The 71,195-nt window shown below is 37.2% G+C and overlaps 6 protein-coding genes and 1 long non-coding RNA gene across 10 annotated transcripts; 3 read left to right on the top strand and 4 right to left on the bottom strand.

Annotated features, from left to right (window-relative positions):
* Positions 1-3,712: 3,712 nt before the first annotated feature.
* On the top strand, positions 3,713-8,706 carry LOC133710104 (F-box protein SKIP16). Its single transcript, XM_062136094.1, has 5 exons — positions 3,713-3,997; positions 4,082-4,786; positions 5,330-5,548; positions 7,368-7,474; positions 8,416-8,706. Exons 1-5 carry the CDS (start codon positions 3,794-3,796, stop codon positions 8,492-8,494), a joined length of 1,314 nt encoding a protein of 437 aa, XP_061992078.1. The 5' UTR covers positions 3,713-3,793; the 3' UTR covers positions 8,495-8,706.
* Positions 8,707-9,102: 396 nt separating this feature from the next.
* On the bottom strand, positions 9,103-12,823 carry LOC133708280 (uncharacterized). Its single transcript, XM_062133735.1, has 2 exons — positions 12,132-12,823; positions 9,103-11,360 (listed from the first exon to the last, which is right to left on the bottom strand). Exon 2 carries the CDS (start codon positions 10,111-10,113, stop codon positions 9,253-9,255), a length of 861 nt encoding a protein of 286 aa, XP_061989719.1. The 5' UTR covers positions 10,114-11,360; positions 12,132-12,823; the 3' UTR covers positions 9,103-9,252.
* Positions 12,824-13,398: 575 nt separating this feature from the next.
* Positions 13,399-15,146, top strand: LOC133712252 (uncharacterized). Of its 2 annotated transcripts, XR_009847246.1 has the most exons (3): positions 13,399-13,529; positions 13,732-14,162; positions 14,267-15,146. It is a non-coding gene; the product is annotated as an uncharacterized LOC133712252 (long non-coding RNA). The 2 variants fall into 2 exon arrangements; XR_009847245.1 differs by having other exon boundaries at positions 13,732-15,146.
* A 3,897-nt stretch (positions 15,147-19,043) lies between these two features.
* On the top strand, positions 19,044-23,322 carry LOC133709793 (uncharacterized). Of its 2 annotated transcripts, XM_062135669.1 has the most exons (6): positions 19,044-19,221; positions 19,352-19,440; positions 19,787-19,959; positions 21,159-21,257; positions 21,341-21,492; positions 22,831-23,322. In XM_062135669.1, exons 3-6 carry the CDS (start codon positions 19,789-19,791, stop codon positions 23,216-23,218), a joined length of 810 nt encoding a protein of 269 aa, XP_061991653.1. In that variant the 5' UTR covers positions 19,044-19,221; positions 19,352-19,440; positions 19,787-19,788; the 3' UTR covers positions 23,219-23,322. The 2 variants fall into 2 exon arrangements, with proteins under 2 accessions (XP_061991653.1, XP_061991652.1); XM_062135668.1 differs by lacking the exon at positions 19,352-19,440 and having other exon boundaries at positions 19,045-19,221.
* Positions 23,323-23,467: 145 nt separating this feature from the next.
* LOC133709792 (leucine-rich repeat receptor-like serine/threonine-protein kinase BAM3) lies at positions 23,468-25,086 on the bottom strand. The gene has a single exon (XM_062135667.1). It carries the CDS (start codon positions 24,851-24,853, stop codon positions 23,630-23,632), a length of 1,224 nt encoding a protein of 407 aa, XP_061991651.1. The 5' UTR covers positions 24,854-25,086; the 3' UTR covers positions 23,468-23,629.
* A 664-nt stretch (positions 25,087-25,750) lies between these two features.
* LOC133710927 (B-box zinc finger protein 24) lies at positions 25,751-27,864 on the bottom strand. Its single transcript, XM_062137082.1, has 3 exons — positions 27,527-27,864; positions 26,737-27,036; positions 25,751-26,156 (listed from the first exon to the last, which is right to left on the bottom strand). Exons 1-3 carry the CDS (start codon positions 27,707-27,709, stop codon positions 25,920-25,922), a joined length of 720 nt encoding a protein of 239 aa, XP_061993066.1. The 5' UTR covers positions 27,710-27,864; the 3' UTR covers positions 25,751-25,919.
* A 37,645-nt stretch (positions 27,865-65,509) lies between these two features.
* Positions 65,510-68,748, bottom strand: LOC133710945 (protein ENHANCED DISEASE RESISTANCE 2-like). 2 transcript variants are annotated; one of them, XM_062137100.1, is made up of 3 exons: positions 68,538-68,748; positions 67,218-68,190; positions 65,510-65,910 (listed from the first exon to the last, which is right to left on the bottom strand). In XM_062137100.1, exons 2-3 carry the CDS (start codon positions 68,165-68,167, stop codon positions 65,907-65,909), a joined length of 954 nt encoding a protein of 317 aa, XP_061993084.1. In that variant the 5' UTR covers positions 68,168-68,190; positions 68,538-68,748; the 3' UTR covers positions 65,510-65,906. The 2 variants fall into 2 exon arrangements, with proteins under 2 accessions (XP_061993084.1, XP_061993083.1); XM_062137099.1 differs by having other exon boundaries at positions 67,218-68,197; positions 68,538-68,746.
* Positions 68,749-71,195: the final 2,447 nt, after the last annotated feature.

Here is a 71,195-nt window from a genome sequence, read left to right on the forward strand (position 1 = left end):
TTTTCAGACCAGGCAGAGTAGACTGACCTGTCATCTTCCTCATCATCAGAATAGGCTATTTCGTAGCCTTTCAAATTTGCTATTTCTACTATAGGCTCATATTCGTCAAATAGAGCTTTAGTAGTTCTTTTACCCTTTTCTGGGCATTCGTTGGCATAGTGCCCTTCAGCTTTACATAACCAACATCTGCAAGCTTTCTTGCTTGGTTGTTTATGGTTGACTTGGTGATTCTTCTTTTTCTTGAAGAATTTCTTCTTAGGATCTTCGTCCTGTTGTTTCTTGAAGTTGGAATTTTTTTTGAATTTCCAATCTCTTTTCTTATTACTCCTTTTGAATCTTTTAGAGTAATATTTTTCTTTTTTCTTTCTGTGGACCTTGGATTCATGACATCCCCAGTTGGTTGGCATATCCAGTATTCCATAACAGAAATTTTCAACTCCTTTGAGTTGCTTCTTAGCCATCTTTGCTCTAAGGTTGGCTTTGCATTGCTCTCTTAGTAATTGCCTACTTCTGTCGGCAATTCCTCCAACTGAAAATCTTTCAATTGGTTTTTCAGCTATGCTTTCTCTCACAGCTGTTCTCCATGGTTCAGGGAGTTTTCTGTGCAACAGGTTGACTAGATCAGTATTTTCTAGTTCACCGATCGTACAGTAATATTCTTGAAATTCATTCAAGTATTCTTCAAAATATCTCATGTCACAAATTTTGAGAGCATAGATATTTGATTTGGCCGTTTCTTTAGCCTTTTCACTTAAATTTGAGAGGTCTCCACAAAACTGATCGCACAGGGGTACTGCAAAATCATACTGAGATTTCGAATTTTTGATTTCTTCTAGCCAGTCTTTTCCTTTGGCAGTCTCTTTGAAAGAGAAGTAATATTTTTTTGCTACTCCGGTGAGAGTAGTTTCGTAGTACACCTGAAGATCTGGTGCTTCGAATTTTCCAAGGGTTAGAGCAGATGCCATCATCAGGCTATCAACCCATTGGTCAAGAGTTTTTCTTTTGTCTAGAGCTTTATCTAGATTTAGCCAGATACCATGAGAAGAAATTGGTACTTTGGGTATATTGTCCTCTGGGACAAATCTTTGAGAATTTCTTTCTCCATTTTTTCCCGTAGGGGCTTTCTGTATAGGGAGTTTTATTTTTCCCTTTTCTCTTATGATGAAAGTTTTGGAGCTTTCTCCTTCTTCCATTTCAATATCCTGAAAGGGAAGGAGTTTTATTTCCTTTCCTGGTTTGAAAATTTTCATTTCTTCGATTAGTTTTTCTAATGGTTCAGGATTTTCGCTGGATTCTGCTTCATCATAGAGCTTTTGTGCCCTAAGCATATTTACTGGTCTGTTCAGATCAGCTTCTAATTCTTCTTTAGTGATAGACTCCGTTGGTCCTTCGACATTGACTTTGGTACCACTGCTACTAGCTTCTTCTCTAGTGCTGTAGCTTCTTCTAAGAAGATTTTTGTTTATCCTGATATTTTCTGTGATCGTCACTTTTTCTGTGATCGTCGAATTTTAGACTGATATCTCTAGTCTTTCTGCTTTCATAGATTGCCGCTTTGGCATTTTCTGCTGGTTTTTTTGGACCAGATAATCTCCATTCAATAGGAAAAGTTACTTCATTCCAAGTAAGCTTGTGAATCTGTTGTGAATGGTTCTTCTGACTGGTGAGGAATCCAGTAGTAAGACCTGGGATATTTGATATCCTTGTCTTAGGTTCTACTGTGGTACTCATCAGTTTATAGTATATTCCGTATACTATAGCCAATTCTTGCATGTCTTTTTTCATAGATATGTCATCTGTCTTGACTCTCAGTCTTAGACAGTGAGCTGCATCTTTCAAGCTAGTTGAGAAATTTGGAAAGCAGTTGAAATATGCTACTTGATTGCATAAAGATGCTTCAAGTGTTCCCAACAGACTAGCTTGGAAATCTGTCAGTCTATTGTCTTGTAAGACACATAGAACCGAACAGTTTATGCCTTCTCGAGCAAGAAATTTTATGGCTACTTGGACTGCTCTAATGTGCATAAATTGATAATTTTTTGCTCTTGCTTGGGCAACTTCATTAGGAGTGATCATCAAAAGATATGTTTATCTTGTTGTAAAGGGGGTTGTAAATTCCAATAATTTGAAGTGATGGCTGTCCATCAGGTCAAACTTTCCCCTTTTGTAGATTTGTTTAAAATCTAGTTTTGGAATTGAGGAGTTTTTTTACCTCATGTTCGATTTCATTGTATTCGAACTCTTCAGCATTTAGGAGTTGTACTCCTTTCTTTTTCCCGAAGATGCTCATCATTTTAACATCTCTGGTTTCTTTCGGGTTTTCATACCGAATACTAGTAGAACTAGTAGATGGTTCCAGAAAAATCATGTTTGGAACAGGATTCTTCTCTGGTCTTTCTAATGGTTTGAATCCATTAGCTTTCTTTGGTTTTACTGTAGGCACTTTCTTGTCCTTCAGTATATTTTTCATAGAATCCAGCGTTTTTTGCTGTTCATTGATTTTTCTACTAACATTTGTTAGCTTTTCTTCTTCCGTTTTTGGAAGTTCTTTGATATAATCTATTTTGTTTTCCAATTTTTCTAATTGGTAGATTATAGCAGGTAGTTTTTCTAGATGATCTTGACATCTAGATAATTCCTTCTGCAGGTTCTGATGTTTCTCATCAGACGATTTAAGTAGAGAATTCAACTTCTCTAATATTAAATCAGACATTGTCCCCATTGGGGATTCCCCTTTGAGCTCTTTGCAAGCTCTGATACCAGTGATTTGCGGATCTAACCAATGCTCATATAATCAAGAGGTTTTTGTTCCTCTCTAAGAGTATATAAGAGATTTTCAATATTCTGCTCAACTTTATAGATTCTTGTTTGAATTCTAAAGATAATATTCCAGTAATCGGGAGTTTCTCTTTTAAGACTTTCTCTATAGTCTTTCAATTTTCTTAACTTTTCTCTTTCTTTCTTCAATTCTTTGCTAGTAATATTACAGATAGCAATTAATTCAAGTCTGTCAACGATCGAAATTATGAATAGTAAATTTTAATTGCTTTCCTTTGAATATAGAGGATGAAGCTTAGCTGTAATTATAATTTAAACAGATAATTTCAAGATATGGGCCCACCACGCTTTATCAAAATTTAAACTATTAAGATAAAAGAGAAAAAATAATGGAGAGGGGTATTAGTGGGATGAATAGTGAGTGGTTTTGAAAAGTAGGGAGAAAAAGTGGAAAGTTTTGTGTGAGTGTGAATAAAAATAAGTTGGTGGGGTGTATGGGAGGTATTTTGCTAGATTTGGGGTGTTTGAGAATTTTCCCTTAATGATTTGCCGTATTTGGAATTTTATTCTCAAGCTTTTCAAATCTGTTAAGAGTTTTTTCTGTTTTAGGAAAAATTGAAATTGGGAGAGAATTGAGTTGTACTTTCATTGATAATAGAGGTCTCTTTATATAGAGGATTACAACTAGAGAATATGAGTCTTACATGAAAATTGAATCATACAATGAATAAGATATCTCCGAAGATATCTGTAAGACTAACCCTATTACAACTTAGACAAATCATTTAGAATTTGGATCAGACACATAAATCAGATGTCATTAAACAAAAAATAATATCACAGAGAAATAAATAATGCGGAAAAATTAACTACCCTCTAGTTATCCTTTTCTCTTGGTAGAAAAGAAGAAAATAAAAAAGAATATATGTGAGATGAACTCCACCGAATCACTCTTTACAGCAGAAGAAGCTGGAAACAACAACTGAGAGAGAGAGAGAGAGAGAGAGAGAGAGAGATGGGTTTGGAGGCAGTGGGTGATCTAGCGCTACACATAATCCTGCGCAAGTTAGGAGCTGAAGAGTCAGGGAGAGCCGCCTGCGTCAGCAAGCAACTCAGAGCTTCGGCCTCTGAAGAACCTCTTTGGTCCCATTTCTGTGCCCAGGAGCTCCACCTCTCACAACCCTTGGATCCTCATGGCAACCTTGCTCCTTCTTTCAAGGTCATTCTATTTCATTTCTAGAATTTCAATTACAGACAGAGAGACTCACTTCAATTTCATTACTTATCCCTTCGTCTGGTTCAGGCATGTTATCAATCATGGCGGGAATCTTTTCATATGTATCCTTGGTCCCTTGTCAAGCGAGTCAAAAGGTGTTGGGGCAAAATTACCAACTGGCTGACTCTTAATTTCCCAGAGGCTCAGTCTACGCTCAACAAAGGTGCATCAGAAGCTGACATTCAAGAGTTGGAGAAGACATTGAAAGTAAAACTTCCTCTCCCAACCAGGATTCTCTATCGTTTTCATGACGGTCAAGATTTAGAGGACAAGAATTGGCGGTCAAGTAGCCGAAATGGCACTCTACTGGGCCTCATAGGTGGTTATTCTTTTTATGACCGCATGGTAAATGTCTGCTTGTTGCCTTTACATCACATAGTCTTAGAAACAAAGGACATCATGGAAACGCTTGATTTTTCGGATTATATTGTTGTGGCTGCTTCTACTACACATAGCCAAAAGTTGTTTTTCCTCAACTGTACAAGTGGTCAACTCTATGTTGGTACGGCCAACCTTCTGCTTGATGGTGAAATGCTTCCTTGTGTACCGAATGCGTTGCTTAATTCAGTTCATGATCGACAGCAGGATGCCATGCTTCTTTGGTTGGAAGAACACGGCCGCCGTCTAGAAAATGGAATTATTAAACTCCGTGAACAAGAAACTATGAGAAGCATCTGTCAGTTTCCAGAGGAACCCCCTTTCTGTTCCACTGCCGTAACAAGTGGCGTACAGGTGGGCACTTTTATTAGTTTCTGCATCTCCTCCAAATTGTGCAAATTTTTGCAATATAACTAGTTACCTTCTTGTTATTCTTTTGTGCCTGGCGTATTAGTGATTAAAGAATTGTGGAATCAAAAGGTTCAATCCTGTTGACATGGTAATAACCAGCTCTTACTCTGTAAAACAACTTAGTTTAAGTCATGAAACCCACAGTTTCCTTAAAGCAGCGGGTGATGGTGTCATTTGTTATTAAGTTATACATACCTTAGGCATCAGTTTTAGATATGACTACCAGGCAAGCTGGATCCAAGCTATTACTTGCAACATCTCTCCAACTTCAATTATTGGGTCATATAAAATTTTAAACTTGTTAAGCATGATATGCTATACATTACATTACATTTATAGTTCTTGTTCATGAACATTTTTCAGCTTTCAAGGTCTGATTCCTCCAAGTAACTTATTTCAAATTTATGCTGAATGCAATTACAGAAGTGTCTACTATTAACATGTTTCTTGTCATCTAAAAGTTATCCTCTATAATTTTTAACTCAGGTTCGTTGTTCTTCCGTCTTTGTCCCGGAGTTTACTAATCTTCAAGATACCATCCAGAAGTACTTTTTTTCCTATTCAATTCGCATGTCTCTTCTACCTGAAGGATGTAGCATCAATGGAATGACATTCAACTCTTGCCAACTGCTTTCGAGGCACTGGGTCATTCGTGCTGGTGATGTTGTGGTAGGTAATGTAAATGCAGAGGCTGTTATAGGAAAGGTACGATTTCACCCTGTCAATTACATTTGCTGTCTAATTCTTCCAAAGTCTTTTAGATTTGACAATTCTACACCTTTTCCTTTAGTGGACATGAGAATTATCATGATCTTCTGACTGAGGGGTTTTCATTAGAGTCATATCTTCGAAACATATTTCAAATGACATCTCCTATTCTTCTGATATCTAGAGAAAATTGCTTATTTTAGTGATTGGAATTTTGTTGCCAACTTCCATTGTTATTTAGAAATTGATAGTCACAGCCCGTAGGCCAGAGGACACTTCCCCGATAATGAAAGTATGTTTCTCATCCCAAAAGACGAAAAATAAAAGATTGTCCAACATAAGTTTATCTTACAAATCCTTTGATAATCTTGTGTGTACTTTTTGGTCGTCAGAAATTATATAGTTAAGTTGAATTTGTTAGCTGAAAGCCTAATGTGTACCAAACATTTTGTTTTGTGCTGAATTCGGTTAAACTAGGGTTGTATGTTTGGGCATAGATGTTGTTTTTACCGACAAGGGTGAGTCTATTCAAACCTCCTAAATTGCAATTTGAACCTCCCATAATTTTTGTAAAAATTTAATCCCTCTGGTCCAAAGTAAAGTCTCCGTTGTAGTTTGAAGGTCTTGCTAGAGTCCTTTTTCAGTTTTATGAAGACTAATTATGAGTCTAGTGCTTTTAAGAGTATATTTAAATCTTAGGGTGAGTACTCAAGGGTCTTGAGTGAGTCTTTATGTCTATTTAAGTCTTCAAGTATTTAAGGGTCTTATTATTAATAAGTCTTTAGAGTCTTTTGGTGCTCTAGGAGTCTAGGGGTTATGTTTTTTAATCCTATAAATATGGCTACCTATTTTAAACCCAAGACAGATTGGAATGAAATAAAATTGAGTTTTATTGAAGGCTTGGTGCCTTGGTCTCTCTCCCCTTACCTCCCTCATTCTATTTCTCTATTGTACAGCTAAGAACCCTCTATTTCTTGTAAGATCAATCTGCTTTCTTAATCTCTCAACACTCCCAAACCCACCCAAATCATTCTCTCACCAACTGTTGCTCTATGCTGCATCACACCCTATCGACAATTGATATTCACATGCACTAAAAAATGATAATGAATATCAAGGATAATTATGGACTGTCAGCCTAGAGGTTGAGTTGGAGTTCTATATTTACAACTATTACCTTGGTTAGTAATTTAGGACAACCAAAGTTGTGGTCCTTTGTTGTTGGCACGATACATTGTAAAATCTGGACTTATGTTGTCTTTTGTTGTCGGCCAAACCACGTTAAAATCCTTCCTCAGATCAGGTAAAACGCAACATCATGTTCAGTAATTAGGTCAAAACAATTGTCTTAGATATGAATTCCCACTTCAATAACTGTGGTAATGTTCTCACTGATGAGGAGAACATTGGTAAATCCCCCTTGGGTGGTGGAAAGATAAAGTTTTAATTTTTATGGAATCCTATGCCCATAACTAAAACACGCAACTGCTTTCACCAGATTGGTAGAAGGTTGGCGTTTGGGCAGCACTTTGGCCATCCCTTTCACCAGATTTGAAGGACATCCTCTATCAAGTATTATCTTAGATTGGAAAGCTGCAGTATAACTATGCTCTCTTGTTTTGGCGATGGATATTGTATTTTGTACTATCTCTCTTTGTTTAGCTGTGGACTTCTGTAAAAAAAAATTCATGTTTCTTCTCAAAAAAGAAAGCAAAAATATTGAAGATCTCAGGCTTCTAGTACTTATAGTGCCAAACTATGCAAAAGAAGAGAATATATTGCTTTCAGAATTCTTATCTTCTTTATGTGGTTGCAGTACCCTCTCTTGCGTCCAGGTGAGCCAGAATTTGTATATGAGAGTTGCACGCCGCTGCCATCTTTGTCAGGTTCTATAGAAGGTTCTTTTGTGTTTGTCCCGGGCAGGTACGCAATCTACACCCATTAGAATGTTTGTTTTATTACATACTAGCCTCTTGATACGCATTCCGTGAGTGCCATTTGGCCTTTCGTTTTCTCTCAATGAAATGTCAAATAGTAAACAAACAATGAATTACAGCAAAAAGAAAAAACAGGTTTTCTAATAAAAAAGAAAAAAAGGTAGTGTGTTGTTTTTCCACTTTTTGTGATCAATGTTTGTTCTTCCTGTTTTTCTATTTTTCATTAAAAATCAGAAGTTAATAAGCCATGTCATGAATATGAAGTCCAAAAATTTTACCATTCTAAGATGAAGTTTGCTTTATATATAAGCTATGTATACATATTATACTACTTTTACTTTTCTTCCTAAAGAAATTAAGTGCAACCAAATTGTCATAAATAATTAAATAAATAAAAGAAATTTGTGGAACCCAAAAGCATCTTGCCATTACATTGGACCAAGGAGTTCTTCGTGGGAACAGTTTTCTTCTGTTTGAACTTTGAATTATACTTGGGCATAACTTTTTTATCTTTTTTATTTTTTATTTTTTTAGTTTGGGGTCTCTGTCTATGTTTCCATCACTTTTCCCTTACGGTTCTGCTCACATGCCAAGTATGTGGAAAAGGAAACTCTCACATCAGTTTAGAAGGTTTTGATGACTGATGTCTTCATTAGAATGAGCTTTAACAGTAATATAGCAAGACTAGGTTTAATCCTGAAGTCTGTCATTAATTTGGGCTACAGAGCAGCAGATTCCATCATATCAAAGTAGTGATGTTTGAGAATGTTCTACTTGGCTGATCTTATACCTATAATCTTCAGATGTTTACATAATGATGAACCTTGTCCGTCAAACTTTCTTGCAACAAACATGGACACATGCACTTCCCATGCTTATCTGTTGAAAGGGCTAAACTGACATTGCTCATTCTGTTTGTTGTTATAGGTTGGCGGACCCAAAAGGCAGAAGATTTAGAGTTCAAGCTGCATGCTTTCCCCTCCAGCTGCCAGACTACATCTTCTGATAATCAGAGTTCCTGATCCACATGTTTTATGTGGGAACTTGATCACACTGATCATAAAGTAGTGATATATTTCTCCTTTTCTATTTAATGGTAAATATTACCACGAAAATTCTCTCTGATGCTTGTACTTTTCTGGACATTTTGGCTAAGATCCAAGTGTGTTGTGACTATTATCTGGTATCAGTTTCAGTACATTATCTTTTAAGCTGGAATACTGGACATTGTCCTGTTTCAAGAATGCTATAGAGAGACGAAGTTCTTGGCAAGTATTTTTGAAATGAAAGAAGATCTAGGTGAAGCTGCATTTGTTCTTGGGATAAAAATTTTGAAGGAAATATCTATGGTCTGAAAATTGGACATTTCGAGGGAAATGTTGAGGATATATCGATTTCGGTAAATAATTTAGAAAAGTGATTTAAATTTGAAGAAAAACATAGAAATTTTAAATGAAACTTTTAGAGATGTTTGGTTGATCAATTATCTAATATATTTAAAAAGTAAATCTTGAACAAACTTTATTACACAGTGAGTTGTAGTAATTTAAGATGAAATATTATATGCGGAATCACTGACAATTCTTGTGCAACATCTCTCCGTTTCTTTTTCAATGGCTCGAAATCCAATCACGTCTTATATATAGTTTTTTTGTACGTATAATACAGTACACATTCAATTATAGAATCAATTTTTGATTCCATAAGCTGAGGTTTACTTATAAGGAATGGATAGATAACCTCAATTTTTGATTTCATCTCCCGTTATTCCACGCCTGTACGTATAACCTCATCCCTGGAAATGCATCTACTCATCTTCCTCAAATCACAATTATCCAGAGTAGGAAATAGATAAGGAATAATGAATCTCACATCATCAGTAGAATCATAAGAAAATAAATTCGCAAAATACTCAACTGCAATAGCTTTCATACCATTTATTTCACTACATAAAACTCCATCATTGTCAAGAAGAGCCTCAATTCTGTTTTTCCTTCTTCGAACCATGGTTGACATATGAAAAAATTTGGTGTTTTTATCCCCGTTCTGTAGCCATTTCACTCTGGACTTTTGTTGCCAATATAAAGTTTCCTGGTCCCGCACAGCTTCATACTCCTGGATAAGTTGTTGCTCAAGATTAATAAGAAAAGAATTAGAATTCCTATCCGTACATTTCTGAATCCCAGCAATACGAGCCAGCAGTTTTCTTTTCTTCTTAAAAAGATTACCAAACACAGTGGAGTTCCACTCGTTGAGATCACAGGCAAGTTGAACAACTTTATTTTGCAGGGTACCATTATAGCTTTTCCACTGATCATGAACAAACTGATTATAACTAATGTGTCCCATCCACATCGCCTGGAAACGAAACGGCCTATTCGCACCAGTGGTAATGACAGAAGAATTAGACTGTAGAAAAAGAGGGCAATGATCAGACTTCATACGTGGTAAATGTTGAATAAAAGCTTCAAGGAAGGCAAGTTTCCATAAATCATTACAAAACCCTCTATCAAGTCGTTCTTTAACCCTCTTATTAGTCCAAGTGAAAGCAGATCCATGAAACCCCAGATCAATCAAACCATATTGATCAATCCACCTCTTCATCCCACCAATTTTTCCAGCCATTGAGCCCCCATTTTTATCTGCACTACAATATTATTCATTGAAATCCCCAATAATTAACCAAGGAAGCTGACATCGAATAGCAAAGGCAGATAGATAATTCCATAGTTGGCATCTCATAGAGGTTGTAGGACTAGCATAAATAGCTGAAAGGAACCATTCCTGAGTACCACCAACAGAAACTTTAAGAGTGACAGACTGAGAATTACTATCAACAAACTCCACATTCATTTTATTCCTATCGAATAAAACCCAAACTCCTCCAGAAAAACCCACTGCTTCAGACACTTCAGCATCAGGAAACCCTTGTCTTCGAATAAAATTTTTAACTCTAGAGAAAGGAACTCTAGGCTCGCAGATAATTAAAATATCAACCTTATATAAATGGACAAGATCAGGAATAGATGATTTAAACTTCTTACCCCCAGCACCTCGCACATTCCAACATAAAATTTTAAACATTGGAAGATGAAGATAAGGTAGGGAGGGATCCCTTAATTTTCAGAAATAACACCTTCCACAAGAAGGGAAGGCACCTCTTGAACTTGTGTCAAAACACTGTTATTGTTTGGCTCCAATTTTGCTGCAGCTGGTCAACAGTCTCTTTTCTTGCGCGGGCGTGCCAGCACCGTTCGGGTGCGGTCGTCGGGGGTGTCCCTTGACCTGACTTCTATCAAGCGATTGTAGACGAGGAGAGCACCAACCTCGTCGTGGGATTCTTTGTGCCTCGTGGTGAGGACTTTGCTGAAGTTTCTTCTTGTTCACAAGTCGATACTCAATATTGCAGATTGAGCAGAGCGAAATCACCGGGAAGTATTGAGATCTTGCTAAAGCGTGACTTTAGCTTGGCTGGGTTGCTAGGGCGTTACCCTTGCTTGGCTGGTTCTGTAACCGTTGTGGTCGCGGCACTACCGTCGGCTCCCGAGGAGACTAGGATCGAAGCACGTTGACAGAGGGTTTGGTGGCACTGAAAGTCGGCTTCTGAGAAGACTAGGACTAGGAGTGTGATCACCAGTAAGAGAAAGAGAAGGAGAGGAGTTGCTCTTAGAGAGGTTTGCTCTAGAGAGAACTTAGATCATCTTAGAGATGTTGTTGTTGAATGTGAATGTGTCTATCTTGCTAGGGCGTTACCCTTGCTTGGCTGGTTCTGTAACTGATACGCTCAAAGCAAGCGCATAATTTAACCCTGAAAACATCGTTAGTAGTATAAGCAAATAGGGATCGTTCTATTCCGGGGATTGAGGGTACACCTGTCATTGTCAAAAAAAACAAATAAAGAATTAAAATAATAAAGTAAAAAGTATTATGTACAAAAATAAAATAAAGAATAAAAATATATACAAGTTAATATAAAAAGGGGGGTTTTGAGATTATAGAATTGGAATTAAAATTAAATGAAATAAAGAAAGTGTAAAAACACATATACAAGGGTGGAACACAAGAAACAAAGATCAAAACTACAATCATATGAATGAAATCCAATTACAATTCCTATAGTTGATTATCTATGTCATGAGATATAAGTTGACCATGTGAAACATTCGAAGCAAATGATTTCCCATATTTTACTTTCCTTGAATATTTAATCTAAGTGAAAGCACCTAAATTAAATCTATTGAACATGCAATCATAGTCTAGAAAACTAGCTAATCAAGAACACATTCAATGCATGAAGAACAAAGAAAGGATGTCAACCAAAGTGCACAACCTAGTATGAAAAAGTCCATCTATTTGCAATCCTCCTTAATTGATTTCGACTTTTGTCCAAAGCCTTTACTACTTAAATCTAGCACCAATTACATGCATATATCCTAAGTTGGCCATCAAAGAACACATACATATAAAAGTTTTCCATAATCCAAAATCAATTAAGCAATCTCACATAAGTAACATAAAAATCAACATAAAGAAATCACAATTTTTATTCAAACATAGAAATTGGGCTTAAACTTTGCCCTTAATGTTATTGTTAACTAGAAACAAATTCCTACGAAATTAAATAAGGAAAAAGAATAAATTACACCGTGAGTTGGAGATGGAGATGGAGTGCTTGAAACGTTGAAATCTTGAATCTTGGAAGCAAGCCTTCAAGGTGGACGATGGAGGATATGATATTCTCGGCTCCTTCTTCTTCTTCTTCTTCTTCTTCTTCTTACTTGAAAACGCAGAATTTTGCAACTAGAGAATGGAGAGAAAAATGGAATGGAAATGGAGAGACAAAGAAGATGAAATGGATGAAAGAATGTACTTAGAGTGAGAGGAGAAGGTGTTTATATAGGGAAGAAAAAGAAGAGTGAAATGATAAATGGAAGAAAAATAATGAAAGTGGTTTGTAAAATATGGAAAAGATGGAGTAATGATGAAATGAAAGCAAGGCATGAAGGTGCAGAAGTATGGAAGTGATGATGATCTATTGGAGCAGAAAAATATATCCAAGGAAAAAGAGAAAAGCATCTAGCTTTCTTCATGTGGGTAGGAAACTTGAACATGTGGTGTTGAGCTGTTTTAGGTCAGTTTCTGCCCTTTTATTCCTTCAATTATTTCTCCAACAGGAATTCAGTTTTGGCTCGTGACTTCTTCATATGAAATGATCTACCATGAGTGTAGATCATTTTGGTAAAATTTCAGAATTTATCTCCATGCCTTTGGGCTGGAAATGCTGCTGGACCTCTTACAGGTCCAGTTTTCCAGTTTTGCTTCTGCAGGAAATTGGGCTGACAGTTTGAAGGCCTTCCACTCAATTATAGCTCTGGCACTCTTCATAAGAAATGATCCTTAGGATGTGTAGAATGGATCTGGAAAGTTTCAGCTCATTTGAAGTTCATTTGGTCCGGCGGCCGCTCCTTCTTCCTTGCTTGGCTTGGTTTCTCCTAGCCGGAGTAGGAAAATGTGTAAAATTGACATTTTAGTACATTTCCATTTTTCTCCACCATTTATAGGTAAATGTGGACCTAATGCTCATTTCACCATCATTTACTCCAATCACCACTACAATTATGAGCAATGGCTACGGAAGGCAAGCCACGGTTGCAGTGTTTTGTGCGCAAGAGTTTCAGTCAACGCAATTCAATCACTTTATGAATGAATCTGCGGGTGATGCATGCCACATTTATTTACAAGCGTTACTTTTCTTTAAAATATTGCTTCAATCCGCTCTTTTTGCATTGGTCTTGGTAAATCTCTCTCTCTCTCGGTGACTGTTTTATAAAATATTGTTTCAGTCCCGCTCTTTAACTTAAATGTCTCTCTCTCTCTCTCCCCCCCCCCCCTCCCCTCTCTCTTCAAAAACCAGATCTGCGACCCCCACCGCGACCCTCACAACCCCCTCCGTTTCCAACCATCACTGATGGCCTCTCCTTCTATCTTTTTCATGTTATCTGCACTTTCCTTCACACATGGATCTGATCAATTTTATAACAGTAATCTTTTCTTCTGTCATATTGCGATTTATTCGATTTGGCTGTAAATTTGACAAAATTGTGTATCTTTTGTTTGTATGGTAGAAATTTCTTTTTCCTTTTTGTGAGTTTTGATTATGAATTGAGTTTTTGGGTTTATTTAATTTCTGTTTTGGGTTTTGATCTTGAATTTTTTATTTTTTTTTATTTTCCACGGTTGCAGGTCGTATTGTTTGGCTGTTAAAACCCTCTGCCAACTCATCTCTCAGGTATAGTTTCTGGGTTTGAGTTTTTATTGATTTGAGATGGACTTTGAATTGGGTTTTCCTGAGGAGACCAATCTTGTATCTTTCTTAGTACTGCTAATATCTACTAATACTACTGCATCTAACAATATTGAATCGCTGCATGAAGTACCACTTGAAAGGAGCTTTCTGTTAGATTTATTTGATCCGAATCCCATTTTACATGATGGAACTTTCTGTTGTACTTTACTGTATATGAATATCTCTTTAAAGGTAGTCATATGCTTCTTCTTTCTTATCTTGCTCTTGCTGTTTGCTTCAACAAGGAATGAAACAAATAATAATAAGCCCAGAAAGCTCTGAAGCTAAAGCATTAGAGAAGGTGGAGGATAAGTCCAAAGTTGCCAGGGTATACCAAATTTCCTATGCAAGATTAATTGTTCCGTAGTTTTCTTACAGATAATATGTAATTCATGCTGTAGTGCTAAAAATGTTTCTTTGATGATTATTTAGGCATTGAAGGAAAGTGTTCTCCATCAAATATGTGAGGCAAAGCCATTGGCTTTGATCATTGATTGGAATTCACTCATGCCTAACAAAAAGAAGAGAACTGTGATGTATTTCTTTGTATTTTGCTGCTGAGTTAACTGACTAATTTTTGTGCAAGCTGATTTACTTAGCAACTTGGATAATTACTGCTTACTCATTTCCTTTGCAATTTGGGCTTTTGTTAATTGTTTTTATACCCTATACTAATATTTGTGTATGTTGTTATTAATTGCAGGCACATACTATACTAGATTTCCCAACTTTCTTGCTTGTTAGCTCAATAGAAAATAGTTGATTGAGCCTTCAAACATTTAAAACCAATTGCAGGTGCTTGGCAGCAAAGGGTGAAGAGTCTGGTGAATGTGAAAGATATTCCAAATATTATCGTTCGCCATGCCCAGGTGAATGGGCAAGTATTTCTTAGCTTATTTCTTCTACAATTATTTGTCTTCCAATAAAATCTGATTGGAAGTTTAACTTCTTCTGTTAAACTTTTTCATAAATGTATTAAATTGTTGGTACTTTACTCATACGTAGATTGTCATTGCATAAACTGTGACATTACTGTGTAAGGATTGCATAATCTGAACTTTAACTTGCAGCATAGCCCTGGCAAAGTTTGCACCAGAATCACAGGGCACACTGAATTTTAAGTTTGGAACTTCTTCTGGAGCTGTATCTTAGCCTTGAGAACTTTTTAGTTAGAAACTTGTATGTGATAACAGTACTATTGGGATGGAGTGGGTTATGTAATGCTGTGTAGCCTGTGTTGGGTTTGATTTATAATACTCATAGTGACATTACTGTAATCTCTATGGTACAATGAATGAAGTTATTAATTTTATTTTCATCTTTTCTGGGCATGGTCAATTCAATTCCCTGCAAAGCAGGTTAAAATCCAATGGAGATTTGTTAAATGAGAACAGAAATTGGTAAACTACTAAATTAGGTTTGAATGGAGATGGGATGTCACAGATTGCATATAGGCGTGGATAAAAGAATAATAGAATATAGTAAAGGCTGTCACGGACATAGAGGTAGGCCCCTCCAAGAGTCAAACTGTATAGAGCCACATACCGATTTATATGTGACATATGGGCCTAAAGCAACTGGTCCACAGAGCACTGACATGAAAAAAAGTGGCTGCATCGTTGCTTTGCTCCATACACACAGATAACCGTAGCCTTTGACCTCCATACCCACGAATCATGCATGTGGCTATTGTTCAGAATTGTGGTGGTGAATGTACCTAAGAAAATAGAAATTGAGTTAAAAATCGATTCGTTAAGGAATTAACTAAGCAAAATGTGAGGAATTAACTATTAAAATACCACTTTAAAATGCTCCTATCAGTAACCGTTGTGGTCGCGGCACTACCGTCGGCTCCCGAGGAGACTATGACCGAAGCACGTTGACAGAGGGTTTGGTGGCACTGAAAGTCGGCTTCTGAGAAGACTAGGACTAGGAATGTGATCACCGCTAAGAGAAAGAGAAGGAGAGGAGTTGCTCTTAGAGAGGTTTGCTCTAGAGAGAACTTAGATCATCTTAGAGATGTTGTTGTTGTATGTGAATGGGTCATTGTGTGTTGGTGTTTGGTCGTGGTACTACAATCGGCTCCCGAGGAGACTAGGACCGAAGCACGTTGACAGAGGGTTTGGTGACACTGAAAGTCGGCTTCTGAGAAGACTAGGACTAGGAGTGTGATCACCGGTAGGAGAAAGAGAAGGAGAGGAGTTGCTCTTAGAGAGGTTTGCTCTAGAGAGAACTTAGATCATCTTAGAGATGTTTTGATGTTGTATGTGAATGTGTCTCTTAGAATGAGAGGAGAAGGTGTTTATATAGGGAAGAAAAAGAAGAGTGAAATGATGAGTGGAAGAAAAATAATGAAAGTAGATCTAAGTTCACTTGTAAAATATGGAAAAGATAGAGAAAAGATGAAATGAAAGCAAAGCATGAAGGTGCAGCAACATGGAAGTGGTGATGATCTATTAAAGAGATTGTAGAAGAAAAATATATCCAAAGAAAAAGAGAAAAGCATCTAGCTTTCTTCATGTGGGTAGGAAACATGAACATGTGAATATTGAGCTGGTTTTAGGTCAGTTTCTGCCCCTTTATTCCTTCAATTATTTCTCCAACAAGACTTCATTATATGCCTTCGACTTCTTCATATGAAATGTTCCACTATGAGTGTAGATCATCCTGACAAATTTTCAGATTTTTATTCCATGTGGTTGGGCCGAAAATGCTGCTGGACCTCTTACAGGTCCAGTTTTCCAGTTTTGCTTCTGTAGAAAATTGGGCTGATTGTTTGAAGGCCTTCCACTCAAAAAAAGCTCTTACACTCTTCATAATAAATGATCCTTGAGCTGTCTAGAATGGATCTGGAAAGTTTCAGCACATTTCGATTTCATTTGGTTAGTCTGCCACCCCTCCTTCCTTGTCTAGCTCGGTTTTTCCTAGCCGAAGTAGGAAAATATGCTAAAGTTGACTTGTCATACTTCCATAGTAGGCTTTATTTAGCCTCTAAATATATATTTCGAGCTTGTCGACAATATATAGCTTGAGCCACTGATATTGGCTCAATTTCTCCAAGACGTGCCTTGTCAGGCCAAAATGTTCATTTTGGGTCCAAACAGTTATCTGCAAAGGTCTTCTCAACAAAATTTTCAGCTGCATTTGACACTGTATCCTCCATTGAACAATCCCCATTCGACATTTTCTCCTCCGGAGGACAATGACCAAACACTGCTGGAACACAACAACTTTGCACGTTATTCTCCTGACAAACACTAGTACTAAAACTCACACCAATAGTACTAGTACCAGGATTAGTTAAAACTTTGCTCTTCCTCTGATACCGCATAGTGGATTTGGGCACAACTCCACTGCTAGAGGGCCCAATCACTTTATTAGACATATCTTTCATCGGAACCCTTGCAGGAAGCTTATCTTTCAGCCTTTTGATTTTTTCATTCATCACTCTCTTCCCATTGCTCTTATCAGAGGCTTTATCATCAGTTTCTTTAGACACCTTGGTCTGCTGAACTTTCTCTTGTAGGTTCTTCCAAAGCTTAACAATTGGTGGATCAGAAGGAGGAGCAGGTTCATTGCTACGAGAAGCATTTGTCTCATTTCCGATATTCTCCTCTCCAGAAGCCTCCTGAAGCACTGCAAAACGAGATCCAGAGCCTTGAACTTTCTTAACGTCCCCATTGTCAGCATTAGTTCTTCTTTTATTCTTATAGGTCATCAACATCCAAGGACCCATGTCCTTCTTCATAACGGGCGGAGAGGGAACCACATTCACTTGGGCGGTATCCATATCTTGCTGAATATTATAATTGGGATCATCAGGACCACTACCATCATTGGATGTAGGTTTAGCATTCGCAGAAGCATTTGCGCTAGTAACATTCTCAGTGTGGATATGGGGACATTTATCCTTAACATGACCATAGCAGCCACATTCAAAACAGATCATAGAAATTCCTTCATAGACAACTCCATAAGCCACACCCTCGACTTCTATAAATGGTCTCAAAGGTTTACTCAGGTCAACTTCAATACAGACACTGGCAAATTTGCCTCTAGCTTGGCCAAGAGTCACCTGATCAATCTTCACAACATCCCCAATTATCCCACCAATCCTAGCAATTGTGAATTCCTTAAAGTATTTCACAGGCAAACCACAGAGTCTTACCCATAAAGCCATTCGACTTATTTTCTCCTCAGCTGGATCAAACTCAGGTCTCCATTTATGCACCACCAATGTTTGCCCAGCTAGGATCCAAGGTCCACCACAAAGAACCTGATTCATATCTTCATCAAGGTTGAATTTAACAATGAAATAATCATTAGGAAGATCAATCAAATGCCAACCACCCTTTAGCTGCCATTTTCTCCTTAAGCCCCTAAGCATAAAATCAAACGCATTAGTAGAATTTGGCTTCCCCATCAATTTGACAATTACAGCACTACGCCAGTCATAATCGAGTTTATTATGAATTTTCTGAGAAAAGGAGACGTTGAGACCATGCTTACCAGTAGAGTAAGAATAATCCTCATTAGTCATCTCAAAGTCTTCTACCATGGTTTGATGGAATCGATCAACTGGGTTTATCAATAGACTTGCATAGCTGGGCACAGGTGAAGGAGGAGGAGTCTCAACCCGTCGCGAATCCAAGTCTTCCATTCTGAGAGCCGCCAATTCAGAACTCAGCTCCGTACCGTTTCGATTTCGTTTTCTTTGGAACAAGGAACCACCTCCTTCTCCGCCGCTTCCCGGTGGAAGGGCGGAGAAGGTGAACACCGGGGACGCCACCAGGCAACAAGAATGGCTCAATAGATGCCGGAGATAAGAGGTCAACGCCGATGAGCACCACAGTCAATTATCTCGAACGGTTGCTATCACAGAGAGAAAAGGGTAAGGCGCGTGAGAAGAACGCTCTCGAAACTATTCTGTTTTAATATTTAATTGTTAACTTTAATATAAGAGCAGTAGTATGATAAATTAGAAAATATTAAAATCAAAATTAAATACCCCTACGTACAATCTTATCCACCAACTTATATAAAAATTGACCGAGAAAAAAACATTGTTAAAGAGAAAAGAAATGAAAAAAAACAATCAAGATGTAGTATGTTGCCGCGTGGGGCAGATGCATTGGATAGATGATGCAACGGAGGGCAAAAAAAGAAAAAGAAAAAAAAAGTTGAATTAAAAAGAGCAAGGGAAGGAGGCTGAAAAAGTGAAAGAAGCCTCCAAGAGAGCAGACGCGGAAGCACGTGTGGTCACGTGATAGTCGCGGTGCTTCAATTACCTTCTCTCTTCTCTCTCAGGTTTTCACTGAAACGAACCGATTGCCTTGTTTTCTGGATTTCAGATCTCTTCGCCGGAGTTCTTTTCTCCTGAATTAACGGTATGTAGACTTACAGATCCCTTCGTCTCTCTCTCTCTCTCTCTCTGTAATATGAATATGTATTTGCTGTGTCTGAAAAGAATCCAGAAATACATAGAAATTGTAATTAAATAAATAAATGTTGGAATAGGGAGAGAAGACTGAAGGTTCGCGTCGAGTCTTCACTTTTCCCTTGCCCATCGGTCACTTCGCGTCGCCGTTCGATTTTTTTTTCTTCAGGTTTCTCAATTTCCTCTCTCCCCGATCTCTCAATTTAATAGTCGGATTCGGTCTTCTGGATTTCTTCATATAGGCAATGATTCTGGATTCGAATTTGATTGCTTACCTTTTATGTCTGCTTTTGCTTGGGATGTGTTTTTGTTGTTTGAGCTAGTGCACAATTTTTCTAGTGATGATAGTACAATTACGTGACTGAAAAGTGTGATTAAGAGTTAGAATTCTTAACTTGCTGGATTAAACTTTAGGGTTTAGAGATACTTATCAGTTGGCTCCATCTACTCGAAGAATTGTCATCTGGATACATTTCATGGTTTTTTTTTTTTTTTTTTTTTTTTTCTTATTACAGAAATGTACAATAATGTGGGAGCCCAGCCTGGTGTGCCGAGACCACCTGCAAATCCCCAGCCTAATCCGTTTGGAAATACGTTTTATGGTGCTGGTTCAGGACTTATCCGAGGTGGATTGGGTGCCTATGGAGAGAAAATTCTAGGATCAAGCTCTGAGTATGTACAAAGCAACGTAAGTAGCAGACCAAGGCTATATAGTTTCTGCTCTACTATAAAAGATAAGGATTATATACTGTTAACTTACTACTTTTGGTTTCAGTCAAATTATGAAGCTTGTGATTTAAGTGTAGATATCATACAGATCACCGCATCTTTGTTGGCCCTTCTTCATCTAACTTGGGTCCATGATAATTTTAGCAGACTGAAAATACTGTTATTCTGCATAGTGTAATAATAAACGGGATCATATAATAGATATGGTCAGTACAGTATATTGTTTGATTTATTTTTTATTTTTTTTGTTATAATGAATGGGGAATAAATATGCTCAGTACTATATTGACTGATACTTGAATTAAAGGGATGAACTGAAATTATAGGATGATCGCTTTATAAAAGGCTTGATTCATGTGGAACAAATTTGATTTGTTTTGTTTTGTTGTTTTTCCTTTTCTTTTATACTTTTTTTTCGTACTTATTTTTTATTTTATTTTTATAATTCATGTTACACAGCCCTTCAGTGGCCGAAGGTCAATGGTCCATGTTTAACTAGGTGATGCAGGACAAGTAGCAAAAAGAACTGTAGAGCTAGGGTTTGTTTGAGTACTCTTGAATTTGGTCGCTATGCTCTTGTTTTTTTAAGAAGAAAAGGGATTTAGAATAAGAAACTTAAGAAGAAAAGGGATAGAACTACTAGCATCACACCAGTAGGGTTTCTAGGCATCACACCCAGAGGTCTTAGGCATCACACCTAAGGTTAGGTTGCATCACACAAACTCGGAGAGAAGCAAAAGCTTTCAATTTTTATTAACTCAAATCTGAAAATAAAAGACTACAAATGCCTCTATATATAGGGAGGATAAGAAAATTCTAGAATAATTAGGAATATCCTTAAAGAATCCTAAAGAAATAATCCTAATAATTATAAGAATCCTAACAATAAAACCTAGATTTATTTGAACTACTTTCCAAATCCTGACTTAGAATATTCTGCTAGCATCCTTCATCACTAGGTTAGTCCATGGTATTGTAGTAGCCTGATGCCCAAGTTGTAAAAGGCATTCAACAACTTCAAATAATGTATTTAAATGACTAAATTAACCTTTGTAAACTTAAGTTCTGAAATGTTACAAGCTGTTCTTGAGTTGCAACTTTGTGATTTGGTTTATGGTGATTGAGCTTTATTCTGATATCTTCTGTTTAAATGAGCAGATTAGTAGATATTTCTCTGATCCTCAGTATTACTTCCAAGTGAATGATCAGTATGTGAGGAACAAATTGAAGGTGGTTCTATTTCCATTTCTGCACAGGGTAAGTGCTAACCTCATTTGGTTTTTTGCTTGTTGAATCAGGTTCATGCCATAGAATTCACTCCTTCACCCCTTTTGTTTCAGGGTCATTGGACACGGATAACTGAGCCCGTAGGAGGCAGACTTTCTTATAAACCCCCAATATACGATATCAATGCACCCGACCTATACATTCCCTTTATGGCATTTGGTACCTATGTGGTTTTGGCTGGCTTCTCATTGGGTCGTCATGGGAAGTAAGTTTTATGAAAATTCTTGTACTCCTTTTATTTTCTGGTTGATTTAGTGATGGCAATTCATTTTCAATTGGGAATGAAAATCAATATTTCTCTTTCAGTAGCTGTGCTGTCATTATTTCCCCTCAGCTGATGATGCTTCTACTATTAGTCTGTTCTTTTTGCTCTGGTCTCCGTACATCCATATATGAGAGAAATAAGTGAAAATCTATTTTTATTATTTTTATTTGGTAAAATTATTTGTTTGATTTGTTGCTTTAGAGTAGTTGAATTTGCATTTTCCCCCTCGAAAATGGGTCAAATTTCCCCGGAGGGCAATAGTCATCCAAATAAGTGCCAATGTATAACAATATTTTTTGGTATTAAAAAAGAAGTTAATAAAGAGAAAGAAGAACATTAAAATGATTTCATTGTTAAATCTGAACACTATCTTTTATCAAGGTTCAAAATAAGAGGTGCTTTCAAAATTAAAAGATGGTGTTCAAGCTTCAAGCAAGTCTCTTGCTAGATTCTGCCCTTGGCTTAAACTGTCAGCAGTACATCAATTGGGAAATTAGCGAGTCTATTGAAAAGAGAACCAAACACCCTTTTTACCGGTATTGGTGTACTGGTTAGTTTGAGGCCAATTTTAGTATTTTTGTTAGAAAAATAAAGACGACTTGTTGATGCATTGTGCTTTATTAAATGAAGATGTATAATTGTTCAGGGTCGTCATCAAAGAGAAGGGCTTCTTGATGTCACTTGTGCCGCACTTCTCAGTCTCACTGCCATGCTCGGCTTATGCTCTAATATGCCATTGATATTGTGCTATCGTTTGAGACAAGTTGATTTTGAATTGAAACGGGTCCTAGAATGTACCGGCATTTGATTCAGAATGTTATTTTGTTTAGTGTAGGTATATAAGAATCTAATGGAGTTGGGTAGATACTTCTACTTGTTCAGAACCAACACACATACAACTGTGCAAACTTAGAATACAAATCTTTACTATGTGTTTATGGAACTATGCATCTCCTATGGTATCAATCTGATTTTGTAACTCTTTTGGTTCCAATTCAGTTGCTTCAGAAATTGACAATATATTTGAGGCCTATTTTAGTATTTTTGTTATAAAATGAAGACGTCTTGTTGATGCATTGTGCTTTATTAATGAAGACGTATATAAAATTAGATCTGGAAGGATTTCCTAGGTCTTTTGATTCTTACCTGAGGTTTGATCACCACTGTACGCTTTTCCATTTCCTCAACTACATCATGCTGGCATTGGGATTTTCTTTGAACTTAAGAAACTTTTTAATACTTATTATTTCTCAAATTGTTTTTCCTCTTTATTGTCAGGTTCAGCCCTGAGGCTCTAAACTGGTTATTTATCAAGGGATTGCTTGGCTGGTTTGTGCAAGTTATAATTCTGAAAATCACGTTGTTTTCATTGGGTGGTGGTGAGGCGCCCTTGCTAGATATGGTGGCATATGCAGGTTATACTTTCACTGGGTTATGCTTGGCTGTGCTTGGACGGATTATGTGGAATTATTCGTACTATTTTTTGATGCCTTGGACCTGTTTATGCATGGGAGTCTTCTTGGTGAAGACTATGAAGAGAGTCCTCTTTGCAGAGGTGAGGAGTTATGATTCAAGCAAGCACCATTATCTCCTGCTCTTCATTGCTTTGGCTCAGTTCCCAGTTTTTACTTGGCTTGGTAACATTAGTGTTAATTGGCTGATATAAGACTGCTTTTGTATCGAGAAAGAAACATTCATTGTTTATAGCAGTTTCTGAAACGTTGTATACAATTTTCTTTGAATTTGTTTCAAGCGATGATGACTTTTGCACTCCCAGGTTTAACATTAACAGTTATAATTTTCGAGTGTTTTTAGTGCTGGGGCTTCTCAAGGAATGTACTAGTATTCTGGGTAAGAGGGAAATACTAGACTGGAAATTCATTACTGAAGGATAAAGCATTCCAGTGGTTTCCCATTTCCACAAATATTATTACGAATTATTATTTAGTTGACCGGAAGTTTAACCTTCGTCTCCTCTATGGTTGATCAAGGTTTAGGAATTAATTATCAGAGTTCCAAATTAACATTATCTAAGAACAAAGAAGCAAACCCTGTTGCTTGGCACTGGTGTCTCTTCTTACTCATTGGTGTCTGTGTGTTCCTGACATTCTGATATTTTCCTCTGGCGACCGGTGCACAATGGAATGTTGTCCGGACACTGTAGGCAGTTGTTTGAAAGACTACCCTTGATTCTATCTGGTCTTTTAATGAATTCCGCTGGAAGCCTTCCTAGCAAATCGTTGTGATCTAGGTAGAGCGTTCTCCAGGCTCCGACTCTTGCTCCATATTCCTCGGGTATATGACCAAAGAACTGGTTGTAGGAAAGGTTGATTGTTGTTAGATTCTGCAGGCTTACCAAATTTACAGGCAAATGTCCTCGCAGCTGATTTCGTTGAGCATCAAGCACCTGAAGCTGTGCTCCGTGTCCAACAAATCTAATGATTTCTATCAATTTGAAGTGGTTATTTGAAACGTTGAGTCGAGCCATCTTGGGTATGGTAAAAAAATCTCTAGTTATAGCACCTGAAAGTCTGTTGTTGCTCGCATCTAGCACTCTGAGGTTTTTGAGTGTGATTAGAGGTGTAAGGCTCCCAGAAAGTATGTTATGGCTCAGAATTAAGGTTCTCAAGCTTATTGGAAAATTTGGCAGACTCCCGAAGAGCTGGTTTCTGCTGAGATCTAATGTCTTCAACTGCCATAACCCCGAGAGGTCTGGGATTCTGCCAGTGAATCCATTGTTGGACAGGCTTAAGAATGTCAAGCCTCGTAATCCACCGATGCTGGAGCGTATTATACCAGAAAGCTTATTGAACGAAATGTCCAGAGATTCTAGCTTTTTGAGTGTGTTCAATCCCAAGGGAATGCCGCCCGTGAAGAAATTGTTGGACAGTGAAAGTCTAGTGAGCTTCTTTAGATTGGAAATGGATTGGGGTATTTGTCCTCGAAAGTTGTTTTTACTTAGATTGATGAAGGTGAGCTCGGTTAGGTTCCCAATTTCTGATGTTATGAACCCCTCATAACCCGCACCATCAAGATCAATGGCAGTTATTCTGCTTGGGGATTGGTCTAGAGGGAAACTGCATAAGACTCCGAGAAACTGCCCGCCTGTAGTTTCACATGGATCGTGTATGAAGTCCCAGCTACTCAGATAGGAATTTGGGGGGATGGAGTATAGATCTATGCAACGCTTCATGACATGAAGAACTTGAATATCGGAATGGAGTGTTAGTGAGCTAGTAAACAATGGAGAGGAACATAATGTGAAATACACTAGACAAAAGAGAGGCATCAGCTTGCCCATGGCTTGCTAATGGGAGGAGGGAGGGAGGGAGAGAGGGAGCTCAGAGTTTATTTGGGACTTTGTTGTTGGTTTTGCTTGGTTTCCCAAATGGTCCATCTTTATAATAAGTTTGAAGGTAAATACCATCGCAAGAAGCTTTGAATGAGAAAATGATTTTTTTGTTAATTCAAATGGTCATGCCAAGATTTCGGACCAATTAAGTTTTAATGGAGCTTTACTTGTATCTTTCTACATTCAGCCTAATCTTAGCTTATTCCAACCATCTTGTTGTACACCAAGAGCGCTCTTCCTTGTCCCCTTTTTTTTATTTTTTATTTTTTTGATGATTTAAAAGACTGTGTCACAAAGAAACACAAAATAACAGATGGAAAAATTACAAAACCAAACACTAATCTGATATGAAGTATGACCACGAAGTACTAATTCATCGGCGATCCACAGACATTTCACCTTCTTTACAGGTGAGTAAAATAATTATATAGAAACATGAGTTTCAAGGCAGGCCAGACAGAGGCGCTGCCATTTTCCACCTTTGAGTTCATGTTGATGCAAGCAGGGCTACGTTGGCTTCAGGAAATAGTAATAGCCGATGGCAACTGTTGATGTATGTGGTACTCTTTTTTACTCGCTCTGATCAAGCAAGATTTTCAACAAGACCACCTTAACCCCTAAAGTTGTAAACTAGACATTCTTAACAAATGTCCATTTTCATTGATAAAAAAAAAAAAAAAAAAGGCATGGCGGGCCTATGAAACACTGACCTGAAATTTAAACACTTCTGCCTCACAAACATCAATTACCGCTGTCACTTGGTATTTCATAACAGGCATATATGTCTCATTATATGGTCTTATTGCCAAGTAGGCAAGATTAATGGATCCAATAAAAAGACAGAAATGAGAAGCAAATCCCCTGAAGTAGAAAAATTTACTACCACAAGATCATAAAATCATGAAGTGTATCATAAATTCTTTCATACATACATCAATACATATTAGTATGTATTCACTAAAGCATAAACATATATAATTCAACCTATCAACTAATCCATCAAGTTGATACATGTCTAAAATATGCCAAGATCAGGAACAGTGAAATGCTCATCATCATCATCTGGGATTTCAATCCTAGGCTTCTTGTATGGACTGTTTGATTTTGGGGGTCTATATGACGTATAGTTGCTCGATTGTGATACTGGAAGCTGAGGTACTTCAGCTGCTGCCAGAGCCTCCTGAGGAAACTGCTCACCAAAAAGACTCATATCTGCTATCCATTCAAGCTCTCCAAACTCAAGCGACTCTTTCTGTGAAGAGCACACACAAGAGACTATAAATTTAGAGAAGTAATGCAAGAAAAAGCAAATACCACTGCTTTTAGCATGAATTGTTATACATTATTGCTATAATCAGATACGAACTAAAGATTTGCCCGCCCTAGCCCTACCACACCTCTCACAACTAAAGACAGAACCAATGATATTTTACCTTCTTTACAACATGAATAATACCCGGAATTCCAAAATAATGAAGTTCAAAAGATCATTGCCTCAGCACTCCATAAATGATAACAATTGAAAACATGGATGCAAAGAAAAATGAACTCAAAACCATAATATTGTAAATCTAATTTTTTGTTTTTGTCAAAATGTCAGTAGTATATGCAAGCCAGTTAACCCCGATACTTTTCCAGCTATGTTATTTCCATTGTTTAAGACATTTATAAAGTTGCCATGAACTGTGTACTAGTCTTATTACTTTCGTGATAGTTTCCACCATTTCTACAAAAAAGAGGGAAAACTTTTTTATGGTCATCCCCCCTACCATCATCATCTCAAGCAATTTTGATAAAACACAGTTGTATGAAAACATAAAAAAAATTCTAACCTTGTCAGAAGATTCAAAATCTGATAATTGCAGCAAGTCATCAACACCCCAAGGAGATGAGATGAGAGAAGCATGTGGCGTTGGCACTTTTGTTGAAACCAGCTGTGGACTATGATTGGGTGGCTCTAAGCTACTTGTTTCAGCGTCCTTAGTACAAGGAGAGCTCAATGCAACTCGGATTCCAGTGGCGAGGAACCTCTGGTGGTTGGCAGAGAGGCTATTGGCTGAATGAATTGATTCATCACAATCCTGACAAAAGAGGGCTCTGTCTTGGACACAGAATATAAAAGCTGCCTTGTCCTGCCAATTGGAAGATACGAATGAGTAAGAGTAAGAGTAAGAGAGAGAGAGATTGAAAGTTGAACAATTGTTAGAAGCGCTACTTTACAATTCATTTATACAAAAGAGGATAATATTGGGTGAAGTTGGTCTTGTACGTCCAGTTTGCAGTTAGGAGCAGCAAGATTAAGAGATGCAGTGATAAATAAAGCAATTAGCAGCTTAACCGAGTGGCCCTTTTCAGTTTTCATGGCATGACATTACCAAGAAAAACTACTGAAGCAGGTCAGTTGCGCGCGCTTTGAATTCAGGACGCATATATCTGCCTTTGATTCCACGATTCTTTACGTTAAAGAGTTGCATGTGGAAGCAGAACGGGTAAAGGGTATATATATATATGTAATAGGCATAAGATGTATGATTAACAAAATCCCTGAATTAATAATATGGCTGGGTGAATCAATCAATCAAACAAAGAAATTAAAGTGCAAGGGAGAAAAAAAGTAGTTACTTGGCATATATCACATCTAGGGAGCTTGTTGGATAGAGATTCAAGAAGAAGCCTCTGGTGCTTGCTTGCGAGTTTATTTGCTGCGTGCACTTCAACATCACATTTGGCACACAGTGCCGCCTCGTCAGCGCAACAAATCACCGTCGCCGGAGCTTTCTCACACACATCGCACTGAATCTTCATCTTCCCAGCTAGGTAGCCCTCAGATATATATATATATATATCTATATCAAACGAGATCGAAAACGCACGTACTGTGATTTACCCAGCTAGATGGAATCCCAAGCAAGCTGAGGAGGAGGATATTTGGAGACGATGATGATAAGGGTTTGGATTTTGCATATCAAAATCAAGAGAAATAGAATTTTTTTTTTTCAAGTACAAACTTGTGTGGTGAGGACTGAGAACTGTGGAGTGTGGGGGCCCACCAGGCTTACGTCTTGTGGCTGTTAGCAACTCTGCATGTGCTTGTGGCTACAACATATCGATCTCATACTTTTTTTTATATATTTTTTATTTTTCTTATTTCTATATGCTACAAGAAGCTTTGCTACCGCGTATGTTACCTAATTTTATGACCGACTACACCCTGCTGCTATGACTATTGACTCATTTCTGTTTAGACCGTCACAGACTCGGTCCTTTATTCACTAGCATGGAATGGAAACTTCTACCATCCACCTTGGTTGGATGCATGGTTATCTAATGTAGATCTGGAGTAAAGTTGAAGGCCTTGTCCTCGCAGCATCACACGCGCGCTCTGAGGCTCTAAGCGATAAATCCCAGCAGGATACTCAATCAAGACATTTCTTGACTATGGACTTAGCGGACTCCCTCGAGGCACACCCAGTCCTAATTAAGAGGGACCAATGCCTTTGTATAAAGATCCTCCTTCCGAGCGAGGTAACAAATATCCGAGCAGTCATCTCTCAAACGGGATCATTGCTTCTGAGCCATCTTGCCTCCCGAGCGTTCTTTCAACTCGGGAGACTTATACATACCACATATCAAAAGTGGAGGTAGCACCTGAACGGGAGTATCATTGAGCTCCACGCTTATACCTCTTGGGTATATCCAAACACCACACTCATGCCTCAAACAATATATTTGAGGTTCATGTCCAGATTGTTTTAGAATAAAAGATTTGAGAGATATTGATGAGAGAATTGTGTGTTCCACTATTGATAATAGGAGCCCTATATATAGGGATTACAAAGTACATATTCTAAAGATATAAGGAAAACTATTCAGAATAGAACTAGGAATTCTAGAACTCTCTCTCCTATTACAATCATAGAACTAATCCTAGTTTGAAAAGGCACACTAAATATCAACATTCTTCAACACTCCCCATTGTGTCGCTCAAACTTGGTGGTGACGCTTCAATTGTTGCCTCGTTAAAAACCTTGCTCTAGTGAAAAACCATGTGGGACAAAAAACTACCTCGACGATGAGAAAAAGAGTACAACACGTCCTTCACTCTTCGTGATCGAACATGTAGACATCATATCTCCCCTTGATATCGATATTTCCCCCTGATTGCTACAATCATGGGAGTTTGGATAACTTTCTCAATTCGATGCTCTTCACATGTTTCTTGAAGGTGGATCAATTAGGTAACGACTTAGTGAATAAGTCCGCTACATTATCCTCTGATCGGATTTGATTCACTTCAATCTTTAGAAGTTATTGATGTTGCTGATTATATAAAAAATTGGGCGATATAGTATTGTCGACCTTGATGAATCCTAGCTTCATTTGTTCAATACAAGCTGCATTATCCTCATAAATGGATGTAGGTTCATCTGCGGTAGACTTCAAACCACAAGTTCCTCGAAAATGTCTAATTACAGACCTTAGCCATATGCACTCACGCACGGCTTCATGTAGAGCAATAATCTCTGCATGATTTGAGGAAGTAGCAACAAGAGTCTGTTTTGTAGACCTCCAAGATATCGCAGTGCTTCCCATGGTAAAGACATAACCCGTTTGGGAGCGACTTTTGTGAGAGTTAGAGAGATACTCTGCATTAGCAAAACCCATCAAAACATCACAGTCATTTTGATGGAGGGGAGGAGGAGAATACCGGCCACCATGGGCCCCAGCGGCGGCGGCGGCAACATGGCCGGTGGCCATACCTTGGACGGCTGCGTCTTGCCTTATGGGGTCCGATCCCAATTTTTCATCATTCCTCTTCTCTCTGTAGGGATAAAATAGGCTCATATCAATCGTACCTTTTAAGTATCGAAAGATTGTCTTTACACCAAACCAATGGCAGCGTGTTGGCGCAGAACTTTGTCGAGCTAACAAGTTCACTGTGAATGAGATGTCCGGTCTTGTGTATTGAGCTAAGTTCAATAATGTGCCTATTGCACTTAAATAGGGCACTTCAACCTCTAATAACTCCTCGTGCTCATCCTTTGAACGAAGTGGATCTTTTTTGGACTCAAGACTACGACCAATCATGGGAGTACTCATAGACTTTGCTTTATCTTCATTAAAGTGCCTTAGAATTTTCTGAGTATATGCAGACTGATGGATCAAAATCCTATCACTACAGTGCTCGAGTTCTAAACCGAGACAAAGCTGTGTTTTCCCAAGATCTTTCATCTCAAATAAAGATTTCAAATACTTAGTAGTTTCCTTTAACTCATCTAGAGTTCCAATTAGGTTCATGTCATCGACATAAACGGCTACAATTGCAAATCTGGAACTTGTTCTTTTAATGAACACGCATGGGCATATTTGATTGTTAATCCCTTCCCAATTAATCAAGTAGTCACTTAGATAGTTATACCACATCTATCCAAATTGTTTTAATCTATATAGTGAGAGTTTTAATCTTATTGAATACGCTATCCGTGGTTTAGAGCCACTTGATTTGGGTAATTGAAGTCCATCTGGAACCTTCATATATATCTCTGAATCTAGATCCCCATATATGCTGTAACCACATCCATAAGCTGCATGTCAAGTTTTTCAGAAACTATCAAACTGACAAGGCAGCGGAACGTTATAACGTCTATTACGGGAGAATATGTCTCCTCGTAGTCGATTCCAGGGCGTTGTGAGAAACCTTGCACCATAAGGCGGGCTTTATATCTAACAACCTCATTTTTCTCATTACACTTTCTAACAAAGACCCATTTATGGCCAACAAGCTTTACATTTGGGGGTGTCTGCGTTATAGGCCCAAATACCTGTCTCTTTGCTAGTGAATCTAATTCAGCCTGGATCGGATCTTTCCATTTAGGCCAATCCGCTCTTCGTTGACATTCTTCAATAGAGCGAGGTTCGATATTATCATACTCTATAATTCCTTTTGTAATAGAATATGCAAAGACATCATTAATAGAAATAGGGTTTCTATTCATCGTCTCATGTACACTAGTGTAATTCATAGAGATCTCCCTATTCTCTGGAACTGGTTCTGACATTGGAGTGTCCCCTAATAATGTCTTTTGGATATAACCATAATCCGGAATATTCTCATGAGACGGATTATTTGCATTGATGATTAATGGATTATTTTGTGCCAAACTCACCTTCTTTCTTGGGCGAGAATTCATCGAACCTTTAGGCCTCCGATGAGCTTGGTCTAAGCCACTGCGTCACCCATATAGGGGACGGTGGCGCCGTGCTCTCTTCGTTTGGGTACAGCATCATGTCCTCTAATTTTAGGGACATCAATCCTTGCAGGCACGTTTGTAGCAGGTATGTGTGATATCGTCACTTTAGCGATATCAGAAAACTCATCAGGCATCAATTCTGCTATGTTTTGAAGATCGAGAATTCTCTGCACTTCAATTTCAGACTGTTCAGTTTGGGGATCAAGATGAGACAAAGTGGGGACAGACTACGACAATTCATGTCGATCCTGTCGAACATATATGTTCTTATCTCCCCTTAACGACGGGAAGATTGTCTCATCAAAGTGACAATCCTCAAATCTAGCGGTAAAGAGATCGTCTGTCAAGGGTTCTAAGTAGCGGATAATAGTTGGAGAGTCATATCCAACATAAATGCCTAATCGTCTTTGAGGACCCATTTTGGTGCACTGTGGCAATGCAATTGGCACGTAAACTGCACACCCAAATATACGTAAGTGTGAGACATCAGACTCATACCCAGTCACCATCTGGGACGCAGAAAAAGGTTGAGTGGTAGTAAGTGTCAGATGAATAAGCACAGCTGCATGCAATATTACATAGCCCCAAGCAGAAATAGGGAGATTGGTGCGCATTACCAATGCTCGAGCGATCATTTGTACTCATTTAATGGCAACTTTTATGAGACCATTTTGAGTGTGAACATGAGGAACTGAGTGTTCAACTTCAATCCCAATGGACATGCAATAATCATCAAAAGGTTTTGATGTAAACTCCTCAGCATTGTCAAGTCTTATGGACTTAATAGGATGATTAGGGTGATGGGCCCTTAATTTAATAATTTATGCTAGAAGTTTAGCAAATGCAGCATTCATTGTGGACAAAATCATGACATGTGACCAGCTTGTCAATGCATCAACCAACACCATAAAATATCTAAAACCGAAGATCCTTTAGGTAGTTTCGTTTAGCTTTTGTGTAGAGAAAAGTGTAAAGTGTCTTGGGTTTTTACCAAAAACTGAAGATCCTTTACATCTTTGATCAATCACACCTTAGTTTCATCATTTCAAGCCTTTGTTCTTCAAGTTTCTAAGAGCTTTGTGGATTTGTATGGCAATTTGGGTTTGAGAAAACCGAAATTTCCATACTTTGAAACATCTCTCACTAGTTTTACATCAATGGGAGTTGGTTTGGTAACCAACCACTTTCTCCACTCTTCCTCTTTTGCTTGATTTTATTATGTATATGGATTTGATTTATGTAATTATGTGTTGTGAGTAGAATAAATTTGGGGCTAGACCTTAGCCCTAGCCAAACTCATGTATAAAATAGTGTGATGCCATGTTTTTTTTTTTTTTTTTTATGAATATGCATGTTTTGAATCCTTTAGCTACTTTACTTTAATGCTTTCTTACATGTGTTTTTAGATTTGTCACCTAGAAGCATGTTGTAGGAATTTATGAAATCGAAAACTTAAGCTTGACAATGTTTTGTAACCTAGGAGCATGTGTAGCTAGTGGGATGGTGATCTAGCTTATTCTTACGGGAAGAACTAGATTGCTTGGGTCCTTACCTTAAAATTAATGCTTGGTGCCATGAGTTTAAGTGTCGAGAGGCCTTAGGCTTTACGACATCAAAGCCCTTTTATGTTTTAGCGAATGTAAATGGGACTAAGGTTGTGTGATCTAGCTTTGCTCTAGCGACATAGTTAGGTTGCATGATTAGTTGGTATCTCGGTTTCTCTAGCGAAAACCGAGGGGGAATTTATCAAAGCATGTTGTTATTAGAAAATGGGTTACATTATATGCATGAGGGAGGCTAGGTGCAAAAACCTATGCTCCTATTTATCTCATTGATCGAAGTCTCTATTTTATTTTGTTTTTATTAGTTTAGTTTATTTTTGTGCAACTTATTTTACTTTTTAGAAATTAAAATTACTTTTTAGAAATTAAAATCAACAAAGCCGATTCACCACTTTACCATTGTAAATATCATTATTGATAGTTTTAGCTTCCAAAGGGCGAGACTATAAATTTGAAAAAGATAGACTCACATGTGTTTTCTAGGTTTTATTTTCGCGGTAATCTAGTTAGGGTAGAGTTACTCAATCCCTTGGATACGATACTCTTACTTTTCCCCTTTACTAAAACTTGACCTCCTATAATTGGGAGTAGGAGATATCATTTTTGCACATATTTTTCTACTCAATGATGTCCCCAACATTACTTCACTTTGGCCAATAAGAAAATAGAATGAAAATTGGACATCAAATAACCTTCTTTTGCCGAAATCTTCCAAGTATGTAGACCATATTTCGGCCTCCTTGTATGTAGAGTCATCATTCAATACTTATTCCTCTATTTTCTCTACAAAAATTCCATAGAAAATCCAAGAATATCCCATAAGATAATTGCTGAAAATCTTCTTAATATTTCCTTCAAATTCTCACGGCAAAAACAAATTAGAATGGGCCATGGACTCCTGAACACGTCATAGAAGGATCTAGAGACTCATGTGCAAGTCACATGCTTCAAACTTCGGGCCAGACTCTCCCAAAATGGGCCAATTCGAAATCCATATGCATATTGCCGAAATTCCTTCAATAATCTAGAACAATCTTGAACTATCTTGAGTCATCTTCAAGACACAGCATCTCCTAGCCTCACCAAGTCTCCTAGCAGCATCAGGACTCCTAGTGTCATCAGGTTTCCTAGTCCAACTGGGACTCTGTCATTTCTCATTTCCAAGCACATTTTTCCGAGCTCTTTCCTAGTTGCGTTAGGATTCCTACTTCAACTGGGATTCCTTTTTCTGGTAGAACTGGAAAAACTTCATTTCTCCATTTTTTCTCATTTCTGCGCTAATAACTCCTTGCCTTCCATTTCTAGACTCAAAACTACCTAAAAACATAAAACAAGTTAGAAATGACATTGTTAAGGAAATAACTAAGCAAAATGTAGAGAGAAATGTGCTAAAAATATAATAGAAATTAGTCTCAACATCAAGGAAGCACATGTGGCTTCAAAACCATGTTTTGCCTGTAGGGGGAAGGCGGCGCTGGCCTGTGATGTCCAGATTTGCATAATTACTGCGCCGTGAGGCGCAGGTGCTTCCGCTTGGTCTGAAATTCGAGTTTTACTTCTTTTCGTTCTGAAGAATGGATGTCCGTGTGAAGTCTTTAAGATACGGATCATCATATCACGACCTGGGTGTCCCAAACGGTCATGTCAAAACCTATATGTGTCAGAATCTCATAAGTCATCTCTCATGACATGGTTGGATTCAATAATTCGAATAGTGGTTGCATACAACCCACTAGAACGACACATAAGTTTCTTTAAGACTCTTTTATGTCCGTAGTCACTAGAGGTGATGCAAATGAACTCTTGTCCATTCTCACAATGTGTTTCCACATGAAAACCATTGGCTATTATATCTTGGAAGCTCAACAGGGTACTTCCATCCCTAGGAGTATAAAGAGCTTTGGTGACATTAATGGTTGTGCCATTTGGCAACATAAATTGGGCTAGCCCTCTACCATGAATCAATTTTGATGATCCAGCCACTGTAGTTACAAAAGAATAAGTAGGCTTCATCCATAAGAAGAGTTGCCTATTTCAAAGTATAGTATGTGTGGTTGCACTATCCATGTTGCATCTAGCTCTCTGGAAACATACTGAAAATTAATAAAGTTCGGAATTAAATTATGTCCAAGACATGCAAAAGTAAATTGATACTTTATTAATAAAATAGTCAATGATTACATCAAAGTTTCTTGACCAAAAATCTAATCCAAAATAAAATCAAACTTAGACAAATCATAGTCACTCAATCCGTTCGGTAACTCTAATTTGATTGTGACCAGGTAAGGTAAGTCAAGATTTTGGTGGAGCTATGCCCTCTTGTAAAACCGTTCTCTTAGTTCAAACCTTTCCTAGACATCACAACTAATTTTGGATGAGCTTAGTGAGAAAGAGTTAATACAAAATATCATTTTATTGATTAAGGCATAATTGCCATTACATAATTCTTGGAAAAATAAAGGACTATTCTAATCAAAATCTACAGCATCCTTATGCACTTCTTTGTCAGATTTGAAGTCCACTATAGTGAGGTTGACATCATTATCATCACCATCATCTCCTTCTTCGACAAGATAGACTTCTTGCTTTCTCAAGTCCCTATATGCCTTGTATCGTGCAGCTAATTGGTTCACTGGATCCATATCGATGACACACATCATTGTGGTTGCCTCCCTTCAATTGAGGTGCACCTTGTGCACATTGTTGATATCTCTTAGGGGGATTGGCGTCACCACCATGGCCCATGGCGGCTCCACCATGGCCGGCAGCGCCACGGCCACCTCTCATACGTGTGGCATGTTTGCCACGTGTTCCTGCTCCATTTTAGTGGTTTCCTTCCTTTTTAGGGCTGTCATATGGACCCAAGTGGACGTGCGGCCCAAGTATAGTCGCCTAGACACAAAGTTCCTCTAACATCTTTTGGGCAACCTTACTGAAATGGCCAGGTAGGGGAGGGCGACCCTGAGAGGCAGGATCCATTTTGGCATGAGCTATTCCCACATTGTGGTTTAGGCCCATTTGTAAGCACTTCTGAATCCAAATCCTGTCATGAACGTTGTCCCCTTCCTAGACACCATCCCACATAGGCTATACTTACTAAGATGGAAAATGTCCTAAGTGTGAAGACAGTTCAACAAGTGTTAATAAAGGCCGCCCTCAACCTTAAGGACCTGAACTAGGTACCAATAAGGGGTTTAGGCCAATATTAACAAACGCGACTTCACCTATTCCTCTCAATTTACAACCTACAATTAAAATTCATATTCAATAATATAAATAACAACCTAAGTAATTATTTAACTAAATTTCGAAAAGTTTATGAACAAATAACAACTTATTTACGAAAACAATATATATCCAACAATTATTCACAATTCAACAAGTGATTTTTCAATCCCCGGCAACGGCGCCAAAAATTGATACGCTAGAAGCAAGCGTATAATTTAACCCTAAAATTATCATCATTAGTATAAGCAAGTAGGGATCGATCTAATCCGGGGATTGAGGGTACACCTGTCATTTTAAAAACAATTAAAGAATTAATAAAAATACAAAATACATTATTTACAAAAATAAAATAAAATATACACAAATAACGAAAATAAAAGGGGGGTTTTGATTTAAGATTTCGGAAATTAAAATAAAAAGAAAGAAAATATAAAAACATAAATACAAAAATGGAATGAGAGAAACAAAGATCAAAACCAAAGTCATAATCAAATTTGATTTAACCCTAATATTGTTCATCTTAAGTCATGAGAAAGAGTTGATCATGTGAAACATTTAAAGCAAATGATTCCCATTTTTTACTTTCCATCACTAATTAACCTAAGTGAAAGCACAAAGATTAATCCTATCAAACATGCAATCAAATACTAGAAAGCTAGATCATCAACACATGTTTAATGCATGAAGAACACAAGAAAGGATATCAACTCAAGTGTACAACTTAGTATGAAAAAGTTCATCTAATTGCAATCATTTTCAATTAAATTCAGTTTTTGTCCAAAACCTTTACTACTTTTCATTCAAGTTCACAAAACAATTAGGTGAATCATGTTCTTAAATCTAGCAACAATTATATGTAACCCTAGGTGTTTCGAACCACATAAGATAAACACATAAAGGATATCAATCAAGCAAATTTACTTAAACAATCTCACAAAAGCAACTTAAGAATCACAATATAAGAATCGAAAATCTCATTCAATCATAAAAATTTCGGAATTAACAACTTTGTTCAAACATCAATGTCAACTAGAAACAATCCAACGGAAATCAAACAAAGTTACAAAGAAAGAGGTTGAATTACACCGTGGATGGATGACGGAGATGGAGGTTTGACGTTTGGATCCTTGAAGCTTGGAAGCAAGTCTTCAATGTTGGTTGATGGATGAATTGCTCACGGCTCCTTCTTCTCTTCTTCGGCCTTGCTTGAAATCCGTGGGATGCACTAGAGGATGGAGAGAGGGAGAGAAAACTTCACGGCTTATATATGAATTTTTTTCTGAATTATGGGAATGGAACCCTTAAAACGTCAAAGGAGGGGGTATATATAGGGAACGAAGATGCTTCATGATTCTTCTATTATTTTCCCAAGGAATTTTCTGAAAATGCCACATAGCTCATCCAATCACAATATGCCAAGTAAGCCCTATTATGTTGTCGAACCAATCCCGTAGTGCCATGTAAGCTTTAGTGTGTCATCCCAAAAACTCTCCAAAATAAGTCTAAATCCATTTTTTTGTATATTAATGCCGAAATATATCAGATTTATTCCTAATTTTCTTCACCAATTTCGGCCAAAATACCTTTACGGTGCGTTTGGATGAGAAAATTATAAAATCGGTAGGAATTTATAAATGATGGAATCTTTAACTCCATCAATCTAAAATTCTATTAATTGCAATTTCTATTGTTTGGTTGCATCTATTTAGGATTTGAAATGTGTAATAAATTAAGAAAGTTTAAAACAAATAAAAAGATAAAATAGAAAAAAAGTCTTGTTTTGGAAATAAAAATTGAATACTGCAAAGGAATTCGTAAATGACATCTAGTTTTGTGGAAATTGAAGTGAGGAATTTAAATAACGAATTCCTTCGTTTTTTTCCACAGAGATATTTAAAATTTCCAATATGATAATGCCAAACGAGGGAATTGACTTTTAGGAATTATGAAATCCTCACTTTTAATTAAATTCCATCATTTTTTCCCTCATCCAAACACACTCTTAGGGAATTTAGGGATGAACCTAGACATGTTTTGGACTTCTTTCTTATTGCACACACTTCTTCTTTCCTTAAACTTATCCCTTGAAAATCTCCAACGTCTTCTCTTTATATTTTCTTTGATTTCCATGTTGTTTCATCTCCTTTTTCGTCAGCTCCTCCAAGAATATTTCCTTCCTTAAAACTCTCCCTTGATTTCCTCTTGGCGTTATCTCTTGATTTCCTCCTTAATTTTCACGCCAACTCCTTCTTTCTCTCTTTGCTTTGGACTGCAAAATACATTTAAATCTCCAAGAATATCTTTCATGCATCACAAACCCTAATTCCAATGGGCCTTTATCCATTTTGCCGAAAATCCAAGTCTCTTGATAATTCTTGGGCCTTTAAGCGTCACCTTCAAGCCATGTCATCTTCTAATGTCTTCAAGAAGCTTCTCTCAACGCCATGACACTTCATTTTTCCGTTTTCCCTTCTTGGTTGCTTCAAGGGTCTTGTTTTGGCAGAGTTTCCTTTTCTGAACAGGTTTCCTGGTTGAAACAGGAAAACTTTATTTCTTCATTTCAGCTCATTTATGCAACCCTTTGTGTCTTGCCTTCACTCCCCTCAACGTTCTCTAGCTCCTCTTCCCATTTCTGAGCTCATTTCAGCTCGTTTATTCCAAGGACCTGAAAATAGAAACTATTACTAAGAGTAGAAACTTTCTAAAAACAAGAAATGGAAACTTTCCTAAACTAAAATGAAAACTTGCTAGAAATGGAAAATAGAAACTTTCCTAAACTAAAAGGATTTATTTAAGGAAATAACTAAGTAAATATGAGGAAATAACAGTTAAAACGTCGCATTAAAATGCTCCTATCAAATAACTTATAAAACTATAGTTGGTATTAGTGGTCATTCCTGCGTGAATGACTACGTATATATATATATATATATATATTTACGTGGAATATATATATTGGATGGTGTGACATTGGTGAAGTAATGATGGTGATTTGATTGAATTATTATTGCAAGCATTTACTCTTTTCGGGAATACAATTCATCATGTGTGTGACTGATGTAATTGTATGAGTGTAGCGGTTTACAATTCATCATGTGAGTGATTGATGTAATTGTATGAGTGTAGCGGTATACAATTTATCATGTGAGTGATTGATGTAATTGTATTAAAAGAGTATTTGGAGTTGATGTGTGATCATCTACTTTAGTCAAAGTTGATGGGTGAACATCGACTATCGACTTTAGTTTGGAGTTGATGGGTGATCATTGACTTTAGTGTGAGTTGTGTGACTTCTTCATTTATTTTCCTTTTCCTTCTAATTGTTGAATTTTATGTAATCTCCTGAACTAAGTTATATGCAGGGATTACTGTCTTTTGAATTGTTTGTTTTAATGTAATCTCCTGAACTAAGTTATATGCAGGGATTACCACTTTTTGTATTGTTTGTTTTAATGTAAATTCCTGAACTAAACTCCATGCAGGGATTTATATGATTTCTATTGTTTGTTTTTAATGTGATCTCCTGAACTAAGTTTCCATGCAGGGATTACTGATTTTACTTAATTCAATTGTAAGTGCGGTTGTGGTTTGAGACTTGTAGTGAGTTGTGAATGAGTTGTGAGGTCATCGTTTTGACAAATGCTTTATGTTGAGGGGAAGTGAGTGTGAACTTGATGTTTGGTTGTGTTGTGGAATTAAATGTTGTTGCTTTAATTTATCTCACGAGTTGAGAAATTATAAACATGAGTGACGTGAGTCACTTTAATTGAGTTTACTCATACGGGCTTAAAAAGCTTACCGGGTTTGTTTTGTTCAATCCTGGTGCACTATTCTATGGTGTAGGGGTTTTTGTGCAGGTTAGAATATCGATTTATTGTCGTCGAAGCTGAGGTGTACGTTGGGTAGCGTGGACGTCGAATGGTATTTTGGTTCTAGTCTTCCACTGTGTTGTGAGTGTGGAGGGTGCGTTTACTTATTGAATTGTTATTTGGTTTAATTTGTAAACACTTGGTGATGTAATATGTGACTCTAAAGAACGAGTCGGTATTGACTTTGTGAGCTCAGTTTGTTTAGTTGCTTAATTTAAATGAAAAAAATTCTATGTGTTTTTCTTGTGCTTGTTAAGTTATCGCGTTTTGGATTTGAATTTATTTATTCTAAATTCGGGGCGTGACACACATGTAATTGCAAAAACAAATAAAAAATAAGTTTAAGTTATTATTTACAAAAATAAAACAAAGAGTATATACAAGTTAATGCAAAGTGGGGGGATTTTAGGATTTTGTAATTAAAAATTAAAAGAAGCAAAAATAAAAATGTAAAATACATATACAAGGGTGGAACGCAAGGAACAAAGATCAAAACCACATCCATATGCAAGAAATCCAATCACAATTCCTATAATTGATTTTCTATGTCATGAGAAAGAAGTTGACAATGTGAAACGTTAAAAAGCAAACGATTTCCCATTTTTTACTTTCCTTGAATAATTAATCTAAGTGAAAGCACCTAAATTAATCCTATTGAACATGCAATCATAGTCCAGAAAGCTAGCTACTCAAGAACACATTCAATGCATGAAGAACAAAGAACGGATGTCAACCAATGCACAACCTAGTATGAGAATAATTGATTTTCTATGTCATGAGAAAGAAGTTGACCATGTGAAACATTAAAAAGCAAACGATTTCCCATTTTTTACTTTCCTTGAATAATTAATCTAAGTGAAAGCACCTAAATTAATCCTATTGAACATGCAATCATAGTCTAGAAAGCTAGCTTCTCAAGAACACATTCAATGCATGAAGAACAAAGAACGGATGTCAACCAAAGTGCACAACCTAGTATGACAAAAGTTCATCTATTTGCAATCCTCCTTAATTGATTTCGACTTTTGTCCAAAGCCTTTACTACTTATGAAATAGGTTCACAAAACTATTACGTGAATTGTTTACCTAAATCTAGCTCCAATTACATGCATATATCCTAAGTTGGCCACCAAAGAACACATACATATAAAAGTTTTATGTAAAACAAAATCAATTACGCAATCTCACATAAGCAACATAGAAATCATAACTTTATTTCAAAACATATGAATGGGCTTTAAATATAAATAAGATTTCCGAGCTATGCTACTAAGAAATCAATTTCCAAGAATTTTTGGATTAGACTGAAACAATGATGTTTATATGGTCATAAATCAATACTTACGAACGCTCTTAGTCCGAAGTCTTACGAACGCTAGTTCATATATAGCGTAAATCCCCACGATTCCGCTTTTTAAAGAACCAAACCCAGGTTATAGAAATGTGGGATGTAGAAGAAGGGAGGTTGCAAGTCCCCGATAAAAGAAAAGAAATTTAAAAACTGAAAGTAGGAACTTTAATTAAAACTTACTTGTTGATTCGGAGCTTGAAACCTTGAGTCTTGAATTCTTGAAGTTTGGAGACGACATAGGTTGAGTTGGCGTGGATGGGGGGCTTTGGAGAGCACACAAGTGTGTGGCAAGTGATGGGGCCAAGGACGGCTCTAGGTGGAGCAGAGGAGGCGTGCGGCGGTAGTGAACTTCTGTGGTTGTGAGGCTAGCGTGGGCTAGGTACATGGTAGGAAATTTTCTGGCTTTTGGCTTTTGGTTTCAGGGTTAGGGCTCATGTTGATCACGTGTTTTAGAACAAGAGATTTGAGAGAGATTGATGAGAGAATTATGTGTTCCACTATTAATAATAGGAGACCTATATATAGGGATTACAAAGTACATATTCTAAAGATATAAGGTAAACTATTCCGAATAGGACTAGGAATTCTAGAACCTTCTCTCTTATTACAATCATAGAACTAATCCTAGTTTGACAAGGCACACTAAATGTCAACATTCTTCAACACCGGTCTATTAATGGAATTTTTATTTTTTATTTTTAACTATTGTTGATCCTAGGGGTCATCATTCGGCCCTAAACCCCCTCCAAGCCCGCCCGGCCCGACCCTTTCTCAAATAGGGTAGGGTATGGACCATGCAAATGAAGCCTGCCCTGGCCCTTTAAGCCCCCCAATTAAGCCATAATAATTTTATATATATATTTTTTATTTTTAAAATATGTTTCTCTTTTTTCTATAACATACAACTTATCTCTTTTTTTGTAATTGATTCAGTAAACTTTATTTTCTTTAATTTTTATTTCATTTGTTAAACAGCAATTACTTTCGGGAGATTTAGAGAGATAGTGAATTGAATATAACCACCTTAACTAATGTTTATAAATGTTATTAGGTTAATTCCAATATATATATATACATATATATATGTAAGACCTCGGAAATTTGTTATTAATTCCTAAATGTTTCCTGGGATTAATAAATTAAAGTGTTCGTTTGTATGATTTCGTGGTTCGAGGGTGGAGTGAAATTATTTTCGGACGAATAATTATTCGAAGTCCACGTTTTGGGGGGGGGGGGGGTTACGAAGTTTGACTTTTTATACGTTTAGATATTTTGAGAACTTCCTTCATGAAAGTTGTAGAGCGCATCGATACGAGTTCGTGCATATGTGGAATGCGGAAATCGGAGTTCGTATGAAGAAGTTATGAGGGATTGAAGTTTTGGGAAAATTCTATAAATATAGGAAAATTCCGGATTTATTCAGAAATCCCAAAAGTTCTGAAATTCCCATTTTCCTCCCCTAGAAACGCTCCGTTCTCTCTCCTCACCCGCGCGCGACCCGACCTTACCCGTGACCCGACCCGGTTCGATCTCCTCCGTCCGACGACGAGACCACTGCAGACGGCCTCGTCTCCTCCTCGCCGTCGTCCCCTTTGTGATCGATCACAGTAGCAGCTACTAAAACTGGGAGATCGGAGCAACCACAGACCCAAAAACGGATCCGGCCGGATTTCACCGATTCCGGTATCCCCTTGTTCGATCCATCCTGGTTTTGGAATCGTCTCTTCCTCCTGATCATCCTCATACCTACCTTGTAGGTCGATTTTCCCTGTGGAGCGAAAGATCAAGGTTTGAAGCTTTCGAATGTTCTGGTTGGATCTGGAAACGTGATCAGACGACTGAGATTTATCCAACTTCCAAGTTTGATCTAGGACGATCTAGGCCGAACCAGACTTAGCTCCAGGTATGAAGGTTGCTCAGCTTTTCAATTTGAACAAGTTTGTAGTTGATGACTTTTGCATCGGAGGTGGTTGATCCGGCGTTGACCACTGCCGTTGACCACCGTCTGACCCACCGCTTGTGGAGGCTCGTCTGGCCTTATTTTTGTGTTCTGTTTTCAGTTTATTCATCTACGCATCGATACGGTCGTTTTGTTATATTATAAGGTCAGTTTGGAGAAAGTTGATGCATGCTAGGGTTTCGGTTTTATGAGTTATCTTCGGTTTGCAATCCGCGAGGATCCCAACGTTGGATCTTTGTATAATTTTGATAGGATGATCCCAAGGGCGATCCGTGAGTATCTGACCGTTGGATCTTCGTTTAAGTGTGTTATGAATCAATTGCTAAGTTAGGATCGTATTTGTTTAGGTGATTGACGGTTTCGGTTGGGCGGACGGTTGTGATTGTGATTTTAGGTTGTATTGAAGACGCAGCTGGATTTAGAGGTGAGTAAATCTCACGCGGTTCATTTACGAACGGATTTATTTATTACTCGGAATTACTTGTTTAATTGTTAAATCATTTTCGAAACAAATTATTTGTTTTAAAATATATGAACTTGATCGACAACGGTTCATGGGTAAGTGAAAACAATGTTTTGATATAAAATGATTTTCGAGAAGTATAATTTATAAAACTATAGTTGCTATTAGTGGCATCCCTGAGTGGATGACTACGTATATATATATATTTACGTGAAATATATATCTTGGTGGAATTGAGTGTGTAGTTTACTATTGTTGTGCAATGTGATGTTGAGGAAAATATATGGTTTTGGAAATAAAAGATGATTTTGTGATATGAGTGAATTGTGATTTATTCAGAATATCGTTTTGAACTGTTGCTTATTGTGTTGAATGAGTAGTCGAGTTCGGTAAAGTTTTGAGTCACGTGGGACTTTAAATGTTTTCGGGTCTACGGATCCGGGTCACAAGTAGTGACAGAGGCAATCATTATCGTAGGTTTGAACCTCGGCCGAGGTGACAGGCTACGATTCAGTTAGAGCTCTAGTCTGTCTGCCATTGTATTTCAGGGGAGTAACACGAGGGTTACATGAAGCCTTTGAATACATGTTTTTAATTGAGAGTGTCGTGTGGGTTCTTTCTTTTATTGTTCAAGAGGGACTTGATTTTCATATTATGGGTGAGTTGGGATAATATGATTTTTATCACTTTTGTGATGTATGTTACCTTAAGAGGTAAGGATGTCGAGTTTTGAAAACGAGTCATGTTGTGAGATGATTTATTTGGAGTTGATGGGTGATCATCGACTTTGGTGTTGATTAGTGATCATCGACTCTGGTGTGAGTTGTTTGACTTCTTTATCTATTTTCCGTGTCATTCTAATTGTTTGATTTTAAATGTAATCTCCTGAACTAAGTCATATGCAGGGATTACTGTCTTTTGAATTGTTTGTTTTAATGTAATCTCCTGAACTAAGTTATATGCAGGGATTAATGCTATTTGAATTGTATGTTTTAATGTAAATTCCTGAACTAAACACTATGCAGGGATTTATATGACTTCTATTGTTTGTTTTTAATGTGATCTCCTGAACTAAATTTCTATGCAGGGATTACTGATTTTACTTAATTCAATTGTGAGTGCGGTTGTGGTTTGAGATTTATAGTGAGTTGTGAAATGAGTCGTGAGGTCATCGTTTTGACAAATGTTTTATGTTGAGGGGAAGTGAGTGTGATTTTCGTAGATTTGTTGTTGAGATGGAAAATTTTTTGAAACGTCACTAAGGTGATAACTACTTTTGTTGAGACAAATGAAGATTGATTTTGTAGTTCGTTGTGTTTTAAAATGTTTAAAACATAATTGAGTTTAATTGTTTAGTTGGAGTATTGTGAAATTGGATGCATGAGTCGAGAGTCAGAGCATGATATGATATGATATGAACTTGATGTTTGGTTGTGTTTTGTGGAGTTAAATGTTGTTGCTTTAATTATCTCACGAGCTGAGAAATTATAAGCATGAGTGACATGAGTTATTTTAATTGAGTTTACTCATACGGGTTGAAAAGCTTACCGGGTTTGTTTTGTTCATTCCCGGTGCACTATTCTATGGTGTAGGGGTTATTGTGCAGGTTAGAATATCGATTAATCGTCATCAAAGCTAAGGTGTACGTTCGGTAGCGTGGACGTGGAAGAGTACTCTTAGTTTTAAGTCTTCCGTTGTGTAGTGAGTTGTGGTGGGTGTGTTTACTTATTGAATTGTCATTCAGTTTAATTTGTAAACTATCTATAATGTAATATGTGACTCTAAAGAACGAGTCGGTATTGACATTTTGAGCTCAGTTTTTTTGTTGCTTAATTTAAATGAAAAATTTTCTATGTGTGTTTTCTTGTGTTTGTTCTCGCGTTTCGGATTTGAATTTTCTTTATTCAAAATTCGGGGCGTGACAATATATGTTCAAAAAAAAGAAGAAAAAAAAGAGAGTCTTGGATTACCTATATAACCATTGAGCCACATTTTGAGGGAAAAAAAAAATAAAAATTTCTTTTTGTTAAACAAAATAAGGCCTTTTTCGGCCATATTCAGAAGGTCGGCCTGACCTGGCCCTAGCAGCTTGGGCCTTTGGGGCGGGTAAGGGTTAACATATTTAAGCCCCGAGCTAGCCCTAAATTTTGTTGACTTTGACCAGGGTCGGTCCTAGCCTAACCCATAATGACCCAACAATTAAATTCTTTTCACTTCCCATCAATGAGACCATAGGAGAAATGAGTTCATAAAAAAAACCGTAACCTTTCTCCCCCGAGAGAGAGAAAACAAACCCGCAGCGGTGATACATCTTACGCTCGTCCGGTGGCGCTCCGACTTGCAGCAAAGTCAATCGTGATCAGCTTGCTATCTTGGAGGCACTGCCAAACGGGAGATGAGGTTCTATGGCTGGGTTCTTGGGTTGGCACTGCTCGAAGGTTAGGCGGAGGATTCCGATTTGTCTTCTGTTTTTGCTACTCTATAGTGGATGATGGTGGTGCACTGGTTCTGGTTTGGGCATTAGGCGCATGGTCGAGTTGTGTCCAAACGACAGCTTGGAGCGTGGATCTCTTTGCGCGGCGTCAGGATGGAACTTCAGCGTGTGATGATGGTTGACGAAATTGATAGTCTAGACTGTTCAACTCGAATAGGTGGAGTAGTTATGGGTTGGGCCCTTTGGTCGAGCCTCTTTAGGACTAGGGCTAATCTTTGGGCCTTAGCCCAATTCAGCTAGATTTCTTTTTCTTTATGTTATTTCTTTATTTTTAGTTTTTCCCTATTTACAATCATTCCTATCTTTGGGAAGCTAGCTATATGCACTTTTTTGTGCACTCTATTTAGGTGGTTTTTAGCCTCCAGATTATAATTGTAACGTCCCGAACCTGAATTTTCCGATTTACTAATCATTTGGACGGTAAACGACCTTTACTTTTACTTTTACTGTCGTTTCGGTACTTTTAGTAGCCCTAAAAGTCGACTTTTTGAGAGGGTGATATGTGCAAAAACAATCGCCAATTTAAACCCTGAAAAATGTCAAACGTTAGTATAGAGTAAGCAGGGATCGTTCAAGCCAGAGGTTGAAGGTACAACATATAACAAACGAAATCAAAGAATCATATACAACATATCACACGAAATTAAGAAAAAGAATATACAAGTTTATACGAAAATTACAGGTATAAATAGACAACAATTCGAAAATTACCAAGAATCCAAATCAGAGTTAAATTAGGAATCCTACTCCTACTAAAATACATTTTACAAGTCATAGTCAAAGTAGAAATCCATATACAACAAAGAATACTAATCATATGCAAAAATAGAAAACCAAATCCAATTAGAAAACAAATTCTAAATTAACACGAATTAGGAATCCAAATACAACACAAATACAAACAACAGATCCTAATTAAACTCTCACTACACAAATCCGTATATAACACAAACTCTAACAAATTAACATCACAATTACAAATTAACCACTATTCATGAAATTAAAATATATTTTCAGATTATTAACTTAATTATTTACGTTTACATGCTTACTAAAAATCTTAAAACCGATTTTATACATTTACAAATATACAAGAACATCAAGAAACAAGAACAAGGGGATTTTAAAGATTGAATTCGAAATTTCAGAAAATAAATAAAAGAATAAAATCGTTTTTATATACATAGGTGGGAAAAGAAGAACTTTTGGAAAACAATTTATCAAGAACCATTCAAGATCAACGTTTCATGCAATCTTTTTATCTTATTAGTTACTATGGAATGTTATCAACCAAGAAACAAAAATCAAAGCAACCAATTTATTTTACTTTCCTTTACACAATTGATCAAGCAAAGCACTCAAACTATATATTTCAAAAGCAAGTATCACACAATCAAAGCAATTTGTAATCTCATGTTTTCGAATCATTAAGTTCATGTGAAAGTTTGATTAATAATCATGCAAATCCAAGTACTCAAAGCAAGTCAATTCAATGCAAGAACAATCTGATTTCGACTTATATCCTAACCCTTTACTACTCAATTGAATTAGGGTTACAAAGCATAAACCTAATTACTAGCTCCAATTACATGCAATCATTCTATGTTTCGAACCAAAGAACAAAAACACATAAAAGATTTCAATCAAACAAAATCAGATTAACATTCCAAGATTTAGGCAACTAACAAAGATGAAAGACACATAAACACATCAATCATTGAAAAGAATATCAAAATTGCATCCAAAAATCAGATTACATACTCACAAGTTTCGGTTTTACACAAAAGAAATCAAAAGCAGAATTTCTATCTACAAGAAAACTAAACCGTGAAGAAATCATATGGAAGGTAGTATGAACAACCTTAGTCACGTCCCAAAGATCCAAAGCAGCTCCAAGGTGGTGGCACAAGGTAGAAGTCACGGCTAGGAACTTGAAGATGTGAAAACCTGAAAACTCAATAGCACAAGTGTGAAATCGAAATTGTGGAGAAACGTCAAATACACTAGGTATATATAGAGAGATGTCCCAAGGCCTCTCCCAATTCGTTTCTACTTGATTCTCCAAGTTCGTGTTGATTTAGGACTTCGTTGGCACAAAACAGATTTCAGGGAGAATTGACCACTGTGCACTAAATCGGACATAACTTCTTCTAGAAAATTGATATCGATGAACCGTAAAAATATCTGAAAACTAGATATCTGTAGCTTTTCAACCATATAAAGATCATAATTTACTGGGCTCTGACCTATTTTTGGTACTCTGTTGAATTTAACTGATCTGCACAGGCAGATTTCCGAATCTGTAATAGATTTGACTTTAAAGCATAACTTGTGTCCATTTAGGTTTTCTTTGCCATCACATGCCTCTCACATTTCTTCCACGCCTCTATTGAAGAGTTGACCTCAAGAATCCCCTAGAAACTTCAAGAATATCATGGCAATTCCAATCCAAACACAACTAGAAATCCAAACTCCACATTGCTTTGGAATCCGAATTCCTTGTGACTCTCTCCAAGTGTGCACGGCATGTGATGATTCAAGAATGTTCCAAGGTGTCTCCTAGCTTCCACAGGTCTCCTAGTATGATCAAAACTCCATGTGCAATCAGGTTTCCTAGTCAAATACTGCTTCCTTTTGCCGAAATATTTTGGACTCTTCTGGAACCTTCTTGAGCAATCCTTATTCAACATGGACTCCTTATCACACTAGAATTCCTTATCTGAGTAGAATTGGGTTACCTTGTCCAAGTAGAACTCCTTGGGAGAACTGATACGCTCAACGCAAACATATAATTTAACCCTATAAGATGTCATCGTTAGTATATAGTAAATAGGGATCGTTCTATTCCGGGGATTGAGGGTACACCTGTCATTGTAAGACAAATAAATAATTAAAATAAAACAAAGTATATTATTTACGAAATAAGGGGGGGTTTTTAAGATTTGGTTTCCGAAAATTAAAAGAATGAAAACAAATAAAACTATACAAACACAAGTACAAGAATGAAACATAAGAAACAAAGATAAAAACCAATTCCATAATCAAATTCGATTCAACCCTACAATTGCTCTTCCAAGTCATGAGAAAGAAGTTGATCATGTAAAACATTTGAAGCAAATGATTTTCCATTTTTTACTTTCCTTGCTAATTAATCTAAGTGAAAGCACCTAGATCAATCCTATCAAACATGCAATCAAAGTCTAGAAAGCTAGCTAATCATAACATGTTCAACGCAATACACATAGAGAAAGGCTATCAACTTAAGTGAACAACTTAGTATGAAAAAGTTCATCTAATTGCAATCCTTTTCAATTAAAATCGATTCTTGTCCAAAACCTTTACTACTTTTGATTCAAGTTTACAAAACTATTAGGTGAATCACAAACTTAAATCTAGCATCAATTACATGCATATATCCTAAGTTGGCCACCAAAGAACATAAACATATAAAAGTTTTCTGTAAAGCAAATTTAATTGAACAATCTCACAAAAGCAACTTAGAATCACAATTATAGGAATCGAAAATTCATTCAATCATAAGAAATTCAGAATTAAACTTTGTTCAAATATTATTGTCAACTAGAAACAATTCCAATGAAATCAAACAAGGTTACAAAGAAAGAGGTTGAATTACACCATGAGATGGAGATGAGGATGGAGGGTTGACGTTTGGATGCTTGAATCTTGGAAGCAAGTCTTCAAGGTGGAGGATGGATGATGATGCTCACGGCTCCTTCTTCTTCTTCTTCTTCTTCCTTGCTTGAAACCGTGGATTGCACTAGAGGGTGGAGAAAGAGCTTGACGTTATGGAGAGAATTTTCTGAATTATCAGGTGTGTGGAGTGTCTAGAGAGGAGGGTATATATAGGGGAAGGCAAGGCTTCATGAATTTAATTTCTAAGGAATTTTCTGGTTGCACCACACAGCTTCGACCAATCACGTAGCGCCACGTTATCTCTGCCATGTCACTCAACCAATCAAAAAGCTCCAAAATAATTCCATAATCTTTCCAAATATATTATTGCTGATTTCCCAAGATTTTATCTGATTTTTCTCTTAATTTTCGGCCAAAATAATCTCGAGTGAAAATAGGAATGAATCTGTACTTGTTTTGGACATTTTCTCCCTTAAATCTCTCCGTGTCATTATTATCCTTGATCCTCTCTTGATTTTTGACATTAACTCCATGATTTCCATCCATTTTTCATGCCAAAATATATTCTTGAAATTCGGCCAAAATCAGTTTGCATCTAATATGGACCCAAAATCTGATTTTTAACCATCTTTTCTTGCCAAAAATGACTCCCAATCCATATCACCTTTGTAGAGGACATCTTGACCTTGTTCTTGGGCTCTCCTAGTTCACCCAGGTATCCTATTGTCATCAGAACTCCTCATTTTTTGCCATTTCTCTTCATTTCAGCTTATTTCTTCTCCATTTTCTCCCTTGTACCTAGAAAATAAAAATTAAATTAAAATTTATTTATTTAAGGAAATAACTAAGTAAAATATGAGGAAATAACTATTAAAACATCGCATTAAAATGCTCCTATCAAGAACTTCCATTTCTTCATCTTTTCTCATTTCCAACGTCACTTGTGCATTCATTCGCCATTTTTGGACCTTGAGACTTCATTTTACCTGAAAAACACTAACTAAGTTAAATTGATCAAGTTAATGGAAGTAACTTAGCAAAATATAGGGTTTAAATATTATAAACGTCGCATTTTATGCTACTATCAGAGGGTCAAAATTTGATGAAACTGTCTTCATGAAAATCGTAAAGGACATTAAACCAAGCGTGTGTATATGTGGTACGTAAAAATTAGAATTCGTATGTGAATGTTATGAGCGAAATACGAAAGTTACTGTGGTAGCTTCCATTTTCGGAAACTACCCTCGGGTAACTCTCCCCATTTTCTCTCTCCTCTCCCCCGATCTCTCTCCCCCCGCGTCGGTTTCTTCTTCGATTTGACACCGTCCGGCCACCAAACTGCGTGCCCCGAGTGGCGGTCGACTCGCCTCCCCCTCCCCTACATAGCAGTGGTCATGGGTCACGGTGTCTTGGCCTGATAAAGCAGATCGATGCCCAAAAGCCCGACGGTATCAGTTGAGGAATTCCGGCGATTTCTTCCGATTCCAGCGATTTCTTCCAATTCCGGCAGTGTCCGGCGACAATATTTGGTTCAATCGATGCACCTCGAGCCATGGATCATTTCCCCAAGACTCTTGCCTCGATTTGCTGTGTGGAGAGAGAATCGAAGAAATTTCAAAACTTGCTTTTTGAAATTGAAATTTCTGGGCTAGTGTTCACCGGCCAAATTGGAGCCCTTCAAGGTAAAATTGGAACTTGTTGCAGTTGAGAAAAATGTTAGGTTTGTTGAGTAGGTGGTGCTGCCAAAATTTGGTGGCGATCGGAGGTGGTTTCTGGTGGCGCATGGGGCCCAGGTGCCTCCACTGTAGATGGCGCGTGGAGGCACGTAGGGCAGTTTTCTGGCTTCGATTTTTAGCCAGTTGAATCCTATAATTGATGTAAAAATTGTTTATGTGAATTCGGTCGGAATTGGAGGAGTTTTGTGTTGATTATAAATTTTCGGAATTTAGAATTTCGATTATCTATTTATGAGAATCCGACAATCGAATTTCTCTTGATTCTGCCTTAGAAGCTTTAAATTAACGAATTGGTGTTAGAGGTGACGTTTGGGTTGAATCCGAGAAGAATTGAATATGTTGGTTTACGAGAGGGTTTCCGTTTTCATTCTGGAATCGTAATTATTTGTCGAGTTGTCGCTTACGGACTATAATTTTGTATAGGATGAGGTACCGGACCATCGCTAGACAAGAATCATTACTCTTGGGTGCCACGTTAGCCGTATACTGTGAGTGGACGTTTATTTTCAAAGAATGATGCATGCATTTATTTTTTCCCGTAATAATAATTTATTTATAATTTTATTTATCGAGCATAATATTTTGCTTTGGATTATAATTTTGGCATTGTTTTTCCATATGAATTTTGGATACAAATTTATTATGCTCGGATTTGGAGTTTTATTTTCAGGAATATGATTTAATTTTCGGAGATTAATTATGATTTATTTCAATTATGTTTCGGAAATGGATTTTGGGCCTTCGATAGTTTATCTCCGATATATGATTTTAATTGAAATCATGATTTATGTGATTCTCGACGAATTATTTTCTGAGGTGATTTCCGGAATTTAGTAATATATTTTATTCGTCGATTTTGAGATTTCTGCCATATTATCAGACTTGAGGTTTTTGGAAGGATTGTTATATTTATTATTTCTCGCCTATTTGTTTATGTTTTTGAGAATGTTTTGGCATACGGGGCCATATCATTGGAATATATTTGTTTTCTCGTGAGAAATTGGGGAAGCCTTATGAATTTATGGATTTATTGGATTTGAATGTTTTCTTCACCATACCAGGGTCGTTCTATTAGTTCTCTTCCTCACATACTTTGTCTGTGTGGGTGGCAGTCGAGGTGATTGGTTCTCCTTCTCACATGAGTGGCAGTCAAGGTTGTCAGTTCTCCTCCTCACATACTCTGTGTGTGTGGGTGGCAGTCGAGGGTAGAGCCTAAGGGGCTCCTTTACCCGTATGGTGATCATTTCTTCCCCATATTTTACTGTTATTTGACTAGCGAGGCTAGTTCGATTTCTTCTGACTAGTGGGGCTGGTATGTTTTCATGAGTTTTCGAGTGGCGAGAAATATATTTTTCTAAATGTTGCATGCATCTGGTTTTTCTAAAGAAATACATGTGGGAAAGTATTAAAACTTTGTTTCTTCTAAATTATTTATCTACTTTTTTTTTTGTCCACTCACACTAACGTGTTTTTAAATGCTTTCCCCCTGCGCCCTTCGGTTTCAAATGCCCAGTTTGCAGGCTATATTAGTTGAGGTCGGGCGTACATGGAGTTGAGGCATAGTTGTCACTGCTTCCGCATTGTAGGATCTATCGATCTTTCATCCTCTTTACTTTTTATTCTAGTATACCTTTTGTTTTAAAATTGCTCTGATAACCTGTGGGATTAATGTTATTTAGTTGAGATTTGAGTAATGTGAATTGGAAGATGTTGTGATTTGGGGAGCATGGTAGCTCCAGGAGTTGAGGATGGTGTTTGACATTAGAAGTGTAAATGTCTTTCTACAAGTTTTGGGCAGTCCATTTTTCGAAGAAGTTCTGCCAATTTTTGGTAGAACTTCTTCTAAGGTGGGCCTCGCAGGGCCACTTCTGATTTCAGGGTGAAATACAGGGCGGGTCCTGTCAATAATGTTTCTTCTACATCTTGATAATGAAAGCTTCTGGTGTACCGTAGTTGAGCGCATTGGCAAAGGAAGTTTTCACATAAAATTACCCCGCTGTAGGGTAATGTTGTAGTTTGTTAGGCTCCTAGATTCAGTGAGCTTCAATGTTAAGCGAATGGTACATGATTCTCATTCCTAAGAAATTTGTAAGTGTCGTTCTTGCCTGCAATTATCAATAAAATCTTCATTTACTAAAAAAAATTAAAAAAAAAAAAACAGAGACCATAGGAGAAACTCACACAAACTATTGCCCGTTTGAGGTCAGCAAACTCAACTCTTACACACTCGTCACACATGAGCCAAATAATCGTGTTATAGCTTATACGTCTGACTTAAGAGGATTAAAGTTCGTTCCTTTAACTTACACTTGGGGAACTAGCATGGCCATGCCATAGTCCCGCCAGAGTGACTAGTGGTTATTTCGATACCAGGAGCTCTACGCTCATGCTTCATTAACGTCCTTGAGCTCAACGTTCGTGCCTCATTGGCATTCTCGAGCTCTACGCTCATGTCCAAATTCTCGCCTTGAGTGAGGTAACCCAAGATCTAAATTCTCTTTTTACTAACTAATTACTTGGGGGAATCGATCGAGTAACAACACTTTTGATGTTAATATATGTGAATCATATGCATACATCATAAGTACCATCGTGTTCATCACACCTGTGCATCATATATACTTCATTATGCTTTCACAACCAACATGCATTTTTAGACTCATACTATATGTTACATTAACACTCGACTATATAGGCATACACACAACGTGTAACATGTATCTCATATACTCATTTATGCTAACTTGATGCATTTGACTCGAACGTCACTTGGATTTCCCTAGCAATCAATATGCTATTTGTACACTCTGATCTTTATTTACAGGTACTAGCTTGATGCTGAGCCCCCCTTGGCACTAACTTGATATGCAGACTTTGTAAATCCTGTAGAGTCCCTTATTGCTTACGGAGTTAGGGGACTAGTATTGATATGACATTGTATGGATGTCACTTATACTTGGTAGCATCATGTTTAAACTCCCCAACCAAGAAGCGACTCTTACTCGGGGACTTGGGAGACTTGTTCATACCACCTCTATCATATTTTTCAAGCATAAGCAACGACCTTGTAGACAGACCACATGACATTCTTAGACATGCATCCGGCAGACCGACACCAGAGGTACCTCGCCGGGAGGCCTTTCTCATGCTCTCTACAAGGCTTCAAGAGAACCAATATGCACATATTGTCCCATATCAAAAATATGTAAATGGGAGGGGACCTCCCTTGACTATAAAAGGGAGTCCTCCTCTACTTAGAAGATGGTGAGATCCATGATTCCCACACTTGTATCACTACAAAGGCTAATTGGCCTCACTCTTAGTGGAATCTATAAGTGGACATTGTCATAGGCGAGGTGAACCATAATAAATACATCTTGTGTCGTCTCTCTCTATCTCTATCCTACTTCTTACTTAGTCTTTAGATTCACACTGAAACAATTATCTTACATTCTAACATATTTTAGTAGTTTCTAATAAAATAATGATGATTGTTTCTATTTATTACCTATAATTTTTATTATAAAAATGCAATGTGCGAAAAGCTTACGCCTTGCGCTTTGATGCTCAAGACTTAAACAAAATGTCTGGCCTCACATTTGCCTTTTAAAACATTGCTTTACATTATAAAGACTAGCCTTCCTGTACGCGCTCGTGCGTGCGTATTGCCTCTCCTCTCTTGCTACGCATGTTTGAATGTTACTCATGAGTGCAATATAATTTCTGTGTTGCATATTATCTAACTCTTACCCCATACAGATATTTTTTATAATATATAGGTCTCTAGCAATCCATTAGTAAAAAACATAAAACTTTGTACAAAAATATGCACTGGTAAATACAAATTGGTTTTTTTTTCTTTTTTATTTAAAAAGAGGATCAATGTCACGCCCCTGATTTTACACACATGAAAATCGATATATATAACCCCATAATTATATATGCGTGAACGTCCAGTCATCAATACAAAATACCTGAAATTTTTTTCCCTTAATCTTACACACATATTGATGCCCTGAACCCTCAAAGTTAATATACACTCACTCCAAAGAGTTATATATTACATAAGCTTACGAATTAAATTGTCAACAACAAGATAAACGTAAATGCTCCTCAGAGCTCACTACAACGGAAGTCCAAATAACGATAAAGTCACAAAATTTGCTTCCTACCGTAAAGCTGCAAAGGCGCTACCTCAGCTTCAGCCTGATTATCCTAACCTGCAGGATTAACCCCTACACCGTTTGAATGGTGCACCGGGTTGTCACACAACAAACCCGGTAAGCTTTTGCAAGCCCGTATGAGTAACTCGAAACAAGTCACACCAAATCACGGGATAAAAGCCCGCGCAACTCATGCCAAACACGAGGAAAACCTTTCGACTCGAAAATAGGAAAAACATACCATGCTTCCCAAAACAATACTCTTTTCCCAAAAGGAAATCACAAAAGTCACACAGTGGAAAAATCATATAAATCGTTAACCTAACAATTCAAATATGATAAATCGATCCAACCTGGATAAAACACATCAAAATGGTCCAACCTGGACAAACACATACGCACATCAATCATACCTATTGTTAACCTAACAAATAGCATATGATTATTTTAGTCCAACCTGGACAAAACACATTAAATCGGTCCAACCTGGACAAAACACCCCAAATCAGTCCAACCTGGACAAAACACGTCAAATCAGTCCAACCTGGACAAAACACGTCAAATCGGTCCAACCTGGACAAAAGACATCAAATCGGTCCAACCTGGACAAAACACGAATCAACCATATCTATCGTTAACCTAACAAATAGAATATGATTCTTAGTCCAACCTGGACGAAATACGTACCCAGTAATCGTAAGTAACGTACTTAGATCCATGAGGTACCATGGCAGACAGACTAGAGCTCTAACTGAATATATCGTAACCTGTCACCTCGGCCAAGGTTCAACCTTACGATATACATTGCCTGAGGATGCAACCTGCAACCCCGGATCTTTAGGTCAACCTGACCCTTAGATCAAAACATCAAATGAGTCGCACTAGACCCCAAAATATTAAATCAAATCAAATGGAGAAATCATAACCTATGACTCTCACATCCTCAGACCACCGGTCATCGGATCAAAACGTTAAATCAAATCAAATGGAGAAATCACAACCTGTGACTCCAATCCTCAAACACTTTTCAAAACAATAGAAATACCATTTCCATAATCATTTGTTTTCTGAAAAGCCATAACTCAAAACAATAAAAAGCATCAATTCATGCATATTGTTTTCATCAATCCACAACCCACCAAATCATGAATACATATGTATGTATATATATCCCATAATATATATATGTACACACATAGTCATCCACTCAGAAATGCCACTAATATCATCTATAGTTCATTTCGAAAGCTAATCAAAATCAACCAATTTAAATCCGTTCATGATTGAACCTTGTGAGATTACTCACCTCGAAACTCCCGCTGCGTCTTCAATACAGAACCGAACCAAAACTATCAGCAACAACTCGTCCAATTCACCTTTAGAAGCACCTAATCACCAATGATCTCAATCAGTAACGATTCACATTTGATTTAAGTTCGAAACCCTTGTTTTGAACTAAAATCCCCAAAGTGGTGCCAATCGAGGCGAAACCACATCCGAGACCTCCCAAAGTCCCCGGAATTCGTCCACGATCGATGTGACCAAACCACAAGTCGATCGGCCGCTCGAATCCTCACGGATCGAATAAATTGATCGGTATGAAACTGCAAAAATCATAACAATTCCATACGAACTCCAAAATTTGCATATTATATATCGAAACGCTCGTATCAACGAGTAGAACATATATAATACCAAAAACAGTTCCCTAAGTGGCCGGAACGCCGCTGGAACGCCACCACAGACGGTGGTGCACCGCCGCCGGCCAAAAACTCATTATTTCACAAAACTCCCAACATCAAAAAGCTTCATCTAAGCATGCTTGTGAATTCTCATAACTGGCTCGAAGTCAGAAAACAAGCTTAAGGGATCGAAAACTACCTCACAAGCCGTGAACAGTAATCCCAACTGAGTTGATCGAAGTTTCACGTGAATCGATCCAAACAAACACCAAGGATCGATCGGCGAGGCCGCTCTGAGCTCAACCAAGAAAACTCGAAGCCTTGCCGACGTCGGAATAAGGATTTCCGGTCGGGTCCGATTTCTTCAACCTGTGCTGCCTTGAACTGCCACCGAGAAGGAGAATCGCCGTAAGAGACCACCACAAAGACGACCGGAGCAAGGAGGCGAGTCGTTCTGGGCCGGTTCACCGGAAGAGGTCGCCGGAACTGTGAGTTCCGACCGGGTCGGAATGCCGGGTTCGGGTCGGGTCAGTCGAAAAACCCAGATACCGAAGGTATCAGTCGAGAGAGAAGAGAGAGAGAAAAACTGAGGGTTTCCGGAAAAGGAAACCAAATGAAAATAGTAAGTTTTCTCCTTCGGGAAACTTCTATTTATACCAAAATGGAAACTTCTTCCAATGGACATAACTTTCTCATACGAACTCCGATTCTCGCGTTCCGTATGTCCACGAACTCGTATCGACGCGCTCTACAACTTTCGTGAAGGAAGTTTCCGGAGAATCCCAACGAATAAAAAGTCAACCTTTACGCCACCCCTAAAGTCATACTTTCCGAATAAAAATTCGTCCGAAACACTTCCGCTCCATCCACGAGCCACGAAACCGTCCAATAACCATAATTTAAATTCCGGAAAATAAATACGAATTTCCGGGGTATCACAATCAAATGATTTCACTCCTACCCCCAAGATGACTTGAACCCATGACCTCGATTTTAGGTAGTGGGTGATCTAACAACTGAGCTAAAACCATTGGTAAATACAAATTGGTAATTGGAACTAGCAAGATAGGAAGGCCCACGCTTGCGTGTGTAGTATTTTGTTTTATATTGTTTTATGTGTCAATGTAATTTTGTTACCATTAATTTCTATGCACGTGTGAAAGGACCGTGCTCGTGCGTGCGTAGAATTTTTTATATCTACTATAGTACTTGCTCCAAATTAATACATGGTTATTTTAATTTATTTTCTCAATAGATACTAAGCAACCTTTATTACTGTAGGATCAACCGCAAGTATAGAATTGAAGCTTATTTTTGTCAAATATCGTAATGTTTCGCAGAATATGTACATGGAAAAAACAACTTTTTTTTTTTTCCATTTACCTATTCCACTCTTTTTTAAAGGAATAAACCACTTATAAGATATTACAATATGATTGTAATGTGACTCCTCCAATGGCTTTGTCCAACTCAAAATGACAACCAAAATTCCTTGTATGTTAAATACAAACTAATGTTCAATAAAAATAGAGAATATCAGCAAGGGAGATTGTCAGTTGCCCCTTGTATCTACTGTAGTTCAAACCTTGATGGTTGTTCATCATTCAGCATTATTGGGCAAAAGCATGGAATATGCAATTGCAAATGCCAAAATGGAACACGAATTGTCATCCTAAATACCACGCATAAGTATTTCAAATATGGAACTACCTCAAGAGAATCTGTAACATTATGGGAGCTGAGATCAAACATTTCTGAGTTGTTGAACATTTGACTTTCACCTACATATTGACATATAACCATCCAAACTTTAAACTGTCACTCTCCTGATCCAAGACTGTTAGAAAAAGGGATTGGAATTCAAACAAAAAGTTAAGATGAGCTGGCATTGAGAAACGAAAGAAAATGAAATCTCTACTATTAGAATACAGTAGATAACCATGTATGGAAAGGCCTAACAGAGGTCACCAATGCAAAGCTTCACCTCAACAACATAAACCAAGAGAAGTGAGACATGATTAGAGAGCAAAATACAAACAAAAAGCAAAAAATTCAAAGCAAGTAAACCAAAGAAAATAAATAGCAAAACTATTTTCAATTGATTTACGACCACTGCAGAAGGGTCTGAGACCAAACAAAATGGAAAAAGAACTAAGCAGCAATTGACCTTGAAATCTGGTGTCCCCATTTGTGCCTGTCGTGGGACTCCCTTAAATAAACCCCTTTAAGCCTAAATTAAGCCTTTTCTTTCATCACCCTTAAAATCCTTAACCCCAAAACCTTAGTATAGTTACAACCTTACCCTTTGTTCTAAGAACTTAGTGGAGCTAATTTTGAGACTTTACTTGAGGACTCGGCGTTAAGGATGAAGGTTGAGAAGAGGTGAAAGTTCAAGTGTGGGGGTAAACTTGTCCATGAAAAGAAAAAAAATATGTGAAAGCCGTGAAAAAGAAAATGAAAAAAATGTGTACGACTAGCAAAAGCTAAGTGTGGGGGAATCTGATAGGAGCATTTTAATGCAATGTTTTAATTATTATTTCCTCATATTTACTTAGTTATTTCCTTAAATAAATCATTCTTGTTTAGGAAAGTTTCCATCTTTAGAAAGTTTCTATTTTTAGTAATTTTAATAAAAGTTTCTATTTTCTAGGTACCTTGGAATAAATGGAGCTGAAATGAGCTGAAATGAAGAAATGGAGTTTTCCTGGTCCGACTAGGAATCCCAGTCAACGCAGGAATCTTGATGAGGCTAGGAAACCTGAAGGCATTAGGAGACCACATGATGACGTGGGAGATATTTTGGGAGATTAAATCTAATTTTTGCATGGGAAATCAAGGAGATTACGTTGAGAATTTCAAGGAAGAAAATGTTCAAAACAAGTCCAGATTCGTTCATCAATTCCCTCAAGATATGTTGGCTGAAATTAGAGTATAAAATCTGCAATTTTAATGTGAAAATCAAGAGAAAATCACGGGGAGGACATTAAGGATAAAGCCATGGAGAGATTTAAGGGAGAAAATGTCCAAAATGCGTCCGGATACATTGTCTAGGTTCATGCCTACATATTTGGCCGAAAATGGTGAATAAAATCATATTAAATCTTGGGAAAATCAGCAATAATATATTTGGAAAGATTATGGATTTATTTTGGAGCTTTTTGATTGGTTGAGTGACATGGCAAAGCTGACGTGGCATTAATTCATTGGTTGGAGCTGTGTGGTGCAACCAGAAAATTCCTTAGAAATTAAATTCATGAAGCCTTGCCTTCCCCTATATAAACCTCCCTATGCTACACCACAAGACACACCTCTTCATTCAGAAAATTCTCTACATAACCTCAAGCTTTCTCTCCATCCTCTAGTTTCAAGTCTCTGCGTCTTCAAGCAAAGAGAAGAAGAGAAGAAGAAGCCATGAAGCCTCCTAGCCGCCATCATCCACCTTGTGTCGTGAAGCTTTGGAGCCTTGCTTTCAAGATCCAAGACCAACGTCTCAAGCTTTCCACCATTCACCCTTCATGGTGTAATTCTATCTTATTCCTTGTAACCTTTTTGGTTTTCTTTGTTTTGATTTCGTATGAACTTGATTTCTAGTTGACATAAACGTTAAGGGCAAAGTTTAAAGCTCATTTATATGTTTTGAAATAAAGTTGTGATTTCTTTATGTTGATTTATATGTTGCTTATGTGAGATTGCTTGATTGATTTTGTTTTACAGAAAACTTTTGCATGTTTATGTTCTTTGGTGGCCAACTTAGGATATATGCATGTAATTGGAGCTAGATTTAAGTAGCAAAGGCTTTGGACAAAAGTCAAAATCAATTAAGGAGGATTGCAAATACGTGAACTTATTCATAACTAGGTTGTGCACTTTGGTTGACATCCTTTCTTTGTTCTTCATGCATTGAATGTGTTCTTGAGTAGCTAGCTTTCTAGACTATGATTGCATGTTCAATAGGATTGATTTAGGTGCTTTCACTTAGATTAATTATTGAAGGAAAGTAAAATATGGGAAATCGTTTGCTTTCTAACGTTTCACATGGTCAACTTCTTTCTCATGACATAGAAGATCAACTATAGGAATTGTGATTGGATTTCATTCATATGATTGTGGTTTTGATCTTTGTTCCTTGCGTTCCACCCATGTATATATGTTTTTATATTTTCTTTATTTTATTTATTTAATTTTTAATTTATAATTCTTAAATCCCCCCTATTTGTGTTTACTTGTATATATTTCTATTCTTTGTTTTATTTTTGTAAATTTTTACTTTTTATTAATTCTTTAGTTGTTTTTGCATTTACAAGTGTACCCTTAATCCCCGGAATAGAACGATCCCTATTTACTATATACTAACGATGACTTTTTCAGGGTTAAATTGCGCGCTTGCTTTTAGCGTTATCAGACAAAGAGTCCCTATTGGATAAGGATTACTCAAGAAGGTTCCGGAAGAGTCCAGAATATTTCGCAGAAAAGAAGTTTGTATCTAACTAGGAACCTGATTGCACATGGAGTTCTAATCATACTAGGAGACCTGTGGAAGCTAGGAGAAGCCCACGGAACATCCAAGAACTGTCTAGAAGACTCAAGAAGGATCACATGCCGTGCACACTTGGAGAAAGTCTCAAGGAATTCGGATTTCAAAGCAATGTGGAGTTTGGATTTCTAGTTGAGTTTGGATTGGATTTTCAGTGATATTCTTGAAGATTCTTGAAGGTTCTTGACGTCTCAATCTTCAACAAGGCATGGAAGACATGTGAGAGGCATGTGATGGAAAAAGAAAACCTAATTGGACTCAAGTTATGCTTTAAAGTCAAATCCATTACAGATTCAGAAATCTGCCTGTGCAGATCAGTCAACTTCACCGGAGTGCCAAAAATATCTCAGAGCTCAGAAAATTATGATCTTTATATGTTGGAAATCTACGGATGTCTAGTTTTCATATCTTTTTACGGTTCATCCATATTAGTTTTCTAGAAGAAGTTATGGCCGATTTAGTACACAGAGGTCAATTCTGCAGGAAATCTGTTTTGTGCCAACGAAGTCCTAAATCAATACGAACTAAGAGAATCAAGAAGAAACGAATTGGGAGAGGCTTTGAGACATCTCCCTATATATACCTAGTGTATTTGACGTTTCAAGGTGAACAACGTTTCTCCACAATTTCGGTTTCTCACTTGTTCTCTCTAGTTTTCAGGTTTTCGCAATCTTCAAGGAACTTTGCCGTGACCATCCACCTTCCTAGCAGTGATCATCCTTTGTGCACTACCTTGGAGCTGCTTTGGACCTTTGGGACGTGATCAAGGGTTGTTTGAATCACCTTTTCCATGTATTTTCACGGTGTAGTCTTTCTTGTAGTTAGAATTTCTGCTTTGGAATTTCTGTTGTGTAAACCGAAACTATGAGTTGACAATCTGATTTTTGAATGCAATTTTGATGTTCTTTTCAATGTTTGATGTGTTTATGTGTCTTTGATTCTTGTTAGTTGCTGAATTAATGGAATAATAATCTGATTTTATGCGAAACACATGTTAACTATTCTCTTGGTTCGAAACATAGGAATACTTGCATGTAATTGGCTGGTAATTAGGTTTACGCTTTGTAACCCTAATTCGAATAAGTAGTAAAGGCTTGCTTTGAGTCGAAATCAGATTATGCATGTAATGAATTGACTTGCTTTGAGTGCTTGGATTTGCATGTCTATCAATTCTTTCTTGAATTTGAAAACGGATTTTCAACGCAGTTGCTTTGATTGTGTGATGTCAAGTTTTTGAAATTTATTTTCTTGGTGCTTTGCTAATTCAATTGGCTTAAGAAAGAAAGTTAAAAGGGACATTGGTTGCTTTGATCTTTGTGGCTTGATTGTTATTGTTCCATGGTAACTAATAAAGATTAAAGATTGCATGAAACATTGATCTTGAATGGTTCTTGATAAATTGTTCTTCAAAAATTCTTCTTTTCCCACCTTTGTAAATAAAAACGATTTTATTCTTTTATTTTTTTTCTGAAAATTTCGATTTAATCTTTAAACCCCCCCCCCCCCCCCCTTTTGTTATGTTTCTTGATGTTCTTGTATATTTGTAAATAAATAAAATCGGTTTTAGGTTTTTAGGTTGCATGAAATCGTAAATAACATGTTAATAATCTGAAAATATATTTTAATTTCGTGAATAGTATTTTCATCAATAGTGTTTTAGGATTTGTAATTGTGATGTTAACTTGTTAGAGTTTGTGTTATATATGGATTTGTGTAGTTAGAGTTTAATTAGGATTTGTTATTTGTATTTGTGTTGTATTTGTATTTCTAATTCGTGTTAGTTTAGAATTTGTTTTCTAATTGAATTTGGTTTTCTATTTTGTATGTGATTAGTATTCTTTTTTGTATATGATTAGTATTCTTTGTTGTATATGGATTTCTAATTTGACTATGACTTGTAAAATGTATTCTAGTAGGAGTAGGATTCCTAATTTAACTCTGATTTGGATTCTTTGTAAATTTCAAATTTTTGTCTATATATACTTATTATTTTCGTTTGTCTTGTAAATTCTTCTCCTTAAATTCGTTTCACATGTAAGTACCCTCAATCCCCAGCTTGAACAATCCCTACTTATTCTATACTAACAACTACATTTTTCAGGGTTTAAATTGACGATTGCTTTTGCACGTATCAGCAGCTAATTAAGTATTTTTTTTACTTGTCAATGCAAGCCTTTTGTTCTTTAGGATTTGGGGGACCCAACTCAATAAACCATGTCTGTCGAAATCATCAATAACTTCAAAAATTGACACATATGGAGCAAAAAAGTTCATATCTTGTTGATGGGGTTTGAGAAAAGCAATCAAATTTAAGCAAAAGCAAACTAAATCATGAGGAGTTCTGAGATCAAAACTACATTTCTCCATAATGAAGAAGAAAACTACTAACCAATGAAGAATTCAGTCAAAAAATATAACCAATTAACCTTCTCTGAAAGAAATAGATAGAAGTACTAACAACCAATTTGTTCTACGTACCTTTTAGTGTGAAGCTGTTGCTGTGGGATTTGAAGGGATATGAGTAACTAATAACCAATTTGTTCTACCTTTTAGTTGTCAGACTAACAATCCATACATGAATACAACTTTACGAAAATGGAAAAACTTTAGAGAAACGATTTTCATTGGCAGACAAAACAACAATTCCAATTTGTGTTTGCACAATTCCGGCAACTTATGTAAGGAACCAAACTAAACAAACATATGGGCCAGAGAAGACTCACCTGGTTTCAACCCCTTATATAAATCTGCAAGCTGCACAACTGCATAAAAAAATCAAAAATAAAATAAAATAAAATAAAAAAGAGTTAAGCTTCAATTGCAGAAATCAAAACTTTAATTTGCAATCTGGACAACTGCATAAGCATGCCTTACCTTTGTATTTCTCAAAGTCTTCCTGTTTCTGTTTTGGTCATGACCCCTGCAAAGACAAACGATGAAAATCATGAAAAATAAATCCATCACTTTCACTCATTCATAGCAAATCAATTGCATACTAAATCAAACAGTAAAAAGTAAAATCTCAACCACAGAGTGGGTCAGGATTTATTCAAAAATTGAAATCAATCAGAAAAAGAAACTACAAAGTTCAATTTAATTTGCAGAAACCTACCTGGTCTGTTCCCAATTGCTCCTATTTTCATCAACGGCTTCCAATCGCTTTTTGTAGGAAACCGCAATGGGCAGTTAAAATTGAACGTGAGTGAAGACGTGAAGCCATCTCCCTACTCCACTCCAGTTTCTGCTCTCCCACGTTTTTACATCTTTTTCTAATTTTTATTTTGATTTTCCTTATTGTAGTTTGCCGCATCAACCCTTCAAGATATTTTTTCCTTCCGTCCATTTTCTCCCTGGCATGAGTATTATTGGGAGTTCACAAATTTGGTGAAGCTTTTACACCAAATCTGGCGCCTCCCTTTATAGTAGTAGAAATATTACACATATATAATGTTTACAACAAATTTTTATTTTTTAACTTGCAAAATCAATTGTTGCGGATCACCCAATCATAAATTATATTTTGTTTTGTAACTTTTTTTATGTTTGATTATTCCCCTAAAAACCAGTGAATGTCTGGATCATTTTTAACCAACCGTGATGGTCTTTTTTCCAAGGTTTTGTCAGAAAATAAAAATAAAGTAAGCTCCCGAAAAGAAGATCTCTGAACTTTTGCTTTTCCATTTCTGTTTTCTCCACAATCTTAATTTATAAAAGCTACCACCAAGGAGAATCTGAATAGCACTCCGTGAATAAGAAAAGATACAAGCCATGAAGCGCAATCCCAAGTTCTATAAATTGCTACACAGCGACACTCATTCTTATATATACAGTATACTCTTGAGATATAAAATAAATAAATAAATTACTTTTACCCATTAAATTAGAATATGTTGCCAATGGGAAATAGGACATGAGTGCCCACCTATGGACACAGCATGTGATAAGCAGAGACAAGCAGATGAGACCAAGTGAAGTAGTTTTGTCTATACAATATGGTCAGACAGTTCATGATACTTTCAATATCTCCGGCTCCATCTTCATCACATTCATTTGATTTATCTGCATATTGAAGTAAAGTATCAATGGTGAGACAAATATATTAAATAGCACAAAGACGAGTTAATGTTCGTGTTCAAAAACTAAATGTAATTAAGATGCAAATAACTTGTTTTGTAGAATGGTATTGATCAAGAATACGATTCTTCAAAAAGGATGTCTAGGGTTAAACATAACGGGATAGTGTGGCAGCAAAATCCTTTTGCAAGCCCTGAAAAATTGAATGTAATACATAAAGAAAGATGATATGCCTGTCCCCAAATCATAAGCATACATTCTGAATCAGACAGGCCAGCTTGCGTTTTTACAGAGACATCAGTTGATGTCCACAATTTTCTGCAAAGTTAAAGAGATACCTATTTACATATTGAGCTCTGAGCTTAAAATGTGATTCATATCCCACCGGCAGCACCATGGCAAATTTTCACAATTTAAGAATGTCCTGTGGCTTCTAATGTAATTTTTACTACGTGATTAACCAGGGATATAGTGTGAAGAACATCAGACTACTTTGCCAAGGTTCAGGAGATAGTTTGAAAATAAATATATAAACAAGAATAGGGGAAGAAATTGAAACAGAAAAAAATATTAGGACTTCATCGTATCCCTTTGCGATGTTATATTTGATGATCATCATTATTAACAGCAGTAAATGAACAGATGGTAATCTAAATATTCTCACAGTAGAAGGGGAATATGGTGATTAGTTCACCTATCCAATATTTCCTCCCATCTCATTTGAAGAAAAGGTAAAAATGTGGCAAAGGCAGGTCACCATAAGACAATACTACATGAGTATCAGTGTTATCAATTTGTCAGCAATATTACAGAAACAGATGTTTTACGGAGCCAACTTGGATGTGCAATATCAAGGTATAAGCAAGTCACTGACTGAAAAGAAAATTAACTAAATAGGAACACACGCATCGTTAAAAAAAATGATACACATACAGAACAAACAATAAGCAAATCCCCTGGCTGGAAAGACTCAAACAACATCAAAGCAAAAATGGATTTATTCTTACTTTTGGGAAAACAGTCATTTACACATCCCAACCTGTCAAACAACTACTCCTCAAGACATGTCAAGAGAGAAAAGAAAAACCAGAGAAAATAAACAAAAAAATTCTATGCTACCTGCAATAAAAATATTTAAAAGTATTTAAAAGTTCATCAAAGTCACTGCCAAGTTTATCATTATTATTATTATTTTTTAATTGTTTCATGAGGAAGCTGCATTTACATGAGCTTCTCTCTCGCAACAGCAACTAGATGTAATGAGAAGGGCAATGAACAAAGCTCAGACTTACCCTTTGTTAATCTCTTCAAAACTGCCTTCTTTATTATCCCCAGTTCCATTAGCATGTGGTGAGCCTGAGCTAGAGCCATTTTCTTGGGGACCTGGATGAAGAATATGGGAGAAACCCTGCCCAAGTGATTTCCATAGTCGTGTAGGCAGAGAAGACTGCAAAGTGCCAAGACTCCTATCAGATGATGGCTCAGCGGGCCGAGCCACAGCAGGGTCTAGGTCAGAGAATCTTACAGCACCTAAGAGCTGTTCTGGAAGCTCTGACTCAGTTTGAGCCTCGATCAGAAAGGCAAGGTCTACAGTCAATGTTGTGATATAACCAAATGCAAGATGAACTATTGCACTTGCAACCATGGAAGATCCAATATCTACATCTACTTCTAGGAAAGTGTCTGATACACTATAGCGACAAGAAAGGGCACGACCAATTATGCATATGGCCTGCTCCCCAACTGCTTTTCTTACAATCCAAGGGCCCTTGACAATGTTGGCAATCAACTTAAGCCTCGAATTCCTAAAGCCATCATCACCTTTCAGAAACTGATCCATCAAAGACCCCTCAGGGATAGGCTCTGTGGTTGTAAAATATGCCACTGCACTATAGTTATCCTTGCTAGGAACTTGAAGATTGAAAGCCCAAACAAAAGGCTTATTACCTGACCGAAACTCATCCTCAATAGCCTTCCTGACACGACTGTTAGGATGTTTTAAGATCCCTGTAATCTTTGTAGAGCTTTTAATCCAATCGAAACCAAGAGGCTTTAGAAGACATGCATCAGCAGGAATTTTAACCTTGGTCGACAAGTAATCCGGGCCTCTGACCATGAACTTGTGTCCAGGTGGAGAAGCCCAGCCATTTTGACCTGTGTCTGCATCAACAAGCGGAACAGCTCCCTCTGATCTCACTCTTTGTATCCATTCAGGCTCCCTTTCGGCTCCGGTGTTGGCCATAAGCTATTTCCTTCAGCGGCAACCTAGCACCTGACAAGATAAGCTAATAAGAATCAAAGATATCCACATTCTTGAATAATGTTTCCCTATTTGTTGTAAACAACCACTGGATTGTTCTTCTCCAATCTCCATTTTCTTACATCCATATTCATCTTTTTACAAAACAAAGTTTAAAATCTAATCGACGAGCCCGAATATGAGCTGAAATCATATGATTCTTACCAATTCAAACACTATTTTACAAATTCGGCATTCACACAAATTAGGATCGATAATTGTAACAAAAACAAAAAAACAAAAAAGAGGCAAGGAACAAACACATAAATACACTAGTAATCCAACTCTGTTTTCAGACAAAAAAAACCCTAACCTTGTGGAGCGGAGGAGAAATTCTGGAAACTGAAAACCCTAATTTAAGAGATTATCAATGGAATCGGATAATAGGGTTTTGCACTCAGATTTTGGGAAAGCAAAAAGGCTTCGGAGAGGAGAGAGCCTTCTTCTCCTATTCCATTTGTCTCTCTCATTTTTCTTCTTTTCTCGGTCGGAAAATTGCCATGTTTGACTTGCAACCGATCCAGCCGTTAAACTTTGAAATCTACTTTCTTTACTAGCTGTAAATAAAAATTGCATCGCTAAAAAGCCGGTTCCAGGCATTTGTTCCGTTTCAACTTTCAACACTTCTCCGTTTTTCGTTATTTTACGTAAAATTAACGGAAAATTACTCTTTCTTTTGGAAATATGATCATTACGATTTTTGTTTATAAAACCTTAGTGTGTTTTTTTTTTTGAATAAAAAAACCTTTGTGTTTTAGGAAAACTGAATTTGGAGGATAATTGAGTTGTGCTTTCATTAATAATAGGGGCATCTTTATATAGAGAATCACAACCAGAGAATATGAGTCTTACATGGGAACTGAATTATACAATGAATAAGATATCTCTGAGAATATCTGTAAAACAAACCCTATTACGACTCAGATAAGTAATCAGGATTTGGGTCAGACACACAAACTAGGTGTCCATAAACACTCACCCTTGTGTCGCCCAAACGTGGTGCTCCCCTCATTGTCTCGTTATAAACCTTACCGAATAACAAAAACCTAGTGGGATAAAAATAATCTCGGTCGAATGAGAGAAAGAGTACAACACACACTTCACGTTTTGAGACCATACATGTAGACATCTCATCCTGATGTCGGCATCTCCCTCTGATGACTACGGTCATGAGAGTTTGGATAACTTCCGCAAACGATGCTACCAACATGTTTCTCGAAAGTGGAATTGGGCAATGACCTAGTAAACAAGTCTGCCACATTGTCTTCAGATCGAACCTAGTTCATTTTGATTTTGAGGAGAGTCTGTTGTTGCTGATTATGCTTGGTGTTGCCGCCATTGATGTAGCCTTGCTTCATTTGTTCAATGCAAGCAGCATTATCCTCATAAATGCTTGTAGGCTCATCTGTGGTAGACTTTAAATGTAACATCCCGAACTTGGAATTTATCGATTTACTTGGCATTTGGACGGTAAACAATATTTACTTTCACTTCTATTGATGTTTCCGTACTTTTAGTGGCCCTAAAAGTTGACTTTGTGATCGGGCCAAAATTTGAGAAAATTTTCTTCATGAAAGTCGTAGAGGATGTTAAACCGAGTGCGTGCATATGTGGCACGTTAAAATCAGAGTTGTAGCGAAGAAGTTATAAGGGTTGAAACGTATTGGCAATTTTGTAATTTTGGGGCTCATTTAGATATAAGTGGAAGTTTCCCCTTGCGGAAACTTTCCATATTGGGATTTCCATTTCTGGAAATCGAAGAGAGAGAGAGAGAGAGATGGCCGGCAGTGGGCTTCCCGGCCTCATCGGCGATGTTTCCGGCCACCCTCGGCCGTGAAACCGGACTTTTCTGGACCGCCTCATCCTCCCTGTGGCAGCGGCGTGCAGTATTAACGGCGGTAGACGGCGCAGCAACTCCAATCTCCGGCGAGCTCATTTTCGAATTTTTTTGATCGATTCACAGTTTTCCGGCCATTTTAGGCGGCACCACCGTCTGGGATTTTTAGCCCCGTCCTCCACGGTCCTAAACCACCAACTCTCTTGCTCCAATTCAGCCGGAGGAAGGAGAATCGAAGAAATCTCCGATTCTAGGGTTGAAATTTCTGGGTTTTCTTCACCGGCCGATTTCGAGTGTTTAAAGGTAAAATTGGAACTTGTTGCAGTTATGAAAGATGCTTAGAATGTTGAGATGATTCTGTGGTTGAAATTTGGTGGCCGGAGGAGGAGTTGGCCGCCGCATGAACAGTGCCGTGCGTGAACAGTGGTGGCGTTTAAACAGTAATTTAAATTATTTTTTTTAGCTAGTTAAATCCTATAATTTTTGTAGAGGTTGAATATGTGAATTTGGTTGGAATTAGAGAAGTTTTTAATCGATTATGAATTCCTGAAAATTTAGGATTTCGATTATCGATTTACGAGAATCCGACCGTCGAATATCTCTCGGTTCTGACTTGGAACCTTTAAGATAACGAATTGGTATTAGAGGTAAAATTTGGGTTGAATCCGAAAAGAAGTAGAGAGATGATTTATGAGAATTTGATTTTGGGAATCGTATTTAATTGTTGAATAGTTATTCATGGAAAATAATTGTGTACAGGGCGACGTACCGAGTTATTGCTCGACGAAGGAACTCGTATGCGTGATCGCCTGAATAGTACTGTGAGTGGACTTTTGTTTTAAATAATGATGCATGCGTTTATTTTCTTGAATTACTGCTTTATTTAATTAACATATTACTTTTCGAGCATATGAATTGATTTCGGAATTTGATTTCAGTTTATCTCGTGGATTTGCTTTCAATAATGATTTTCAGATATTGATTACGATTTATCTCGGTTATCACTTGCGGATATTAATTTGCTATGCTAGGATTCGAATTTATAATTTATGTTGATTTTCGACGAATTATTTTTCCGAGGTGATTTCCGGAATTTCATATTTATTTTCATTCGTCGATTTGAGATTTCTGAAA

The sequence above is a fragment of the Rosa rugosa genome, chromosome 5 (assembly GCF_958449725.1).
Source record: "Rosa rugosa chromosome 5, drRosRugo1.1, whole genome shotgun sequence".
Taxonomy (NCBI): Eukaryota; Viridiplantae; Streptophyta; class Magnoliopsida; order Rosales; family Rosaceae; genus Rosa; species Rosa rugosa.

Coding starts and splice junctions, on each gene's coding strand:
- LOC133709793 (XM_062135669.1), top strand. CDS start 19,789: ATGTACAATAATGTGGGAGCCCAGCCTGGTGTGCCGAGACCACCTGCA. Junction 21,258..21,340: donor TATTTCCATTTCTGCACAGG/GTAAGTGCTAAC, acceptor CTTTTGTTTCAG/GGTCATTGGACACGGATAAC. Junction 21,493..22,830: donor TCATTGGGTCGTCATGGGAA/GTAAGTTTTATG, acceptor CTTTATTGTCAG/GTTCAGCCCTGAGGCTCTAA.
- LOC133710945 (XM_062137100.1), bottom strand. CDS start 68,167: ATGGCCAACACCGGAGCCGAAAGGGAGCCTGAATGGATACAAAGAGTG.
- LOC133708280 (XM_062133735.1), bottom strand. CDS start 10,113: ATGGCTGGAAAAATTGGTGGGATGAAGAGGTGGATTGATCAATATGGT.
- LOC133710104 (XM_062136094.1), top strand. CDS start 3,794: ATGGGTTTGGAGGCAGTGGGTGATCTAGCGCTACACATAATCCTGCGC. Junction 5,549..7,367: donor CAGAGGCTGTTATAGGAAAG/GTACGATTTCAC, acceptor ATGTGGTTGCAG/TACCCTCTCTTGCGTCCAGG. Junction 7,475..8,415: donor TTTGTGTTTGTCCCGGGCAG/GTACGCAATCTA, acceptor TTGTTGTTATAG/GTTGGCGGACCCAAAAGGCA.
- LOC133710927 (XM_062137082.1), bottom strand. CDS start 27,709: ATGAAGATTCAGTGCGATGTGTGTGAGAAAGCTCCGGCGACGGTGATT. Junction 27,037..27,526: donor CTAGATGTGATATATGCCAA/GTAACTACTTTT, acceptor TCCAATTGGCAG/GACAAGGCAGCTTTTATATT. Junction 26,157..26,736: donor ATTTTGAATCTTCTGACAAG/GTTAGAATTTTT, acceptor TGCTCTTCACAG/AAAGAGTCGCTTGAGTTTGG.
- LOC133709792 (XM_062135667.1), bottom strand. CDS start 24,853: ATGGGCAAGCTGATGCCTCTCTTTTGTCTAGTGTATTTCACATTATGT.